The sequence below is a fragment of the Camelus ferus genome, chromosome 22 (genome assembly GCF_009834535.1).
Source record: "Camelus ferus isolate YT-003-E chromosome 22, BCGSAC_Cfer_1.0, whole genome shotgun sequence".
Classification (NCBI taxonomy): Eukaryota; Metazoa; Chordata; class Mammalia; order Artiodactyla; family Camelidae; genus Camelus; species Camelus ferus.
In genome coordinates, this window is record NC_045717.1 from 7889062 (window position 1) to 7948866 (window position 59805).

A 59805-nucleotide genomic window follows, 5' to 3' on the forward strand; every position below is an offset into this window, starting at 1 on the left:
CGCAGGCCTCATAAGAAAGATGTCACATGTATCTGTGATGATTCTTCACCATCGTCACACTGTCACCCACGTTTCTCAACTGCTATGTGTCTCTCCTAAATGGGCTCCATGGATTGCCCATCTTGGCCACATTTATTCAATAATTCTTCCAAAGGAGCCCAACATTTAGCTATAACTTAATTCCAACTTCTGCTTTTCTGTAGATTTTTATTCTCATGAGGGTGGGTGAACATCATTTTAAAAAAATTGCTTCTCATTCTAAGGATAATCTTGAATGTTCCTTTCCACAGGTACGGTGTGTTTTATGTGCTCATGAAGCACAACCCAACCCAACACACACACACACACTGCACACAGGTTCAGAATGCCCTCCCTCAGCTCCGTCTCCCAAAGCCCTGTTTAAATTCCAACTAATTCCATGACATCTTCTTCGCCTGCCATACTTGGAAGTGATTTCTCTCTTCCTCTCTTTTCAAATGGGTTTTATCATTTGCTGCCCTTCTGGGGATTTGAAAATTGAAGTGACCTCTCCCACCAATGGCGGAGCTTTTGAACAGCAGGCCACGCTTTACCAAGCACGGTCAGTTACCGCGAGCTCCTAGGTACCAGCCCTGTGAGGAGCGCTCAGCCTGGGCTGCCTCCGCTGATGCCCCTGGCGCCCTCTGAGGTGAGGATGACAGCAGCTCAGGCTCGAGGTGCTAAGCCCAGGATGAAGCACAGATCTCAGTTACACAATGACCTAGGCAGGCTGGTGCATTGCAGTAATGGTGGGGGTTCCTTAGATTGTGCCTAAGATGTAAACTGTGTGTGGCCAGAGTTATCCTTAAAAGAGCTTCGGGAAGGCACTGCCTCAGGCGTCAATCTAACTTCACTCAGTGGGTGCGACAGAGCTTGGTTCTTCCCTCAAGCATCAGGACGGATGGCCATCCGCGTGTGCACGTGCATGGAGCACTAGATGGAGCGGCGAACTTGTGTTTGGAGGTTCTGATGTTGCACAAATACTATGTTTGCTTTTTAGACACTGGGCTTACCCTCTGTCAAGGAGATGCTCAGATATGAGAAATCCACGGGGTCTGAGACTAAGAAAACAGCAAATTCCCATCTCTTGTCTCCAGGGGATGTTCTCTTTAGATAGAATTTAGGGAGGAATCAATAGTAAATAGAATACATGGGGAAAACAGTAGTGACTAGAATTTATGGCAGCATCAACAGCAACCATTTTTTTTTCTTTAACTTCTCCCCCTTAAGATGGTCTAGTTAAATGCATGTAAGTTTCATGTGTATATGAAACAATTCTTCCGTGTTCCTAGTTCATAGACATGGAAATGGAGCTTCCTAGAGTTTAAGCCCATGCCTGAGGTTGCACAGCACGGAAACAGCCGTTATCAGAAGTTAAGCCTGGGTCTACCCAGTGGAGCCCCTTTCTCAGCCCCGGTGCCCGACTCCCTCCCTCACTCACAGAGAATCCTCTCGTAGTAACTGTAAGGAGGCACCTAAAGTTGGCTCAACGTTATCCTTTTGAGAGAAACTGAGGGGGTGGTTGGAAAACATTAAAAGGTCACGCTCCTTCCCCTGGCAGCTCACTGATGTGGGAGACTGTCTACATTTTAGGTCAACTGTCAAATTAGATTTTCATCTGCAAAGACTGCAGCCAAACAGGAATGAGGTTTAGACACACAGGTGCCAGGGAGTTTTAAAGGAAGTGCACTTGGGCTCGCGTTGGTGTCTAAGTCCCCTTCCCTGTCCCCTGCACTGGGCCGGGGTGGACAGCGCCAGTGGGGAATTACCAGCCCCGTGGCTCTCTCTGCCTCTCGGGCCCTCGGAGCCCAGCTTCCTTGTTTACTTACTTAAAGCCCAGCAGAGGAAGTGGTAAAGGAAACTTGCTGAGTCGTTTTCTGAGAAGAGACCATATTTGCTCACAGAGGAAGCCGTTGCTTTCTGGGATCAGGCCTCAGCAGAAAGGACGTCTGCTCCAACGAGGCCTTTCCTGAGGGTACCTGGGAGTTGGAAGAGCCAAGGACGCCTCCACACTCTGGATTTGGGGTTCTCCGTCCATGGGCGCAGCCCCCACGCTCAGCTTGTGAGCTCCATCCCGAAGAGCAGCCATGGCATTTAGGAACGTGCCCTTTCGCTCCGAGGTCCTGGCCTGGGACTCCGACAGCCTTGCAGACTATTTCAGGAAGGTGAGCCTCGCTCTTTGGTGGGTGGTAGGGCTGGGCAGACGCTTGAAGATGGTGTCCAGGCAGAAGAGAGAGGCGCAGGGGAACGCAGTGGACCATCCCACCCCGTGCAGCCTCACCGGTTGAGTGAGCGCCATGTAGAGATATATGTTCACCACTGTGTGCTCCCGGCAGTGAGTTCTGGGGCGAAGGAAGGACCTCAAAGGGACATGTACCTTCTGCGTGCTGGGGCTTCAGTTTGTGCTCTTCAGGCACTGTTCTTCTAACTCTCCCCAGGATTTTTGTCCCCGTAGCTCAGCTGCAAAATAAGCTCAGGGAGGCTTAACTGGCCCAAATCCCCAGGGACTGCATGTGGCCAAGGCAGGATTCCAGTCACACCTGCCTGGCTTCAGAGTCCACGCTCTGAGCCCCAGAACTGCTGTAACTGCTAGTGAGATCAAGGCTACTTTCTAGAAAAGGGAGGCATGGAGTCCTGGAAGTAGGAGAGACGAAAGACAGGGTCCAAGCCTCTGATGAATGATGCCGGAGGTGGCATCTGGGCAAGTCATTGCTCATGACCTTGAAAGAGGGCTCTTCAAGCCCTTACCCGGACAGAATCTCACTGGAGCTTTGAGGGCCGAGAAACCGACATGCGACCCAGGCCATAGCTAGGGAAACTGAGGCCCCTGAAGAGGAAAAGCTTTGCTAGGCAGGGTCAGAGGCCAAGCCTGTGGCAGAGCTGAGACCAGAGTGTTGCTGTCCGTGCCTTCCAGCCTTGAAGATGGTCAAGGATCCCCGTTCTTGGTGATCTGCTGGTGGGACCACAGGTCACACATCTGCCTGGGCAGATCCCGAGCCACATGACTCAGTTAGGGACCGTCTATCCCTGTCCAAGGGGTATGATGTCTCGTGAGGGACACCTGAGCTTCTAAGACTCCCATCTCTGGCGGCTGGCGTCAAATTCAGTTGATACTCTAGATTTTCACAAAGATGAGATTTTAAGTCAAGACCTCAGAGGTTATCTTAGTTGACTTTCTATTTTTCTTGGGATGGCGCAGGCTCCCCGGGACACAGAGCTAATGGGGTTCATAATGGTACCCATGTATTTCCCGTCACAGCTGTTCTTCTCCAAGAAAAATGTGAAAATGCTGAAGCCGGTGTGGCATGAGGGAGCCCCCAGATCCTATTATTTGCTCCTTTTGGTGCATCTCATTTCTATTATTTTTCCCATTAAAAGGTCATAATAAACAGGTTTCAGCACTGTGGATGCAAAGATCATTGAGATAACTGCCTTGAAGGATGTTTCTAAATACTTTTTTAAAAATGCAGAGCAAATAAACTAGAGCGACAAGTGAAATTTGCTAAGATGCTATGAAGTAGCATATTACCTCAATAAAGAAAGGAGAAAAGAAGTGAGAATTAGTAAGACATACCTGGGGACGGGCTGAGAGGCACAGACAGGGCCCATCTACAATGTGAGCGGGAGAATTGTATAACCCAGCAGAGCAACTCAAGAATCTGTGGGTAAAGCTCCCCTTAGCGCAGGGAGATGGACTGCAGGTCGGGGTGATTCAGGGAGACGGCTCTTTGCCTGAGCTGGGAGAGGGAAGAGTCTTCTTGGGGACCCCAGACTCCAGGTTGAGTTTGCAGCACTGGGATAGGTTCCCACTCCCAGCAAGAAAGGACTGAAGACAGGAACGAGGAGCCTGAGGGGCACCTGTGATCCAGGAAGTCCCAGCCACCCTCAGATCCAGATAAACATGCTTTAACTCTTCAGCACCTCAATTCCCCCAGAGAGGAAATGCCAAGTGAACTGACCATGGAGTCATGTTTGGATCTATCTTAACCAGCAAAAGTCCTATTGGCAGGTGCAATTTCTAATGAGGCACTGGGGTCCGGTCCCCCTTGGAGGCACCTCCCCAGCCAGCTCTAGAGTCAGACACACGCCTTGGTTTGAATCCTGGCTCTACCACCTGCTAGCTTTGTGACTCTCCCTTAGTTACTTCACCTCTCTGGGCCTCGGCTTCCTCGTCAGTAAAACAGCAATGCTGACAGTAACTAACCTCATGGGATTGTTGGGAGAGTTAAAGGAAATACATATGTGAGGCCTTCAGCAGAGAGAGGGGGCCAGTTCATGCTCCATCTTCCCTTGTCCCTGCTCTGTTCACTGGACCCGAGCTGGGGACACCATGCAGAGCGACGGTGTCTTCCTGTCTCACATACATGCCGCTCATCCTGCCTGGAATGTAAGCCCTTGAGGACTGAGGCCATGTTTTGTATTTCTTTAACTCCTCCAACTCCTTTTGGCTTGGCAGGAAGGCATCCCTGGGCCAGGCAGTGGAGAAGGCTCTGGCTCGGCCATGTAGTAAGCTTTCAATAATTACTAGAAGTTTCTATCATCACTATTAGAGCAGCAGTTCGGTAAACAACCTAGTTTGGTTCACCAGTAGTGAGTCGTTAATTTAAAAGAATGCTCAAAACCAGTTTGCAATAACACGAAGCAGTGCCTATAGTATCATTTTTAGGTAATTTCAAGAGAAAAGGTCAGGTTAACAAGGTTGAATATAAACGATAACCTCAGTTATGCTTAGACAGATGCCCAGGATGAAACACTGAAGAAGACACAGCGCCATGTTCACTGAGGTTGTCTTTGGGTGGCGAGATGGTGAAAGCTATTTATTTTCTGCTTTCGGCTCCTCTTTACTTGCCAGAGGAGCATGTGGCCAGCCCTTTGGAGCCCTAAGGGCACCCTCTTTCTGTAGGGGTTGGCCCCAAGGCCTTAGACCGAGACAATTTCTCCATTTCGGAGAGCCCCAAGGGGTTAGTGAAAGCAGGGCTGAGGTAGGGACGGGGCCCCTCTGTCAGACAGGGGAGGGAAGGGGGAGGCTGGCTAGCCACAAGTACCACAAATTGCTAAGCTTCTGGGGCAGGCAAGGGAGGGGAACCAATGGCATGAGCCTGCCCACACTGACAGCATCTCCCCTCCTCGTTGCAGCTCAACTACAAGGACTGTGAAAAGGCCGTGAGGAAGTATCACATTGATGGGCTGCGGTTTTTGGTAAGTGCTGGCCAGTCCGACACATGGAGACCGAAGCTGTTCTGCACCTCAGTTGATGGCCACAGGGCCACCTGATCTGCCCTGTCCCCGGGGCTGCCCAGGGGCAATGCCTGCCTGCAGGATCCCCACACAGCCCGTGGCCTTCTTTAGTTTTGTATGAGCACCCGTCTCATCACCTCTCGGGAGGGAGCCTCCCGAGCCTCAGGATACCTCCCAGATCTTTCACTGCTACCAAGGTAGATTCTAAAGTCAAAGTATAAGGAGGAATCCAATTATAGTTCACACACACACACACACACACACCTTGAAAATCTATTCAGATACCACCCATACTTTGAGAAGGCCAAGGGGAAAAAAAGACCGTATGGGACAACAGAAGATTCTCTTCTCCCATCTTTCACTCTGGGGTGCGTAGTCACTGATTAGAATAAAGGGTGGAATCACCATCATTATTCCAATTATGTCCCTCTTTCTCTCTGCTAAATTCACATAGTTGGTTTTGTGCCAATTAAACACACATGTGCCCTGGCTTGCTCCACTCCATTTTAACTGCAAAAATCTTCAAGTATAAGACTAAGGTGCAGCTGCATATTAAGGGGTGAGCCATTAGATGAGAAGAGGTGCAGCTCTAATTGGCGGATTTAGAGGTATTGGGTAGCAGCTGGGGAGGTGCTCTGAGCACTTCCCCTGAAATGACACCTCTGCCGATGGGGAAGAGAGACCCTGACTGCACCAATCCATCCCTTCTGGTCATGATTCTTCATCGTTTAAAAAAGAAGTAGGAACAAGGTCTCATGGGGTTGATCTGGAGTCGGGGGGTGGGGGTGGGTGGGCAAGCAAAGCTGTGTTTCCTTGTAAGACCTAGTCAGCAACAGTGAGGGAACTGGGCCATGAGACTTCAGGGTTGGAAGGGGCCAGAGAGGGCATAAGCCCTAGTTTTCCTCCCAGCACACCAATCCATTCCTATATTGCCTCTCTGCCACCATGAGATTCTTGAATCCCTTTAGTGATGGTGAGCTCACTGCCACCTATAGTCATCTGTTCCTTCCTGGGCAGCTCTGAAGTCTCATGCTGAGACCAAACCTGTGTCCTGTTGGTCTGAGTTTTGCTTTCATGTGCCATGTGAGATGTGTCTATTCAGTGTCCCACCTAAATCACTCATATATTCACCCTGCCATTCACCTACCTGACAAGCATTTTCCTGAGCTCCTTTTGCATACCAGACCATGCCATGTGCTGGGACAGAGAGATGATTAAGATGTGATTCCTGCCTTCCAGAAGTTTGCTGTATAGCAGAAAGGTGTCTTCAGGAAGGCTCCAACCACCTCCTTTGCAACTGAAGAAATATGTACAGAGGTGTGATGTGACTTATTCTACACACACCTAGTAATTGAACTAAAGCACACATTTAATTTAAGCTAACACTGTATGAGTTTTTAACAATGCTATTTCTTTATATTGAGCTTTGAGACAATAGAATTATGGGAGTTTTATTGTTCTTCCTAGGAACTTACTGCTAAATCTGACTCTTTCTTTCTGGTGCCTTGAGCACTGAGAACAGAGACTCCTCAGGGCTGAGTGGAAAAGGAGTAAGACATCTTTCTTGAGGATGGTCCTGGGTGTGGTCCTGATGCCCTGGGTCATCTTGAACAAGCACTTGCCCTCCCTGAGCCTCCCCTTGGTTTCTCCTCTGTTAACGGAGCACGTTGGACCAGGTGACAGTGGGTGACAGTCCCTTCCAGCTCTGGTGGCCCCCCTAACGCTCCCCTTGTGAGCTGCATGCCTGTTAGGACTTAGTTGTTGCCTCAGTTGAGGAGCTTTGCCTCCTCCGCCCCAATATCTGGCACCTGCCAGGCCCCTGGATAACACTGCACATTCTCATCACTGTGTGGACAGGAGGAAGTGGAAAGAGGGGCTGAGGAGCCAGGAGATCAGGGAACAGAACCAGGGCTTGCCCCACAGCTGGGGTGTTTAAAGGCAGCTTCTGTTGAAATCACCCTCCATCCCAGGTGCCCTGGATACAACTTGGGGTCTGGTCTGAGCTCTGATCTCTCATCTGTCACTCTTAGCTTTATAATATCCAGGACCATTCTGCTATTGGAGAGGCAGAAGTGGAAGGCCCTAGTCTTTCCCCTCCCTCCCTCCCTTCCTTCCTCCCTTCCTTCCTTCCTTCCTTCCTTCCTTCCTTCCTTCCTCCCTCCCTCCCTCCCTTCCTTCCTTCCTTTTTTCCCTCATTCCTTCTTCAGCACAGAGCTGGCGGGTCCCTTGAATCTGTTTTGCTGCCATCTTGTTTTCCATTGAGAAGTGGGTCGGGGGGGGGGACGGGGGTGCTATGCTTCCAGAAGCTTGAAGATGAGGAGGACATGTGCTTGGAAGCTGTGCCAGTTAGAAACATGTGCGGCTACATGTAACAGAAACCTAACTACAGGGACTTAACCAAATAGGGATTTATCTTTCTCAAGTGATAAAAAAAAAAAAATCCAGAGGTGGGCACTCGGGGCTGGTGAGCTGCTGAAAGAAGTCATCAAGAACGCAGGCCCTACCCAGCCAATGGAAAAAGTCTGTGGCTTCTGTCCAAATGGTTACAAGATGGCTGCTCCTACTCGTGATAGTCCAGGCATCACGTCTGCATTCCAGGCAGGAGTAAGGGGGAAGGGCAAAGAGTGAAAAATGCAAAAGTGCATGGGGAATACATTCTCCCATATTTTCAGGTAAACTTTCCCAAAAGCTCTATCCAGTAGACTCCAGGTTATAGCTCACTGGTCACAGCTGAGTCCCATGACCTCAGCCACATGCAAGTGAGTCCAGGATGTTAAATATTTTGAACTGGGCACATTTACTGCTCTGACTGAAACCCAGGTCCTGTCAGTAAGCAAAAAGGAGAGTGGATATTGGTAAGCAAGCAGCAGCATCTGCTACATCGCGCTCCAAGGCGGGTCCCAATTCGCAGCTTCTCTGTCTCACGTTCCTCTTGAAGACACGCTCAGCATGTAAACATACGCCTGCAAAGCCACAAGTCTAACTCAAGTCATGGTACAAGTAATCCAGAGTTTGCTGAGGGTTTTTAAAGGAGGTGGAGCAGAGGGTTACATTACATAGCAAAATTCTCCAAAAATCCTATTTAAGTGTCTTCCATTTTTCCTCTCAGCTCCTATCCGTGTTCCAAAGGCCTTTCTCTTTCCTAACATCCTGTTTCTGTGTCTCCAGCCATGCTCACATCCACCTTCTCCTTCACACGCTTCCTGAAATTCCCTCAGCTGATGTCCTTGACTCGCCAAAGCAGAAGGCAGTGGCCGGCCGCCCAGTTCTCAGCATTCATTCCCCTGGCAACTCCCAAGGAGCCCTGCATTCATCATGCCCCACTCTGAACCTCAATCTTGGTACCTTCCCTGAGAAAGGGGTGTTCTGGAGGGAGGAGATGTCATTGCTTAGTGCTGCAAAAAAAAAAAAAGAAGACATTAAGAAGTTTGACCGAAAGCTCTGATTGTCTCAGGACTCTTGACAAACTCCCTCCCCACCCCTGCCACAGGGTCTGAGATGGGGGCTGGGTCAGACACTGCTCCTAAAAGCTGGATGAGGCCATCAGCACATTGCTAAGAGGCCCCAGTCCCTGTGCCAGCTGGGCTCAAAGTGAGGCATGCTCAGCTCATCCCAAAAGGCAGCCAACAATCTACCAGGCAGCCCTCAGCCCAGAGCTGGAGAAGAAGCAAAGACACTTCCAAGAGCCAGCCAGACCTCAGCTGCTCCCTCTCCCAGGGCAGAAATTATTCACCGAATTCCTGTTTGCCACTGAATCATGCAGTGGACTCACATCATCTCATTCAAACCTCACAAGCCCTGAAATGGGGCTATTATTATTATGATTCCCATTTTACAGATAAGGAAATCGAGGCTTAGAGAGACTAAGTGTCTGTCCCAAATCAAAAAGCTGCTAAGTGAAGGAACCAAGATTTAAACACAACCTGTCTGACTCCAGAGCTCCCACCCTAACCAGGGGCTTCTGGCCTCAGTTAGAATATCACTGGGCCCCCTTCTTTGGCTGAGCCTTGATTTTAGGGAAAGTGAGCCCACTCTCTTTTCTGGCACCCCCGCCTCTCCTCCCTTCAAAGGGCCTTCTTCTCTCTCCCTCCCTTACCCCTTCCGTCCAACACAAGCCACCAGGACCATACAGGGCTCAGACATGACAGAAGGGAAGCCTGCAGGAAGAAAACAGACCTTGGATGCCATAGAGCAGAGCTCCAGCCCCAACTTCATCACCTATAAGCTGAAATTCCCTTAAGATCCCCGGGCCCTGGCTTTCTCGCTACAATAGGAGCAACGCTGATAGTTCCCACATCACAGGGTTGATGGGAGGATGAATCGCGGTGCCGTAAGGAGAAGCCCAGTCAGTTCTTCACAAATACGAGTTTCTTTCTCCTTTCCCCTCTTGGTTCCCTCAGGAAGTCCTCTTTATCGCATCCCCCATCTAGAGAATTCTACGAATAACCCTGGTGAAAGAGGGAGTGGGGTGGGATGATGGGCTAAGGGCACAGATTCCTTCTCCAGGCTGGCTCTTCTCAGCTGCTCCATGTAGATACTGAGAGGGGCCCTGAGGTTTGGGGTAAGAGTCTAGGGGAGACATCACAACACAGCCAAGTTCCGCCTACAAAACAAGTTCTGTGTGGTCCCATGGATTTAGCTCTCATAGTATCTTACTCGTTTGCTTTAGTCAAAATTATATGTCAGTATTTAGAACTGAAGAAATTTCATATAAAATCCAGGTTTCAGGATTCCCTTTGAAAAAGATCTGGCAACACCAGGCCTATGGGCTTTTTGCACTGTCTGGAAGCTGCCCACTTTGGATGGATGAGTGGGTAGTACTCTTCAGTTTGCCACAGTCTCCACTGCTCCCTATTGTTTCATACCTAACTTTACTGACCTGGCCCAGAGTCCTTCCTGTGGGTTGTAACCTACCATTGTCTTCATTTCAGAACCTGGCAGAGAATGACATCCAGAAGTTCCCTAAGCTCCGGGTGCCGTAAGTACACAGCCTGATTCCTTGGGTGGTTTGGAGAACAGAGTTTGGAATGCGGAGTCGTCCATCACTATTTATTGGTTTGAAATAGGAAAGTGAGCAGGAAGGGTGAAGGCAAGGGCAGGGTATGAGGAAGAGAAGTTACACAATGAATTAAGAACAAGTAACAGATCCAGCCCAGCTGGTGTGTTGGCTGCTCTTGCCAAAGATAAGCCTGACTCCGGACCTCGTTTTCATTTCCTCTCTCCCCAGTGGGGTGGGTTGGCCTTTGAAACAGCACCAGAATCAAGTGATCTGAGATTTCATCATGGTGTCCTCACCAACTCAGTAATCTCTTAAGTTTTCTGGACCTCCGTTTCCAGCTCCGTAAAACGAGAGAGTTGGACCCGATGAAGAATGACAATGGACGTCATTTTGCCTGTCAATTATGACTGCCTGCAATGGCTGTCAGGGCCATCGTGTTGAGAAGGATTCTGAGGAAAGCGGGGCCATTTCTGATGTCTGACATGGGTGCTAAAATGGGACCCTTCAGCGTGCATATTGTGCTATGTGTCTTCTGTCCCTCTAGTAGAAGCCTCACATACTCAGATGCTTATAGGAGCCAGGCAGGTGATAATAAATGTGTAAAACGGGCGAGGCTGAAAAATACAAATTCCTGTTGATTTCTCTTTCATTTTACCACTGTGAATAAAATATAGGTATGGAGAAATATTTCTCCACCATAAGAAAAGTGATAGCACAATTATGATGATAAAAGAGGTAATCAACACAAAGCCTCCTTGTTGGTGAAACAATAGGGAGTGGTGGAGACTGTGGTAAATCAGCATCTTATTCTCCATCCAAAGAGAGCAGCAGCTTACTCAGCTCCAGTCAGCGTGGATCCAGTGATGCCCACTTTTCAAGTTTATCAAAAGTAGCTAGAAATATCAGTTTTATGCAATGTATCCCAATTTTTAAATGTTCCAAGATATTTTTAAATATTGTGAATGCCAAAGAAAACCTATCGATAGGCTAGATTTAGTCTTGAGGGCACCAGTTTGAGATCTCTACTCTGGCCTTCCTCTGAGGCCCTTTCTCTTGCTCTAAGTCTCAGAGCTCACAACGATAAAAGGGAAGTAGGTCAATGAAGTATAAGGTTAAAAAGTCTCATGAGTAAGTAGAAGTTCCCGAGTAGCTCAACAAAGGAAAATATGACTCTTAGGTTTCCCTCACCTGGAAGGGTGAAGGAAAAAAATGGAGCAAGGATTTGCCTTTGGTGCTGCCTACCTCTGGGGCAACTATTGTTAAAGGATGCTTGTTCTTCTTAAAGATTTTCTCTAGCCACATATGGCTATTTAAATTTAAATTCAATTAAAAATTTAGTTCCTCGGGGGCGCTAGCCACATTTCAAAGGCTCAATAGCCAGATAAAGTGATAACTACTATATTGGAGAGTGCAGATATAGAACACTTCTGAAATTGCAGAAACATTATGCTTTAGAAAAAGACCACAGTTCTGTGTAAAGGAGAGACCTTAACATACAGGACTCGGAACTGGTGTCTGGTGGGCCAGAGTCAGCCTGCAGACATGTTAAGTTTGGTCCACACAGTGTTTTAAAATCGAGAAATGTTCTACAAAACGCAGCTTCTCTAGAAACAAATGGAAGATGTTGTAATTCAGGCCTCATAGCTTACTGTGGCAAGAGTGAGCTGCATCTGAGCACAGATGGGGTCTGTTCTCTCTAGTTCACCATGGTTCCCACTGCTCTCTAAGGGATTATCCTAAGGTGCTTCAATGATTTATATCATATACATGCAGATTTTGGCTTTCTGACCATCAAGAAGTAATAGAATCCCACTGAAATAACCAAATAACCAGATAAAATATATGAAGCAGCGCTTTTTAAGACACTGGACGTCAGATAATGAGACACAGAAAACAAATGTGGTGATCCCTTACTGCTTTGAGTCTCCAGCCCATGGTGCAAGGAGTGGGGAACATAAGTGGAAGTTTGGTGAATGCCTTGAGTTGAGGAGACAGAGCTGTGAGTCAGGAAGCCTAGAGTTCACTGAATAGGCACCAGAGAGGAGAGAGCCACACAGAGAAAATTTTCTGGAGAACTGCAGAGGGTCCCTCTTCAGCAGAATGTGGTCAGTGCACGCATGTAAGGAAACTATCTGAAGCTGGCAAAAGAACTACCCAAAAGGGTGAGAGGTCACAGTAGCCAGTCACAGGGCTGGAAATGGTGCCTGTTTCTATTAGCCAGACTGGAAAAACTCCAGATTCACAGTCACTGAGTAGAGCACACAGAGGGAGCATGCCTCTGCAGTGGGGAATTATCAGCCCTAGCCTAAAAACTCTTCTGGCCTTGCCTTGTGAACCTTAAGAGCAAGATTGAAGAAAAAATAAATTAAAGCTGTTCCCAGATAACTTATCTGTATCCCAAAGCAAAGCTTAAAAATATTTATAGGAATGCAAAAATATCCATCACTCAGAGAGTAAAATCCACAATGTCAAACATCCAATCAAAGATGGATGGGCATATAGACAAGTGGGAAAATGTGATCTGTAATTGGGAGAAAAAATCAATGCATCAAAACCGACCCACAACTGACAAAGCTATTTGTTGAACAAGGACAATATCACTAGATTCCGTGTGTTCAAAAAGTTACGTGGAAGCATGAGAAATACAAAAGGACCCAAGTGCAACTTCTAGATATGAAAACGATGGTATGCGAGATGAGAACAACACTGTTTGGTATTGACAGCAGATTAAACGCTGCAGAAGAAAGTGTTAGTCAACATGAAGCTACAGCTATGGAAACTACCCCAAAACGAAACACACAGAGAAAGCAGAATTGAAATGAGACAATGAAAAGAGCACTAGGGAACTCTAGGACAACTTCAAGTTGCCTAATATATGTGTAAGTAAAGTCCAAAGGAGAGGAAGGAGTGTGCATGCACAGAGGGTCAGGAGAAGACAGAAAGGTAATCTTTGAAGAAGTAATGGCTGAAAATTGTTCAAATTGGATGAAAATGATAAACCCATATATCCAAGAAGCTGAACAAACTCCAAGCCCAAGAAACAGGTAGAAAACTACCCCCAAGGTATATCAGAATCAAATTGCTTAAAACCAGCAATAGAGGGAAGATCTTAAAAGCAGTCGGAGAAAAAAGACATCACATCCAGAGGTACAAACATAAGGAAGACAGCTACTTCTCATCAGAAACAATTCAAATGGGAAGATAGTGGAGCAAGGTTTCAAAGGACTGAAAGAAAATTACTATCAACCTAGAGTTTAATATCCAGCAAAAGGATCTTTAAAAATAAAGTCTTTTTCAGACATAGACAATCTGAAAGAATTTATCACCAGCTGCCTTGCACTACCACGAAAGTTAAAGAAACTCCTTCAGGCAGAAGGGAGAGGGTTCCAGGTGTAAACCTGGTTCTGCACCAGGAAATGAAGCGTATCAGGACATATATATGTATATACTTGACCCTCGAGGGCATCTGAGTTTGCATCTCCTGGACCCCATACAATATTATCACTTCATTCATATTTCATTCATTTAATGGACTGCTGCTGAATACCTACTACCTTTGTTAGTTACTCAGGCTACAGAGATAAGGGACCGAATCCCCACCCCAGGACACTGACTTTCTGAAGGGAGGGTCAGATACACAAATCAATTGCACTGCAGTGACAGCAGTGCTGAGGCACCTGCGTGTACAAGTCCAGTGGGAGCAGGAAGGCAGCAGTCATTTCCCGCTGGCATTCAGGACAGACTTTTGGGAGGAAAGGAACCTAAGCTGGATTTGGGGATATATTAAGAGTGATCAGATGAAGAACGGTGGATGGACGATCTAGGAAGGGGGGATATGTTGCAAAGGCGTGGCACCAGTGTGTTTGCTGAAACCGCGAGTGTGTCAAAGCAGCTGGGGTTTACGGGTGGGGAGTGGAAAGCAAAAAGGCCACAGCGGCTGGTCACAATTATGAAGGAAGTGTGAGCCGTTCTAAGGAGGCTGAGAAGGGTGGTGAAGTGAGTGCACCAGGGAGAACACTGAGGGACAACCTGCATCTTGGCTGCAGGGGACTGTAAAAGACGATTTAGAGGAGGGCTCAGCTGGAGGCATGGAACCCAGTTAGAAGATGATGGCTGTGATTCCCCCATGAGGTGGGAGCTTCTCTGAGGCTGTGGCTGTGAAGATGCCGGAAAGAGGAGATTTAATCAGAGCAGTAGAAGGAGAGAGATGAAGAAGGCTCTTTCTGCTGGGAAGATCCTTTTCATCTTAAGACTGAGCTCAGCTGATGTCTGTCTGAAGCGGCTGCCGGTTAGCGCAGAAGGACGGCTATAAATAAACACTCTCGCTGTGGGTGAGGTTGGGGTAGACTATTCCTTTAATTATTTGAAATCTAAAACAACAACTTGGCCTGCAGTAAAATCCCCCTCTGATTTTGAACGTGTGCCCCAGACAAGCTGTGAGGTCTGCCCAGGGAACGTGAAGGGGGAGTGTGGGGAGTGATGGGGAAGGCGTCCAGGGAGGGGCTGGGCTGCCCCGATCGGTGACTCTCAGAGTCACCATCCCTCTTGGCAGAAAGGTGTAATAAGCACCAATTCCAGCTCTACTGCTGTGAGCTCTGCGCCTGGAATGAGTCCTTGACCACCCTCAGTGTCCCAGACTATAAAATGAAGGAATGGGTTACATGAACTGCATGGGCTTGTCCTTTTAAAGGATATTATTTTAGATCTGAACAGGCAGATAGGAGGGCTTTCTGAGTAAAAGGGTAGGCTCCGCGGTCAGACGACACGAGACTCAAATCTTCCATTCCCTAGCTGCGAGTCTGTGGACAAATTATCTGAGTTCCCTGAGCCTCAGCTTCCTCATCTGTAAAATGGACACAATAACAGGACCAACCAAAGGGGAAAGGTGGGGAGGGGGTGTGTGTGGATAAATTGGGAGTTTGGGATTAGCAGATACAAACTACTATATACAGAACAGCAGAATAGATAAATGACAAGGTCCTACTGTATAGCACAGGGAACTATACTCAATAGCTTGCAATAAACTTTAATGAGAAAGAATATTTATATAACCAAATCACTGTGCTGTACACCAGAAACTAACACACGATTGTAAATCAACTATACTTCAATTAAAAGGAAAACAGAACCTACCTCAAAGGATCAGTGGCAGAGTTAAGAGGAAATAATGGGGAAATAATAAAATGCACTGAAGACGCGTTGGCTACTCTAACTATTGAATGCGAAATCACAACGAGCACCGTGTCAGACTCTCACTGATTATTTTAACCTGCTGAAGGGGGAGGATTAAAGATCAGAAAGACATGGGCTTTGGAGCGACGGAGATCCAGGCTCTTCTGAGGAGGGCTCTGCCTCCTACCAGCTGTGGGACTCGGGGAAGTCACTTCGACCCTCTGAGCCTCAGTTTCCTCATCTTTGGAAGAGAAAAGAAGGAGCTCCCAGGAGCGGTGGACACGAAGGGGGCGGCCCTGGTGCCATCCTCGATGCGTGTAGACATTCGGTGCTTGTTCCCTTCCCTTGTACACAGGTTCATTTGTCGTGATCATCACCCTTAAGGGTTATGGAAAAGACACTATGTTTATGCACAGCAGACCGAAATAAGATCACACTGCTCTGAATAGCTCAGTTTTCTTCCCTGGTGCGTAAAAAAACAAAAACAAAACAAAACAAAACAAAACAGCATTAGATAGATTTTGTAAGAAGGTAGGTTCTGGCAAGGAAGATTTCTCTGTCTGCGGATATATAGTCACTGTCTCAGGACATGGTTTTTCCCAGAGACAACATGAATACTCTAATGGAGGAGGGTTTTTAAATAAAACTGTGACACCTCTTTTTAGAGGGTGTGGTCTAACACCCATTGTATAGCTGCTCACGATCTGGTTAAATCAGAATACAGGTTGAAATCTGCTGATGCCCATTTGGAGTTTATTTATTTTTTAATGCTGTAAGTTTTGTAATTTAAATCCACAGTGTAACTTAAAAAAAATTAAGGAGAGGGCAGCGAAGGGTTGGTGATGTCAGCAACAATAGGTGCTGGGTGATTGCCTGTATGGTATGAATGCTCACCGCGCCCATTACCACAGTGCAGTTAGACTGGGAAAGGCTGAGGTCCAATCGGAGAGGTAATGCGGTCATGCCTGTTGACTTGTCTGCCTTCCTGATAAGGCTGCAGCTCTCCTAACAGCAGAGACAGCCTCCTGTCTCATCTGCTCAGTGCCTGCCTGAGGTAGAAGAGACAGCGGAAGAAGAAGGGAGGAAGAATGGAGGGGGGGGGCCCAGGGTGAACACAGCACTTATGAGAGACATGCCCAGCCTGCAGCAGAACCGAGGCAGCGGCCGGGTCGGTCCCTCTCCCACTTGCTCCTTCCCTCCCTCATTCATTGGCTCATCCCTGTCCAGGTTCCCTGTCCTCCCCACATGAAAAGTGCCTCCCTTCAACCAGCCGACACTCCTTCTCCCCAGTGAGGCCCAGAACACCTGATTTCCACTCAGCTCCACGCAAAACACCGGCCAAGGGGCCTTTGACAAACACCTCTCCCAGCGCCTTGCTTTCCCTGTTGGTAAACATGGGAATAACTCTTCCTGTCTACTGCACAACATGACCGTGAAGCACAAGTAAAAGGGAACTTGTAAAACTGCTGGGGTGGAGGTCATGGCTGAGAGGCGGGGACGCCGTGCTGTGCCCTCTGATTCTCGGTTCCCCTTCCCACACATGGTTCCCCACCGAGGTCCGAGCCCTGAGACTGATGTCCTGGCTCCTCCCTGGCTCTTCATGTGACAGGACAGAATTCTGGAAGGCTTAGCTCCATCTCCTCCTTCTCCTCCATCTCCATCCTCCTGTCCTCCCCCATCTCCTCCTCTTCTTCCATCTCCTCCTCCTTTTTAACTTTTTAAAAACAACTCCAAGAATACCAGGAGTGATTTCACAACCTTTTCAGACCATAGGGACCACCCGAGCCACGGGGTGCTCGATGTTACTGCGCCCCAGGCCTCTTCCCTGGAGGTTCTGACGGGTTAAGCCTCCAGCAGCCCTGGTAATGAGTGTTCATAACAGGTGCAACCGTGTGATCCCTGTGGTCGGGCTAGTCAGGGATTCCCTCATCAGGACCAAGCCCCTCATTCTGCTGATGCGCAATCGGGGTCTAGGGCTAGTCAGGGATTCCCTCATCAGGACCAAGCCCCTCATTCTGCTGATGCGCAATCGGGGTCTAGGGACCCCTTGCCTGAGGTCACACAGTGGGCACTATCCTTGGGCAGGATGCTGCAGTCAGACTCAACAAGGCCCCCATCCCACCCCCTGTGCCTTCTAACATCACCACGAGAGGCCTTCAATGAAGGTCAAAGACTAGTCCCCACACACAGCAAGCCAGGGCTGCAGCCGGGGCCAGAGCCCAGGTCGTGGCAGGGCTCTGTGTGCTGTCTTGGCCTGACTTCCTGTAGCGGGGTTCGCCCCACTTCTGAGGCTAAGGCGAGGCAGTGAGAACTATGTTTACCCGCTGCCCAGCCCCCTCCACCCCTCTCCCTGGTGCTGAGTGCTGCCTGGGGTTTGTGGGGAGGAGGCGGAATGAGTCACCTCCGGCCACTCACTGTCACTTGGTCCTCTGGGGGTGTGGGAGTGGGGGACAACTTCAGAGGTTTGCACACAGATGTAGCAATGACTTCCTGCTTTATCCATCAGCACCGGCCGTCCTGTGCACGCGCCCCCCCACCCAGCAGTGGTCCCAGCTGGCTGGGAAGGTGTGCTCTGAGGGCCCCCAAAGCACGAGGCCCTGGGAGCCTGCATTTGCTGCAGGCTGGACTGCCGGGCCCGCTCTGTTCTCTCTCAGCAACCTGCTGCTCCTCTGTGGGGGTCTGTGGTTTGACATTTCCTTCCTTCACCACTTAGAGCCCCAGCAGCCTCCAGCCTGGCCGCTAAAGATACTGGTAAAAAAGAGGTACCGCAGAGAGCGCGAGGTCTTTTCAGGATCAAAGCGGCTGCCAAGCCAGTCGGGGGGGCCCCCCCAAACACTCTGGGGGACTGGGGACGTTGAGGTGCTGCCCAGCACCTGCTTCGTCAGGTCGTTCCTGAGACCTCACCTCCTCACCGAGGCCCGCTCATTTTCGATTGCAACCGCGCGGCACCCACGCGCCCCGGGCCCCTCACCCAGCCCGCACCGCCGCTGCGTGTGCACGCACGGCTCTCACCTCAAATTTCACTTCCTTAAATGTTCACTGTTTACTGCCCGTCCCTCTCCGCTGGCAGGTACGCTCCTGAGTGCAGGCATCCCTGTCTGCTTTGCTCGCCGAGCTCCCAGCAGAGCTCCCGGCACTTAGAAGGCCCTTTAGCGCACGTTGTTGAATGAAGGGGTGACTGAGTTGGGGTCGTGGTGGCTGCAGCCACCAGTGCCTCACCTGGCCAGGGCGCAGGATCCCCTGAGTTCGGCAGGCGCCCCTCCATCGCATGTCAGGGAGGGAAGGAGAGGGCCTCCCACTGGCTTCTCAAAACAATAGCTTAAAGGAAACAGAACCACATTCTTGTGGTGTGATGAAGAGGCCACTGGGAAGCCCCACCCCTGCTTTAAAGCGTCTCCCTAGTGACGTGTGAAATTCCAACAATGACATTGTGATTGAGGATTGAACGCTGCCCTCCTTCCTTCTAGGTCCTCCTAAGCCCCCAGTGTGTTGATTGAAATTCGTTTACCCTGTCATTCTAATGAGTTGAGCAGCAGTTCCCAGGGAGAAGCAGGGAGGAACGGGGGCTAGGGGATGAGGAGGGCAGCAAGAAATGGTGGGTGCCAAGACTGCTTTGGCTAACTCAGCAATTTTTAGGCCAAACTTGTTACCTTGAGGTGGTCACTTAAACAGGAGTGTAGACTCGGGGTCATTCCCAGATGGGCCGCCGGCTCAATGGCTTTCAGCCCCGGGGGACTTCCGGCACACAAGGCAGCAACACAGGATGCCATGTGCTGAAAGCATGCTGCCCCGGAAATTAGGGAGCCTGGCTTCGGGGGCTGGTCTGTGTCGTGCGGAGAGGGTGGCCTTCATCACGAACCCTGCGACTGCAGGCCGGTGCCTTCCTTTGTCCGGGCCTGTGGCCCCATCTGTATAAGGACGCTGGACTAGCTCACCTCTGGGGCTCCACCAGCTGCCCTAAATCTCTAGGGAACGTGAGTCCGTCTACTGTTGAGGGCTCCCTTGGTCACAGCAATGGTGCTAAGGGAGGCTGGAGCCTCTTGTCATTCTGGAGGTCCCAGAGAGCCCACGGAGTGGACGCTTACTGCCAGGGTGTGCCGTGCTGCGCATGGAGGTTTGGAGATTTGCTAGTTCACAGCACCCAAGGAATAGGAGGTCCTGGCCAAGGATAACCTCTGGCCATGGGTGATTCACGGAGTCTCCCACTCTGCAGGCTGTCCCTGGATCAGGAACACCTCACCAAGTGTGTATAAGAATCCATGTCACCAAGGAGGAGTCAGGGAGTAGAGAATGGAAGGAGATTTCAGGCCAAAGAAGCCCACCTTAGCTGTCGTAAAGAGTTATGCAATGAGCAGCTGGTTCCTCCGAGGCTCTCAGGTGGTTTGAAGATTTCTAGAAGCCAGACATCACCACAGGGACGTCAAACCAAGAGTCAGGGCACCTCAGCCCCAGGAGTACTAACACAACAAAGTACACGGCGGTCATCTCCAGAGCATAAGGCTGCAGGGTTTCCAAGAAGGAGCCACGTGCGAGCTGACGGGTCTCCCCGGAGGGGCTCTGAGCTAGACCCAGGAGGCTGAGCCAGACACGGAGAGGTTCCTGGGCAGAGGCAGGGACTGGCAGGGAGATGGAGGTGACACGTTCTGGGAGCAAGGGAGGAGCAGTGGCCGCATTGGGTAGGGACTGGCTGGAGGTTGGAGGAGGAGGCGGGTCGAGCTTGGCCCAGTTGCCTGAGGTCACATGGATCAGGGAACTTCAGGGCTCAGTGCGAGGAAGGCTGGGGTGTGGGAGAGATGATGGCTGTGCTACCTCACCAGTCCCTTTGTCTTATAGGATTCTCAGTAAGTTAAGTCAAGAAATCAACAAGAATGAAGAGAGAAGGAGCATTTTCACACGCAAGTGAGTGGGACCGGTGAGGGCCCGGAGTGGCTTTAGTGAAACACAAGGAATTTGCAAACCCAAGTCTAACCTCTCATGGGAGGTGCGGGACTGGTTTGCCCCATTTTTGATCCACAGCGATCCTTCAGTTCCAGGGGATCCCCGTCTCTGCCCTGCATCCTGCCCCGAGTCTGGGGCAGCCGGGGAACTTCTCCTAGAAAGTCAGGCAGTCACGAGCTCCCAGCCGTGGCACCAACATGGCTTTGGTAGTTTCCAGAATTTTCGGGCGGACTGGGCTGGGTTGTGGAGCAACAAGAAGAGGGTCCTGGGTGGTGAGACATACCCACATAACCTCCCCAGGGGCTCCTCTTTTAGGGCGGGGCTGAGGAAAGAGGGAGGTCGCCCTACGTCAGTAGGGCCATTAATGCAATGCTGTTTGCCTTGCAGACCCCAAGTCCAGCGGTTTCCCGAGGAGACAGGTGAGTCTCAGGGTGAGAGCGACTGCTTTGGGAGGTGACAGGCACTTCAGTGCTGTCTGCTGGTCCAGACTGAGGGGAGGAGACATGTCACTGTGCCAGCACCTGGCTCTGGCCCCTGCTCAGAGGGGACCCTCTGCAGAGACACAGTGAGGGGGTGCATGGAAGAACCGGGGCTTTGACTGAGCACCTGAGCGGAGCCAATCCCACTGCTTCTGAGTCTTTAAAGCAGTTATTCAACTGTTAAACTGCACATCCTGTTAAAAAGCTGAATCAGAAGCTCTAGGGACAGGACCTGGGTACCTGCATATTTTAAAGCAGGTGACCTTTATGCACGGGAAAGGCTGAGAACCCCTGTCTCTGTCTGGTAGAAGGAGCCTTCAGGTAAAACTCCTAGGGCCAGTACTAAATGGTTAACGCCCTGGGAGGGAGGATGAAGGCTGGGGCGGGAGGAGGCAGTGGGGGGGGGCATCCTAGCAGTGGGGGGCTGCTCTGACCGCCCCTCCCGGGGCTTCCTCGGTACTGATGATGGCGTTATCCTCTTCCACAGAAAGCCATGAAGAAGACAACGGGGGCTGGTCATCCTTTGTGAGTATGGGGTGGGCCGTTCATCCACCTTACAGCAGTTTCCGAAGCACTTCTGTAACAAATAAGGAACAAGCATAAATGCCTAAAGCTGCACAAGGCCCCCCCAGAGCCACCCAGGGCTCGGACAACGTGCTCTGTGAAGGCGGGTAGTCAGCTTTTGGGCCTTTTGATCCACAAGGCCTCATCTACCCTCCCTTCTCCCCGCGCAGCGCGGGAGCAGCCGTAGACGACACTGGGATGAACGGGCTTGGCTGTGTGCTGACAAGTACAGACGGAGGGCTGGACTTGGCCGTGGGCTTGGGGTGCTGACCACACCGCTACCACCCCCACAGCAGGGCCTTCCCCAAACCCCTCCTCCACATGGTCTACACTAAAGTAGCTTTTCTTATAGACTTAAGTCCCCACACAGAGGGAGAGTTCAGAATTAACTTATTAGCTTTGAAAGACCTCAGGGAAGGTCTGATCCCACTGGGGTTGTGTGTGTGTGTGTGTGTGTGTGTGTGTGTGTGTGTGTGGTTTTTTTGGGTTTTTTTTTTTTTTTTTTTTTGGTAGGGGGAAGTAATTAGGTTTATTTATTTATTCTTGAAGGAGGTACTGGGGATTGAACCCAGGACTTCACACATGCTAAGCATGCACTCAAAACTTGAGTTATACCCTTCCCCCTTATCCAATTGGTTTTTATATTTGAGGGTCCATGGTGACCCCACTGAGAGTCTGACGAATTCTGCATACCCTCTCCCCAGAAAACTGTACAGGTAGTCACTGCACCTGAAGCCGGACTCAGGCTGACTCCATTATGGCTCGTAGCCCTGTCTGCTCATTTTACAGATGAGGCAGCTGACCCCACTGGGGACCGTGACTTTGTAGAGCCACACAGCTAGCTAGAGGCAGGCCCAGGCTCCCGGTCACCCACCCTCAGTCCAGTAGTCTTTCTGGTAAGCGGCTGCCTCTAGCGCCGTTAGGAAACAGGCACTAAACATCCCTTGTCCTGTTGGGATTCTGGTAAAAGGAAGCATCGAATTTGCAAAAAAGGAAAAGCTAACTAAGTCTGTGCTTTCTACACAAAAACAAAGGAATATGACAGATACATTCTGTTCTAAAAGGAAAAGAGACGGGACTTGCCCCCAGATGTTTATATTTACTGCCTCTTTGCTGTTGCTTGCCAGGCAGTCCCTCCTGTGCGGGAGCTCAGCCTGAGGCCAGCCTCCCCAGTCTGCTCTGTAAACCAGGAGCCTCCAGTCGCTGCTGGAGACCACACCTGGGGTCCTATCATGGGCCCGCACAACACAGGGCACTAGAGGGATGGGGAGGAGAGAAAGAACCCAATGCTATGACCATTCTATAGCTTGGATAACACATACACAGGGCAGTAGATGATTAGGGACAAAAACACGCATACAAATATAGGAGACAAGTCCCTGGGAGAAAGTAACTGTCATAGAAGCAGAAAGGAAAGGGCTATTGTTGAGAAGGGCTTATGGGGTAAGGCTTGGTGGAAAATCAGGAGCCATGGTGCTGTGGTGTGCGGGCCGAGAAGTGGTAGGACCCCCTGCTGGTCCGGGAGGCAGTCAGCAAGGGCTGGAGAGGCACTGAGGCCACGGCTCTGAAGTCCCATTCACCAGGGGTTCTGTCCCCTGCTCTCAAGGTACAGAACACTGATGGCAGGACGAAGTCTTTTTCAGAGTTCAGGAAGATACTCAACCTCACCCTACCTTCCGATGTTCAAATACATATATATATTCCTCAGTTCAAAAATGAACACAGGCACCTCTCAGTTGAGGACCTTAGACAGTCTTCCCTAAGCCACCTAGCAAAGCTGTCAGGATTTCTAGGCTCTCAGTACATGCCTTTCCTCAGCCTCCCATTGCCTCTTTCCACACTGCTCATGACTCCAGAGGGATGCCCTGGGCGCATTCAGTACCCACCTGGCCTTGGCCTGAGACTGACTGACAAGCCAGGCATCGCTCGGCAGCTGATGCTGCCACCCCTGCCTGGGAAATCATTTCTGTAACTGTCCACTTCCACGGGCTGCTTCCCAGGCAATCACCCAGCCCCTCAGGCTTACTTTCCCTGAGACCCACAAAGAAGCACAAGTAAAATACAATAAAAAAATTTAAAATTTAGAAAGTGTCTCTTCCGGCTGTCGGATGCCATGGACAATAAGCTGTTGTTTCCATATGCTCAACTCTCAGCAGAAAGACTAGCCCAGCCCTGACCATCCCTGCTCGGGCACAACTTAATCTGCCTTCTAATTACCCGGCTTTGCTTATCTGGTTTCCCCATTAGCACTGCCTTAGAGGCTGCACCGGGTCATAGCAGGAGAAATTTTTGAGCGTAGACACCCTGAGAACAGAACTGACAATTAACTAGGTGCATCACAGGTGCTCCAGGCGGTTAGTCTTCGTCTTGGCGACGCCCGGAGTAAAAAATGTGTTTACTCAAAACAGCGAGCTGTCACATCCCTCTATTCCAGTGTTCTCCTCATTTCTTCTGCTTTTCTATGTTGTGCAAAAAAAAAAAAAAAAAAAATGCAGAGAAAAATACACTTACCTTGTGGTCTGAAGGCCTTGATGGGGGTCCCAAGTCTACATCTTGCTGGCCCTGAGATTTGCACTCCCTGACCTCAGTGTTCTCGTGTGTAAATGGGAGGGACCGTCCTAGTGCTGCCTGCCCCCAAGTGAGTACCACTGGGAGGCTCGGCAGAGGGAGAGCAGGTGTGGGTACGTGGTGTGCCAAGGAGCCTCTACACACCGCACTGTCCCCATCACTGCGTCGGCAGGAAGAAGATGACTATGAAAGTCCCAATGATGATCCTGATGGGGAAGACGATGGTGACTATGAGTCCCCGAATGAGGAGGAAGAGGCGCCGGTGGAAGATGATGCCGATTATGAGCCGCCACCCTCCAATGACGAGGAAGCCCTGCAGAACTCCATCCTGCCTGCCAAGCCTTTCTCCAACTCCAACTCCATGTACATAGGTAAGGGCCCTGGCCGCCCAGCCCCTACTGATGCATGGGGGGACCAACACCCATGCAGCAGAAAGCTTTGTGTGCTGATGCCAGCTCAGCTTCTGAACAGCTGTGTGGCTTTGGGCAAGTCACTCCACCTCTCTGGGCCTCAATTTCCTCATCTGTGAAATAGGATGATAGTAATATTACCGACCACGGGTTTGCTGTGAGAATTATTAATACTGCAGATAAATCACTGCTGGTGGTGGCTGACATCAGCCCTGAACTGCCACTTAAGGGTACTGGCAGTAACTCATTCTGTGTGTCACTGATGCTCAGGAGTCCTTTCCTGTTCGTCCCAATCTTTGCCCAATTCACGGTTATGTGGCACTGCTACCTACAGACTGGCAGAATAAATATAATGATACTGGATGTGAGTTGACCATAACTTTAAACATTTTAAACAGTATTTAAGATTTTCATGATCTATCTGTTCCTAGCAGCTCATATCTGTCTGCCTCATTCATTCACCTATTCATTCAATCAGCAAAAATTACTGATCTCCTACTGCGAGCCAGGCATCATTCTAAATGGTGAAATGTGAAATCATCCGGAAAGCAGACACAGCCCTTGCCTCACGGGACTTACACTCTAGCGGAGCTGGTGACAGAAAACAGGCACACGCAGCCCTGCATAACAGAGCATCAAGGAGCAAGCCACCACACTGATGAGCAATGCCACAGACATTAGTGCCACTCGTCCTTCAGGCTGTGTAACACTTGGCAATTTTAAAGCCGTTTCACAAACACAATCAACACTGCATTCTGTGTTTTGAAGCAGCTTGTGTGAAACGAGCAACAATGATCAAGTTTGTTTCATATACAGGGAAACTGAGGCCCAGAGAAGAAATAGATAACCAAGCTGCTGAGTGCCTGGTATGTGCCAGTTATGAGCATACAAAATGAACAGGACAGGAGACAGTCCTCACCGTAGAGAATTCATAGTCCAGTGGGTGACAAATGAGTCACCAAATGATTTAGTTAAACCGTGATAGGTACTCAGGAAGACAAGTGCAGGAAATGAGGCTGGGGTGTGTGCCTAGTCTGCATCCCTGAGGACAGGACAGTAAGCTGAAACTTAAAAGATGCATAGGAGTTGGCTAAGTGAGGGCAGCTGTGGGAAGGGAAGAGCATTCTAACCAGTCGAAATGGCCATGCAAAGGCCCTGGGGCTCGAAGGAGCATGACAGGTCGGAGGAGCTGAGAGATGGCCAGTGTGGGTGCAGGGGTATGAGATGAGACCAGGCTTGCGGGGTTCTGAACCCGACTTTCTATGAAAGAGGGCTGCCTCCCCAGGGCTGGGACTAGGCGGGGACAAAACAGGCCCCCAGGGCACAAAAGGGCAAGGAGGCCCCGGCTCACAGCCCCGGGCTGGCCTTTCCCTGTCAGAGGGGCGGGACACTGCCGGCCTTCAGCCTGGCCTGGGGATACTTCTGTGATGCTCAGAGTAATGTGAGTTTCGGTGAAGTCTGTGCTTTGGTGACCAGCTCCTCCCTTTAAGGGAGGAGGGAGGAGGGAGGGGGAGGACAGCCCAGAGCATTTATGAGGGGAAGGTAGGGGACCTCGAGCAGGACCCTCCTGAGCCATGACAGTGGACGTTACTTTGCCCAGGCAGCTGGGTGTGCCTGTGTGTGTGTGTGTGCGGGTGCGCACATGTCTGCACGTGCGTGTGCATTTGTGCGTCTGTATACGTGGGGGCATGTGTATGTTTACAATTTGTCTGAAAACACTCCCTTGAGATATTAGCTGAGCTAATTACCAAGAGGCCTTTTTTCACACCTTCATCAGCAAAACCTCTGCTAAATACCCATTCCCCAGAGGTGAGGTGAGAGTTGCTCCTAAGTGGAAGGTAAGACAACCCGGGCAGCTGCAGAGAAGGCAAGGGGCCAACGACTCCCCACCCCTTGAAGGACCCAGGTGTGGACGTATCTCCGGCCTGGGCTGGCCTTGGTGGTGGTGGCGGGGGGAGGGTTGGGGGATCCGGTGTCCTCGGAGCTGGGAGATGAGGCGAGCAGGCGCTGGATGGGTTCCTGGAGAGCCCTGGGCGAGGCCCACAAGCGCTGCCAGATGCAGCGTTCCTCTTTTCACGTGAATGCCCTTGCGTTTCCACAGACCGGCCCCCCTCCGGGAAAGCGCAGCAGCCGCCCGTGCCCCCCCAGAGGCCGATGGCCGCCCTGCCTCCTCCGCCCTCCGGCCGGACTCACACGGTAGGCTCCGCGCTTCCTGTTAACGCGCTTCCTGTTAACGCACTTCGGGTCCTCGGGATGGTATCCTCTGCAGAGAGAACGGAACAACGGTCATCTTTACCCAGTTTTAGCCAATTGGAAAAAATCTATGCAGGCTGGGAAAATGCAGACCCAAGTACTCACAGTGGGCTTTTTGGGGGGTGAAATATTGGTGATTTTTAAACATAACGCTTTTATCATCGGTATTTTTTCTTTACCACAAACGATATAAACTACTTCTATAGCAAAAGTCCCCTTCTAATATTTATTGTGTTATTACGTCCTACTTTTTAAGTAAGTGAAAACTGTAAAATAAACTAAGAGGACCAAGTAAATCGGTCCCAAACCACCTGCAAAGAGACTTGCGCCACCTGCTGGCCAACTCCTGAAATTCCACGGACAAAAGAACTGAGACCAAAGCGTGTTCACACTGTGAACCCAGGGAGGAAGCAAACCCCCTTTCCTCTTAATTTACTTTATTTTACTTTTGGAGGGGGGGGAGATCACTAGGTCTACTTGTTTATTTAGTATAAGTTTTTTTTTAATGGAGATACTGGGGATTGAACCCAGAACCTTATGCATGCTAAGCATGTGCTCTACCTCTGAGCTATACTCTCCCCTCCATTGTTTCTCTTTCTTCAAGCTTACAGTCTCAGGCCCTGTGGGTCTAAATACAGGCACACCTCATTTTACTGCATTTCGCTTTACTGCGCTTCCCAGATACTGCATTTTTTACAAACTGAAGATTTGTGGCAACCCTACCTTGTCAGATGATGGTTAACATTTTTTAGCAATATTTTAAAATTAAGATATCTCCATTGTTTTATTAGACATAATGCTACCGCACACTTAATGGACTGCAGTATAGTATAAATGTAACTTTTATATTTACTGAGAAATCAAAAAAATTGTGTAGCTGGTGTTGATGAAAATTTAACTAACCATCAAACTAAGAAGAAAAAAAGAGAATTTTATTCGAGCCAAACTGAGGATTGTAACCTGGGAGACAAACTCACAGAAGCTCTGAGAACTGCTCCACTGGTCAGGAACTAGAGATGCAGTTTCGTACACCTTTGAGACAAAGAATTATGTATCATACTGACAGGTTAACATTATACACAAAGTTAATCAGAGATGTTTTGGTCAGGTGTGCATGTACAGAGTGAGCCTTTAGGTCAATCGACCCCCTGGCAGGATGAGAAAGAAATAATAAACTTAAAAATCACAATGCTGGCATCAGAAGAAAGGGAGCGTTTTTCTCCAAGTTTGTTTACGTCCTCCTGCCTTGAGGAGGTCTGGTTAATGGATACGGCAGATGCACATTACACATTGGGGAAGGCCCGTCACAAATGGGTGCATGCTATGTGTGTTTCAATTCTGACTTAGTCTGATTGTCCCGCCCTAGGGAAATTTATGATTTTTTCTCATCACTAGCCTTATTTTGATTTTTGCTTTATTGCGGTAGTCTGGAACCAAGGCCCACAGTGTCTCTGAGGTGTGTTTGTATCCAGAGAGACCCTGAGAAGTTCAGGCTCAGGAGTCAATAGCTGGAGGTGTGTTCCCGTCACAAGGGACCAGAGCACTGTGACAGCTGTGCTGAATGCCAAGTGTCAGGGCTGGAAGGGGGGAGACGACGTCTTTTTCTTCCCCTGAGCTCAGAATCCAGATCACATTACGGTTGGGATCCCCCATCTAAGAACAGACGGCTCCCTCCTGCTTGTGCAGCTTTATTACAAAGGGGGCTCACGGAGCTGAATTTATCTATACACACGTTTTGCTTTTGAAACCTGAAGGCCTTCACCTCACCCTTGGGATGCAGAATTCGTTCATTCAATCGGCACATACATATTGAACAGCAGTGCCCAGCAGTGTCCCAGCTGCTGGCAACAGAGCGTGAACAAGACAGATAAGGTCCCTGCTCTCATGAAGTTTTGATTTGGGTTAGAGGGAGATGGATAACAGACAAGAAAAGAGGTGTAGAAACAAGATCACTGGAGTAGTAATGTGTGGTCAGGGAGACAGAAGACCAGAGGACAAGGTGGGTGGGGAGGTAACACTGAGTTGGACAGAAGGAGCCAGTTGTGGCAAGAGCTGGGAAAAGAACATTCCAGGCAGAGGAAAACACAAGAACAGAGATGCCCAAAGAGGGCATGAGCTTGAGATGTTGCAGGACTGCAAGAAGAGACACTGGTGAGAGCCCACGTGCAGGGGAGAGAGGAGCATAAAAAGGTGCTGGGAGGGTGGACAGGAGCCAGCTCAGGCAGGCCCTGCAGACCATGATGAGTTTTCATTTTGTTCCAATTGTGGCACAAGCCACTACAAAGCTTGGCAGGGGAGTGGCATGCAGAAAATACCTTGAGAAAATAGTCTCACAGAGTATGGAACAGGGATCCCAGACAGCAGGCCACTGTTTGGGTGAGAATTGCTACGTGTGTGGATGGAACAGAGATGGAGAAAAGTGAACAGATGCAGACATATGTCGGGGGATGAAAGCCCCCAGGGCTTGCGGATGTGTTGGAAATTCTTCCTAACACATGGATTTCTTTTAAAGCAGCCGCTACCCCAACCCCAGCCCAACCATGAAGAGCCTAGCAGAAGTAGAAACCAGAAAACGGCAAAGCGTAAGTCCAGGGGCCACCCTCTCTTGCCCACCAGCCCACCCGCCTCCCTCCCCCAGCCAACTGCTTTCTTTGGATTGACTTCTGTCTCTTTCCCTTCCAGTCCCTGCTCCTTCCATAGACAGAAGCACGAAACCACCCCTAGATCGTTCTTTAGCTCCGTTTGACAGAGAGCCCTTCATGCCAGGTTGGTATCTTTCATGTTTGATGCATAGTAATAGTGGCCAGCATTTATAGAGTGCTTACTGCATGCTTTTCACAGGCACTAGCTCATTTAACTAGCGCCACAGTCCTATGAAGCGGGGACTATTAGAATCATCCTCATTGTGCAGATGAGGAAACTGAGGCATGAAGAGGTAACTTCCCAAGGTCACTCAGCTACCAAGTGATGGGGTTGGAGACTCAAACCCAGAGCAGCCTGATGCAGACCTGGATGCATTAGCCAGATGCAGGGCCTTCTCCACGGGTGCGATCTGTGTACACACATCCATCCCATCATCCTCCTGGAGGATAATGGGGGAGGCGTCTGGGCTAAGAGGCAAGAGGCCTGGGAGAGCTGCTGTCTGCTGCCTTGGCTGCTGCTCAGCAGCTCACTGACCAGTGAGGGATGTTGCTTTTTCAGACTCCTCATTTGTAAGGTGGGTGCTCTGTAATGAGAAAATGCCTTATAAAACTTTAAGGCGCTGTTCAGATGTCAGAGTTGTCTTTTGTTGTGTGTGTGCGCGGTTGACCAAACTGTGGGTATATCACAGTCCTTTTCCTCCCGAATTGGCCCAGAGTATTCTTAGATTGCAGTTAACCACTGCATAAAGCTATTTTCAACTCAATTCTGAAACTTACCTACGATTTATTGAGCACCTACTATGGGGCAAATGCTTTATACACCACAGATAAGTTATAGTCATGCTTCATTATCTGTGAGGGGGATCAGTGCCAGGACCCCAGTGGATATCAAAATCTGGGGATGCTCAAGTCCCTTATATAAAAATGGTCTAGGATTTGCATACAACCTGCGAACATCCTCCTGTGTGCTTTAAATCATCTCTAGATTACTTGTAATACCCGATACAATATAAATGCTATGCAAATAGTCATAAATACAGTGTAAATACACGTACACAGTTATCAGGGCATGGCAAATTCAAGTTTTGCTTTTTGGAACTTCCTGGAATTTTTTCTAAATATTTTCAGTTGAGGTTGATTGGATTTGTGGGTGTGGAACCTCAGGACAAGAGTTATCTTCATCTCTACATTATCTCCAACGCTCACACCAACCCAGCAAAGGAGGCACACTATTATCCCCACTTTGCATATGATAAAACTGAGGCTCAGAGAGCTTAAATAATTTCCCCAAATGTGCGTAACTAGGTGCAGGATTTGAACCCATGTCTTTCCGACTTCAGAGTGGGTGCCGTTTTCTACCACATCACGCGGCAGTAGGAGACCCTGGATTTTCCTTGCTGTGCACTAGGGGGTTCTGGGGAAGGAGCCCTGAGCTTTGAAGGACAAGGAGCCTGGAGCCCCAGCTCCACCCCTGCCCTTCCTTAGCTACGTGGTGAGCAGGACATTCAGCCTGTGCGGCCTCGGTCTCCACTTCTGTTGGCAAAATGACTTTCAGTTCTTGGATCTGAGGCTACGTGCTTGCTGCTGTTTCCTTGAACTGCATCACAGCTCTGCTGACTCACGCAAAGTTATGTCGGCTATGTACGTTTAAAACGGCCTGCTGTGGAGGGCTGGACAAATCACGTCAAATCAAAGTGAAGACAGAGAGATTCGACTTCAAATTCCAGCCCTGCTAACTCACATGAGTCGAAGCATCAGAAAAGTGGAATCTTGACGTCAAACCCTTCAGGGTCACTTCCTGAACAAAAGTTATCCTTTCTAAAGACTTTTTTTCTTTTTCAAGACACCTTTTCTTGACAATACCAGCTCCACCCTTGAATTACTCCCTTACCCATGATGCTATGGGAGAACTAACCTCTTACAATACTCAGACTCTTATCAGGAGACTCCTAACATGCCCAGAGAATATGCATAAACCAGCAGATGTCTTTAAAAGAAACTCTATTCAGGCCTAATGATATAAATCTATATTTTCTGGCCAGCCCTCTAAAGTAGGGTTTCCACCCAAAACCAAAGTTTTATAAACGAACATTTTTCTATGCCACTCAAACCCTCTCCTGCTAAGCAGTGAGCTCTTCCCAGTGGGACACGATTCTTAGGACTGACTTATCATGGGCCTGGCATGTGCTCAGTCTTTAAAGAATGAATCATGTTGTGAAAGTGCAACCCCAGGCAGGTGTATCGCCCCTCACCTTAGGGTGTTAACTGTGCCGGCAGGTCAGGAGAGGGGAAGAAAGAGGTGCTATCTAATGACTGTCAGCACCCCTGGGTCATGTGCCTGACCCTGCGTGTAAACTGTCACCTGGTCCTTACAGCAAACCTATGTGGTTTTAACCTATAACCCCCATTTTACAGGTGGGGAAACTGAGACTCAAAGACTTTAAGTAACTTGCTCAAAGTCGTACAGGACTTGCTTCTAGACCTGGTTGAATCCAGTTAACTAATACCTTTATTACATTGAAGACATAGGACATATCTACTTTATGGGACCTCCGACAGAATAAAAAATACATTGCTCTGAATAACTTTGCAATGCAGAGTTCTCAGGTACACCAAGGATTTCTTCAGGGGGCCTGCATGTCATCTGTTCTGAGAGGAAAGTAAAAGAAAGAGAGAGAAAGAGAGAAGGAAAGAAAGGGGAAAAAAAAAAGGGAAAGACTAACAAACCCAAAACATGATTTGCAACCTGCCAGAAGAATCTTCTGAAACTCTCTCCTCCAAGTTAGGAAATTTTCCAGAAACTAAGTGTAATGCCTGACACAGCATCAAGTGTACCCCAGGATTAAAGGACAGCTGACCCCTCCACGGCAAATGGATTTGTTTCAGACATGAAAATAAGGATGAACAGAGAAACTCTTGACCAATGAAAGCATCAACTCCCAAGAAGGCATTAATCCTTTTTATCATCAATTACATGCAATAAAATGTTGCAGAGAAGCACAGAACCCACAACGCTGTTCGTATGCACACAACACGTGCGATCCTTGGGCAAAGTCACTTAATTTGTTTGAGTCTATGAAATTAGGTGCTGTGTGAGGGACCCTTGTGTGTCTAAAGTCTGACTCCTCAGTGCTTAAACCAAGTCAGCCGTCCAAGGGCTCAGATTCAGTTTCATCAAACAGTGTTTTAACGCCTCGCGCTTGGCTGTTAAACTCAAGGCCTGTCTGCTGTTCTGTCGTTTACAGGAAAGAAACCAGTGATTCCTGAAAAGGTAAGCTTTCGCCTTGTTTTGCTTTGTTTTGTTTTGGTTTTTGCTCCATTTTGTCTCATCTCACTCACCCATCTTCCCTCCTGTCTTTGCAGCCCTCGACCCCAGCGGGAAGGTGAGCGGCTCTGGTGCGTCTGCGGGAGGGGACGTGGCACATGCTGTAAAGCTCCGGTTTGTTTCTCACACACCCTTTCTCTCAACTCTGCAGGCCTCTCGGGGAGAATTTACCCAAGATACAGAAGCCCCCGTTACCACCAGCCTTGGAAAGGCTCGACAGAGGCAGCAGCCCCCTGCCGGGGAAGAAGCCACCTGTGCCAAAGTAACTGCCTTCTGTCGCCCGCGCGGGTCGTGCAGAGGGGGTGACTGTGAACTCCCGCCTGGGAGTAGTTGGTTCCGCGCAGGGACTGAAGACCAGGACACTCCCGGGTGGGGGTGGGCCTGTTTGCTGCTGGGGTTTGCGTCCAGGTTCTCAGCCTGGACATAAAGTGCCTGGGTCCCTTTGAAGGACGTGGTGGTCCAGCACAGAGAGGCGCAGAGAGATGCTTCCCCGGGGAAGAGACCTTCTTCTCAACCAGTCAGATTTTTGGATGCATTTTCCTTCCATCATGAGGCATAGGAACTGTACCTACCATTTTATATTTCCATCCAGGCAGCGGAGGGGGTACCACTGGTTACTCCAAGTGTCTATTTTTAACTTTACAGTCTTTTGGGGCCTATTCGCCAAATGGCACAAATGTACCTGGGGTCAGGCCCAACCCAGCTTCTTATGAAGGACAAAACCAAGGCTTCCATTGATCTCATCGGTACAATCAGGATTCATAGCTACAGTCCCTTGCTTGGCTAGTGTGAGGACTCAATCAGGGCCAGGGCGAGGGTGTACCAGTAAAACCTCAGTAATAGAGTTAATATTTTAATGAATATTCAAAAAAAAAAGAATGCAAAAAGTATCATAATGAACAAAACATCCAATTTTAACTAAACGCAGGATGAGGGCATGAGAAGCATCTGACAGATGTAAGGAGAACACGGTGCGGGCCCAGGCGGACAGCTGCCCGCTGCAGCTCCAAGGCTGCTGTCACCAAGTCTGTCTGACCGGCTCGTGCATCTGGGGAATGTCCCAAAGCAGCAGCATTTCCCAGCTGTCTTCCTTTCACACAGAGGTTGAGCCCCGAGATGGCTGTTTTAAAGCCTCAGCGAAGGAGAATGTTGCCTAAAATGTTTTTGTTTGCTTGGAGAAACAGCTACTCAGTGAAATTTAATAGCTACTAAAGAGTTTGCTAACTAAATGTTTTTTTTATCTTTAATGTAATTATTTGCTGCAGTAGCTAAATAGAGTAAAGGTTTGCCTAGCTCAGCTCACAACGACAGATCACTGAGTCACCACACCTCCCTCTCCTCTGCTCTCCTGCTTGGTTTTTTTTTTTTTCCTCCCATTTTATCACAGCTCAGTGGGTTTGATTTCTCGTTATTAGATTAAGTGAAGCTGTCTATATTCTTTGAAACGCTTTATGCTCAGTTCTTTTTCTTTGCCCTGATTCATTTCAGGCACGGATGGGGACCAGACAGAAGAGAAAATGTAAGTACAAGCGATTATTTGGTGCATGCTTGGCACAGGGAAATCGGCGCAGGCCCTGTGGAGGTCAGGCTGCCTCTGTCTCCGCCTTCACCGAAGTCCGGTGCTGGGAGCCAGGCCTGCACACAGTGGGCACAGGAATACTAGTGCCTGGTGGGGCTTCCAATTTTCCCCCCTGCCCCCCTCCCTGCTGCATTGCTTAGCCTGTCCCTCTGAGGGCTCCTAGGGAGGCTGCGTTCATTGCAGCCCCGCTACCAGGTGGTCATTAGCAAGGTGAAGGGGCACTGGGTGGAGAGAATAAAGTAAGGGATGCCCGAGAGTCTGGGTCTCACAGCAAAGTTTCCAAGGCTTCTGTTTTCTCTTTTAATACCTTGACAGCCTGAGAAAGAGGGGAACTAGCATTTATTGAATGCCTGCTATGTGCATGTTGTCAAGCTAGCTACTTTCGGGTAACCAGCTGTTTGCCTGGGACACGCCCATGTCTCACATCTAGGAACCCCGTCACTTTCAGGCCACCCAGGACCCAAGAAATTTGGTCACCCCAGCTTTACAAATACTTCGCCTTTTAATGCTCCCCTGAGGAATCATTGTTTCTCTTTAACTAAGAGGAAATCAAAGCTCCAAGGAGTAAGATACTCATGGCAGGTTGCATGGGCAGCAGACAGCCTGGATGGAAATCCAGGCCTCTCTGATTTCCCCTACCCTGTAAGGCCTCTGAAGCCATCACATCCCTGCCATGTTCAAGGGCTCGGGCCACGGGTGCCTGGGGTTTCACAGCTCAGTGCTAGATCCTGTGCTTGTTCAGATGAAGTGCTGAGATACGATGGAGACAGGCAAACCCCCGTCCAATGTGCTAAACAGCATACGATCACAGAACGAGCTATGGAGGTGAAGGGAAGAAAGTGGTCTGTGGGGGTCAAGGAGAAGGGTGACTTCTTAGAGATGTGGTCACTGCATGATGGGGAAGACACAGGACAGTCACCTCATGAGAAAGCCCAGTGCATTCCGGCTTCAGGAATGTCCTGAGCAAAGGCAGGTGGGTTCAGAGCCATAGGGACATAGAGGAGATGAGGTTGAAAATGAGGGCAACGTCACATTCCTGAGGCTCCCCATCTCTGGAAGGACTGACACTTGTTGTCATGAAGATCCAGAAGTCGTATATTCTTGGACCAGAGGAGACGTGGTGGCAGCAGTGTCCAAGATCGACTTCATTTTGGGGATTCCCTGAGTCCATGCGTATTCATCTAGCAACCCTTCGCTAGGACTCCCTCCCAGCTGGCCAGTTGGAATGAGCGGTTCTGCCTTGTCTCAACGGAAGGACTAAGGACAGCAAACTTTTATTGAGCACTCAACACATCGGGCGCAAGCAGTGACTAATTTAATGCTCCCAGCAACGCCTGAGGAAGGCACTCTTTCATCACCACCGTGCTGGCCTAACAAAAACAAGTCCAAGTTGGCAATTTTGGTTTACTAGTCAATGGCAAAATCATTTTTGGTCCTCGGAACATCATTTATTATCTGAAGAGGAGGGCAAATAGCCCCTCCCTTATCTATTTCACAAGGTTGTCCTAAAGATAAACGTGCCGAACCGTGCGGACACACCTCAGAAGCTATGTTATAGATCAGTAAGGTTGCGTTGCTTTTAAGAGTGGCCGCTACAGAGCAGAGCCCCAAACAAGGCGGAGCTTTGGGTCAGACAGACCCAATTAGGGGCTGGATCCATTTCGTAAACCTTGGCAAGTTAGGGATCCCTCCTGAGCATCATGTTTCCATCTGTAAAATGAGGATGTTAAATTCTTGAAGGGTTGTTAGAATTGGATGGAATATCACGTGTGAGTCTTTGGGGCACACCGTAGATGTTTGTGTATCTTCAGGCCCTTTGAGACACTTCAGAACCTATTTTATGTGTATGCATAAAGAGTGTCTCGGGTTGGAGTGTCCTTATATGATCGTTTGTATTAAGAAATCATAAATTACTTGGCAGGTTCTGCTGTCTCCATTGTATCTTTATTATGGAGGCACAAAACTGCTAAAGAAAGAAGACATTTCTATGATTGAAAAATACAGTTCTTATAGGACCTTTGCTTTGATGATAGGTTAATATCTTTTTTTTTCTTTCTTTCTCCTTACCAGGATGAAGATGATGGTATGTTCAGAAAAGTTTTCTTACAACTTATAACCCATCCCTTCATTTTTATGCTCAGGCATTCAGAAACCCCATTGAATCCATTATGATTGTTAAATTAGTATTAAGTAGACATATGTCAGTTGGTATACTGCCTAACTATAATAAAATGGAATTATTTGGCTGAATTACCAAGGAGAACTGTTAAGTTCATGCCTAGCAGTGTAAATTACTTACTAGTACAGCAACATTAAAAACTGCATGTACAGTTTGATAGAAAACATTCTAGTATTTACGCTGTATAACACATGGATAAAGGACCCCTGCAGACAAATGACATAGCATTAAAAAATTCGGCTTTTGTAAAACAAAACTTGTGAATCATTTCTGAAATTTATATGGTTTCCATTTGACAATTTTCTGCCAAGTTAACATTTCAAAAATGAAAAAATGTGTATTATGGAGAACGATGTACCATGGCAGCATTTTAAAATGCACTCTAAGGTGGTAACCCTCTAGAAAAACCTTGGAGAGAGGGGCTTCCATCCTACCACTTCCTAATGACATTTGACCTTTTGCATTTTTCTATCTCCCTTTAGACCAGCTGTTTCTAACTGGGGAGCAGTTCTGGGATGTTCCTGTGACACTTGGATTCTGACTATCTGCTTTCTTTTCTTTTTTCCCCTGCAGTGCATCAGAGACCTCTGCCCCCACCAGCACCACATGCCATGAACTCCAACACCTTCCCTGCAAGATCTACCAAGCCGTCGCCCAAGCACTCCCTCCCATCACCCCACCTGCCCGGAGCCTTCTCAGAAAGGTTTGTGCTGACGCCATAGTCTATGTTCTAACGTGAGTTCTAACTTAGCTTGATGTCTGGGGCCACTGATACTGAGCTTAATAATGTCAGGTGGGTTGACGAAGAAAGAAATGAGCCAGTGGTCGGAGGGTCAGAATATTTGGGGTCTTAAGAAACAAAACCAAGCTGAGCATAAAGAACCACATGTGTTAACTCCCTGCTGTCCTCTGAACCTCCGTGCTCGGGGTCAGAGGGGTACAGAACCGACAGCCTGTTGCGGCCCCAGACGGAATGGACTCTTTGGCAGGAAATGGGGAGTGTTTTCACATTGCGGTTAAAACAAAGAAATAAACACTCAGAAAACTGAATTAATTTAATTATTTGGAGTTCTCCCTGCCTCTTGGATGGGAGGACTGAGGAAACGTACCTTGCCCTTAGCAGATGTGGAGAATTCACTGCACAGCCTCTGTTCCCAGCAAGTCCATTTGCTCGGTGGCAACAGTGTTTCTTGGGGCCCACGATGAGGCAGGCTGTCCAGAAGCAGATGACTCGGGTCATTTCTCCTAAAGAAGCCCACAGGCTGCCTCCTGGTGTCCCCGAGGCCTCCAGCCCTTTGGATTCAACTCCTTTACTACCCAGAGGTGCCCAGTCCCCACCTTAAATATGGAAGGAAACACCCTCAGCAAGATTCTTGCACCCCTGCCAGAGATCTGGAAGGAGTCTCAATTGTTTTTTCACTTTCCCTGGGTGCCTCGTGCTCTGACTTTCTGCTGTTTCTTCTCATTCTCCATTCTTCCAGCTATCTTTCTTTTTCTGCCATGTCTGCCATTTTCTAATGCATGCCATTTTCTCTTCATCCCACCCTGGGCCCCCAAATACCGCTCATCCAAGATTGCTGAGCAGAGCAGACTTCTATAGAAGGTGTTCTGGCTAAGAGTGGGGAGACTGCTGCTCCGCGTGGAACAGACCTCATCTCAGGCCCCCCCCCTTCCCTGCAGGCTCTCTGTCCACCACTCCAGTCTCATCTGGGCAGCGCTCCAAGCCCTCTCTTTGTTTCTCACCCACCCCACCCTCTCCTTGTAGACTGTTAGGCCATGGGGATTCACCATTCCCAACCAACATGCCCATTTAATATATTTTCCTAACCAAAGAGAAGTCCTCTCCCCAGGGGACTTCTGTCATGCTCCTGTGAATGAAAAATACTGCAAGCCATACCAGTAAACAAAGAGTGCTGAAGCCATCAAGTCATCAGCGGCTGCCGCCACCCCCCAGTGAAGATAAGCCTGCAGCCCGGCCTCTGCAGTCACTCACAATGGCGCACCCTGAGGGGACTCAGAATAAGAAAGGACAGGAGACTGGCCCTAGATAGCTAAGTGCTTGTCAAAAGAATGAATTCAATGAGCCCAGATGTTTGCTTCCTCCCATACATAGAAAAGTGCTAAATTGTTTAACTTGAGATGCCTGGTTTTCTTTAGTTAACAAATGATCTTTTGATGTTCCAACTACCTGGTCTCTGTTGTAAAGCTCCTATATCTCCTAGCTCCTCCCCCACCTCTTCAGAGCAGTCCCTCAGAGCCATCTGAGAGGCTGAGTCCTCAGAATTGTCCACCGAAAAAACCATAACTCAACATTTAGGTTGTGCATTTATTTAGTCGACACTCCAAACTCAAGGTCCTCAAACTGCAGCCGACTTTTAAAAGTAACTTTTAGAGTCCTTTACATAATTGTTTGGTTTCTTTGTTTTGTGGCTTGTGAAGCTTGTTAACCGTCGGGATGGTCCATCTTGGGACAGTAGTGAAATATGTCCAGCAAGTTCTTTGCCCTGGGCCCGTGGTTTCAGGGAGGGGTGGGGAGCAATAACAAAGGAAGCAGCATTGACCCAGGCCCAGCTCTCCCCCACCGCCCACCACACCTACATCCAACCCAACTTAAAGTTCATTCTTTTCCTCTCTCCACAGTAACAGCAGTTTTCAGCACAGCGCCTCCCTGCCGCCATACTTTTCTCAAGGTTTGTACCCTGGGCCCTCGTGACCTGTTCCAGCCAACGCGCCTTCATGACTGCACTGCCAACCTGTCCCAAAGCCTCTTGGCAAAGGTCTTGTTGTTTGCTGAAAGCATTTGACTTCCTCGTTCAGCACTTAACTCAGTTTCTGCGGTGTGGCAAGGGCTGTTGGAGTGACAGGATTCCACGTAGAAACACACACAGACAGACACACACACACACACACACACACACCCCACTTCCTTAGGAAGGTGGGCTTGGCTTTTACCTTCCCATATAGAGCCTTTCCTCCTTGCTGTTTTTATATGGCGCTAAGGATGGTGCTTCTCTGTAGTTTCGGTTTGAATAATGAATCTGACCTTGAGTTATTAGTTGGGGAGCGCGCTTAAAATATAGGTTAAGAGACCTCAACCCTCGAGATTCTGATACCCTTAAGGCTGGCTGAGGACCTGAGTTTTCAATCATACCTCCTCTGGGTGTCCACGTTAAGTGTTTGCTGGGAGTGTTCTCAAACTTTAATATGCATAGAAGTCACCTGGGAACGTGTTAAAGTGCAGCTTCTAATGCAGTGGGTCTTGGGTGGGACCTGCGATTCTGCATTTCTAGCAAGTTCTTGTGTGATTCTTGCGGGTTCACGGCCCACTCTGAGTGGAAGCAAAAGCCTGCAAGGTAGGACTAGACTGTGTTTATTTTTTGTCATTAAAGGCTTGCAAGTGACTGGCACAAGGTAGGCACTTTAAAAAGTTTTGATGAATGACTGAGTTTCAAATGACTGTGGAAAATCACCCAACTGTAGTAAATAGATTTTTTTTTTAATGCCAGGAAACTTACCTAGTGTTATCAGATCATCTGATTTCTTTCCCAAGAAAGACTAGAAATATGGCTTTTAATGTGGAATTACCTGATTTTTAAAGGTTGACTTAAAATGTTCTAAAAATCTTGTGAGAAAAAAAACTTTTTTTTTTTTGCAGTCATGGTACACATGGAAGAACACCAGTGTGTGTTATAAACAGAAAAATACTTTGGTATAAGTTTAAATTATAACTCAAAAGTAGATCTTTTTTTCAGGAACACATCCATTCTATTCAGTTGGATACATCAGCCCATATATGTGTGAGATCCTACCACTAACCCCAATGAAATCCACTAAGCTTTCAATGTTTCCTAAGCATGTGAGAATATAGTGTCCATATTCACTATGTGGCTTCCACAGTTCTCCCCACACACCTCAATTTTTCAAAGTTTACTGTGTTCTGTGCACCCACCTTGTGTTCCTTGCATGGACCCTGCAGGCATCTGAGCCTCAGACACTTCACTTATAGCAATACCTCCCAAGGTAAATGCCACAGACCCCTGCTTTTATGGGCTGGTGATGGGGGTTATTAATATAAATAGTTAGTTAATTCTTTTTTGGAATATAGTCATCCTTCCATATGGGGGGATTGGTTGCACAATCCTCGCAAATGCCAAAATCTGAGGATGCTCAAGCCCTTTATATGAAGTGGTGTAGTGCAGTACGCCCTCCACATACACAGGGTCTGCATTCACAGATTCAGTCTGAGGTTGGTTGAATCCGAAGATGCAGACCTGGAATACAGCGGGCATACTGTGCTACCTTAATCAAAACTGATCACTTTTCTCCTAAGAGTGCTAGGACACCTGGTCCTGGCCCTCAGTCTAGCCCACTGGCTGCTTGATGGTCAGGAATATAAAGGACGTGCTTTGTATTGTCCAAAACATCTGTCTCACATCTCTTGAGGATCTAGATATTAAGGGTGGTGGATGACTTCCATGAAAATTATTGTCTGTCATGAGAAGTGACTTTACAGTGCTGGCCTGCAGATGCAGAAGCAGAAAGAAAATTCCTCAGCTCTAAAACAGTCATATAACATAGGCATTGGTTACATGACTTTCCCATATGGTTAGAGTCATTCCACAAACATTATAAAACTGCCTGCTGTGCTGGACTGCAAAGGTAGGCATGGGGAAGGGCTGTTAAGGCGCTGGGAGCCTTCAGAAGAAAGATCAGCAGCTCAGGCCAGCTTGATCTGCTTATTTAGAGACAGGAAATCCCATCTCAGATAATCCTGGTGACATGGCTGGGAAGACTCTGGCCCTTCCCAAGTAACTCTCCTCCCCTAGTGGCACGGGGGCAGACAGTTTACCACTTCAGTGTATTACAGATGGAGTAACAGCCCAGGTGAAGAACCACCTGGGGTGCTTGTTAAATGCAGATTCCTGAGCCTGGGTGATCCGGGGTCCCCCTGAGATTCTCGTTTGTGTACAGTAATGTTTGGGAACCACAGGTTCAAGTCCTGGCCCTGCCACTAAGAGCATATGATTTATTTAATAGACTCTGAGTCTTTGTTTCCTCATATTCAAAAAGAAGATAATCTCACTCTGTGGGGTTGCTGTGAGGACGAAAGGTAGCATTCGCAGGTGCTACTCAGGGCCTGACAGGGTAGTGCAGAATAAGTATTTGCTGAATGAACAAATGAATGGTGGATGAATTATTAAGAGAACACTCAACACACAGGACTTCCCAGGCTTTGGCAGCTGTTCTGGCACACAGAAGACAGCCTTGACAATTACACATCAACACAATCAAACCTTTCCTGAAATTAGGAAACATGTTTCAGGGAACTGTCAACAAGAAAAAAAAGCTTACAGAAGGTGAGGCACTCCAGTGCTGGGTAATTTACAGGACCCGACACAGACTTCCTGATTGATCAGACGGTGGAAACTTTATGGGAGTTGAACTGCTTTACCTCCGTTAGAAAATTTGGTTAAGAAGAGCAGGTAGCAAACTGTTTCTAAAAGCTAACGATATTCTCAAGGTAATTTCACCTTGTCTTGGGTAACATACACTTCTTTTTGTGAAAACAATGAGAACATAATTATTTTATTACCATATTGTTACCACATGAGCGGTAAGGAATCCATTCTGGGTGTGCTGGAGTCTGTGAAAGATTTGTCTCTTGAACATTGCTTTTGATGATCACATTAAAACCGCGTGACCTTTTCACCAGTGGATCTAGTCACTTTATACATCACGTGCACAAGTAAGCAATCCCTCAAATGTGTGGTAGTGTCTCAGAATTTCACTGGCCTGGCTACAGAATAATGCCTGAGCAATCCTTGTGGTTTTGAACAAGTAAAAATTATTTTTCAAGCTGTGGTTTCTTGAAATGTTAATTGCTGGGAACAATTGCAGAAGCATTTGGGGGGAGGGGAGACGTGTTATGACAGAAGTGAAAAATTGCTTAAAGTAAATTAACTTTCAAAATGCTATACTTTTGAAGGCTCTAGCAACAGACCACCTCCCAGAGCTGAAGGCAGAAACTTTTCCTTGCCAGTTCCAAGCAAACCTCGGCCATCATCCCCTGGGGAAGAAGAGGTAATAAAGCATATGTTTGTATTTTATTTTTTTCCCCAGCAAATGAATCTTCAGAAACTCCCACTGAATACTCTTTTGTACTTCTATCTTCTATTTAGCCTTAATTTTTTTAGTGGAAAATTTTAGTGAAAAAAATTAAGGAGAAGATTCAGATGAAAAATAATACATTCTTTTTCCTTGGTGTTTTTCAGACTCTTCCAATGGCAAATGTGTGTTTTGCATTAAACAATGAGAAAAAGAATCCTATTTTTCATCTGTTTCTTAGCGTATGACATTGCATAAGTCACTTAACTTCTTGTTCACCCAGCTTTTTTCATTAAATATATCACTATACTAAACTGGAGAAATCATTACATCTCTATCTTTCCTGATTAGAGGCTCCGTTATAAGTGGAATGCTTATTCATAGCTATCTTTGCAACCAACTTCATGATAAAAAGCAGTTCACACAAAATATCTTCTATTTAGCCTCACCTGAATGATTCTATATTCAGCTTAAGAAAACAAATGTTTCAAACCTCATGGAATTGAGGCGGTTATTAATGGGAATGATTACTTGGAGGCTTTGCTTTTCACTTACATGTGTAACCGCAGCATTTATTCTGTTTTTAAAAATTTACATTTTCAGAATTCATTACGTCAAGAGTGGTATGTTTCTTATATTACCCGACCAGAGGCAGAAGCTGCTCTTAGAAGAATAAACCAGGTACTGTGCTAAAATTTATTTTTAAGTACTTATAAATATTAATGGAAGAAAAAAAGGGAACTGACTTCTACTGAGCACCAGTTATGGGTTAGAAATTCTGTTAGGTGCTGGTCATGCTGGGATACCAAGGGGACCAATTAGTGCCAGCTTCCCACTGACCAGCATCCATAGCAATGATTCCTATGACTCTGGGGAAAAAAATCTAAATTAAGGTAGTCATTTGGCTGGCAGAATTTTAGATTTTTTTATCAACAGAAAGAGTCCATCTTTTCACAGGAATCAAATAGCTTCAAAAGGAGACTCTCTTTCCCCCAAATTTCCAACATCTTACCAGCCCATCTTCCTCTTAATACATAGTCGCCATCCATATCGATGTGAAAGGACCCATATTGAGAGAGACAACAGCAACTTTTTGTCCTTTCCCCTAGAAATTTCTAGCTGTCTTTTTATAATAAAGGTCTTAAATGGGACTTCCTGTCTCCTGGTACTGAACATTAGCCTTAAATCAATGTATCAGAGGTAGGAAAGTAGAAAGCTTTCATCTTTCATATCTTACACTTCTCGAGGCTACAGTTGTAGTTTTCAAGCTTGGATCCACATTTAAGTCACTTGGGGAGCCTTAAAAAAATTCGGATTCTGGTCTCGCCTGGAGAGATTCTGATTTAATTAATCAGGGGTGCTGTGTGGACTCTGGTAGTCTTCAAAACTTGAAATTCTAAAGTGAAGCCAGGGCCCTGAATCACTTGTCCACAGGTGTATTTGTTCATCAGAGATGTTCTGACTAGAATTTACTCAACCAACTTGAAATAAAAAGAAAAAAGGAAAGCCATTTATTTTTTGCCAACTGTTGGCTTTTTAAAACCATCCTGATTCAATACACAGAGGACAGAGTAGTTTAAATGGGTCCTTCCTAATTCATTCTATTTTAATATTAGATCTTTACTGTATGACTATTATGTAGCAATAATTTATGGAATGAAATTTTAAAGTACAGGACAAATCACAACATTATTTTGGTAAATTTCAGGAAAAAAGGGTGATAAGGACACAGATGGTCCACACTGGGTTTTGTTCAGGTGTAGGATGATGAGACACAGTATCTGGACACCGTGAGGTTTTAAAACTGGTAAATTTCTTAGGCATTTGGCTGTTTTATAACTTTGGCTCTCAAAAGAAAGGGTTAGGGAGTTCACTCTCAGGAGTGGGAAGACGTATCTTTAGTTAATCAATAAAGTCCTTATTTTGTTCGCCCTTTATCCACTCAACCACCTATTTGTTTTATTACTGAGAAAGAGATTCCTTTTTCATCAAGAGACTGCAAAGAGGTTTCTTTGAAATTTAGAAATTTCTCTGATATAATCTCTGCTGCCTCTTTCTTGACAACCAAGAAATCCATGACACATGGGACTGAAGTTGTTGGGGAACTAAATGCTCACTGAATTGTCAACTGGTAGGTTTCCAGATCCCTGAAGGCTTGTCTGCTGCTCTTACAGGCAACAGAAGTATTGACTTTCGCTGCTCCCATAATAACAAGAATTTATCCTTCTAGGATGGCACTTTTCTGGTTAGAGACAGCTCTAAAAAAACAATAACCAATCCATACGTCCTCATGGTGTTGTACAAAGATAAAGTTTACAACATCCAGATCCGTTATCAGGAGGAAAGCCAAGTTTACTTGCTGGGAACTGGGCTCCGAGGGAAAGAGGTAAGGACTTCTAGTTGTAAAATTCCCCCTAATTCTCTATTTATGCCCCTCTGCATACCTACCTACATGGAAGCTTGCTGTAGCGTTCTTTGTGGGGTCCATACTGCAGGGCAACTTTAGAGTTAAGTCACATTAGTGAAGCCCTTCATTTACTGGAAGGAAGTAAAATATTAACAGTATCTACCTCTGCCACAGAGTTTTTCCTCATATATTTTATTCCAAATAGTCTAAAATCACTTTGTAACTTTAAAAAATATATGTTCACATTTAGATTTTTAAAAATCCAGTTAGATGATGTCAAAGGCAAGTCCCTTCTATCATTCATCTCTGTGACATAATTTTCATGTATGATTACAGTGTGTTTATAAAGCTGTATCTTAAGCAGACATCTGGGAAAAAAAGGGAAAAATAGAATTTTTGTGGTAATTATTTAGATACTTGGGCTCATTTCTTACTAAAAATGGAGGTTTGGCCAATGAAGGTGGCCAAATTGTTGAAAACATTTTCCTCTCTTTTGCCAAGGTGTATGCTAGTCACTTTCTGGGTAGTAATCAGCACTGGTGTGAAGGAAACTTTTCAGGGCTGCTTTTTCCAAAGGAAACTACAACTTAATTTACTGCCCCAAGCATGTTCTTTAAGTTTAAAGTTCTAGGAGGAAGATCAGCTGACTCAAACATTTCTAGAATGAGAAACAACTCAGGCATAACTTCGACTTTACTCCAAATATTTTCAAGTTATGATAATGTGAACAAGTAGAAGAAAACACACGATTTGGCCGAATGGCTGAATCGCTGGTGCAGTGTGGGTAGAGCTGCATAAGGGCCTACGGAAGCGGACCTGTCTGTCGTCCAGGATTTCTCTTGGTCTCGTGTGGGAACACAAATAGAAACCACTCACTGCTGTTGCCCTGGAGGGAGGCAGCGAGCAGATCTGTCATGCACGAAGTGCATAGCTCTGTCTGGGGTACCTAGGTGACTTCCGACCCGTGTCTAGATGGATGGGTGGGGGCGCCCAGTCTGGCCATTAGGGATAGGGTGATTTGGGTAATGAATGCAGAGACTTGGCTACAGAGCTCTTGTGAGTGTGGAGGTGGCAGTGGGGACACAGCAGAGATCATGAAGGAACTATTATGCCATGTTACAGTATCATCTTAGACACCAGGGATGCTGTCTGACCTCCTGATTCCTTATACTTCCTATTATTTGTGGCTTAGAGTGAAAGGGGATACAAAAACCAAAACCAAACCACAAATAGAACGATCCTAAGATAAAGCTATCATAATTAGATTGCAGTACATATATATAACCCCCGTCTGAAATTAAAAAATATATATATATACACACACATATTTGTCTTTAATCCATGGTTTGCTCAATGTTGGTGAGGAGTTATTTTTTCAAAGTTTTATAGCAGAAATCATTAAAATATTTGCCAAATTTTACATGTTTTTTCCTTATAATCTTCATACTTCAAGAGGTAGGATATTACATAGATTTTAAAAAACTGAGAGTGAAATTCATGCTACCCATTCCCATGCTGATTTATCTCCCTATTTTGAATTTTTCAGGACTTTCTGTCTGTGTCAGATATTATCGACTACTTCAGGAAAATGCCCCTTCTGCTCATTGATGGGAAAAACCGAGGCTCCAGATACCAGTGCACACTGACTTATTCTGCAGGTTATCCCTAGCAAGTCAGCCAAGCAAACGAGCCTTCCTCCTGCCTGTCGCCAGCATAGGAAGATCAGTCAATCTTGGTGAACCGTCAGACACTTACGACTGAATTGACCCCTCAACACGAACACAAGGGTTTTCTCCTTTCGCTTAAAAAGGTGTTTGAAATGAAGACTGTCAAGTATCCCATAATTTATTTATTCTTCTTCAGTGTCTGTAAAGTGCATGAATAATAATGTTCACACTTGAAGTCTAGTAATGCACTGTAATAATTCATTTTAAAAAGATGGGTATTTTAGAATACCCATTTCCAAGTACATTAGTTTGCACAGCAACAGAAATAATTTGGGGCAAGTTTAGAAACACTGATATGGTGATAGTTTTTGGTAACACATAAAAATGATCTTATGTCAGTCAAAGGCAATCATCAGTTTTATATGAATAATTTGAAAATTACTAAAATTCAGTTTCCCAGTTTAAGGAGTTTCAAAAGTATTTCCTTTCCTATTTGGTATTTTTGCTGGGGGGATTTTTATGTATTTTTTTATGAAAAAGATAAAATGTTATGTTGGGATAACTTCTTGGAATTAAAATGAATTTGCCTTTTGCTTTACTTTTGGGTTTCTAAAACAGTATTATTGACTTTATTTAGTTCATACTATTATGTTTCTGTTTTAAAGCAAACATAAGCTACGAATACAAAAAGAAAACGTTTTAAATTTAGAGATGACGCTTTGGCGTCAAGTACACCTGGGTTTAAGTTCATCCTATCCGACACCCACATCTCACCTCCTCCACCCCACCCAACTCCAAAAGCATCATCAAATGATGTAGATTTTACCAAAGTCTTCATGGGAAGATGAAAGATCAATGCATGTATACACAGAAAAATTTGATCAGACTTTCCAGTTAAATACTTTTCTTCTATATTTATCCCTCATCACTGACAGCTGTCATGAAGCCCTTCTCTTCATCTTTCCTCAAAAGGCTCAATAAATCCTTCAAAGCAATTCACTTCTTTCCTTCAACTTACGTAACTCACTTAACAAGAAGTACTAGTCATTTCACAAAACAAAAACCTTGCATTCAGTTAAGTTTTCCCTCTTGGGGCCCTGGTTGTTATTCCACAACTCTTAGTAACAACAAAACTTTCTGGCTTCTCTGTTTAACCTATGATAATAATTTTCTGAGTCACAAAGAATATCTCACATTTTCATTTTCATGAGCTAACAGAACACTGAAAGGGATCTTGGATGTCATCTAATTAAAACAAATGATTTGCTAAGGTAACAACTATGTGGAGACTTAACCAATAATGATAAAAATGTTTCACAAAACTTCATCCTTACAAATCAGAAGTTCTCAATTTAGGGTCTAGAATCAGGAATTCTGAAGCTGAAAACCTTGCACTCATTTACATGTTTACTCAACAGGATATTCAACAAGCATTTCAGTGCCTGTTCTGTGTGAAACCCTGAGCTAGGTGCTGGGTAACGAGGACAGAAAACGCTGCAGGTTCTGCTGTGGAGTGAGCTGACCTTGTATCTTGCTTCACGGTATTCTACACTTTGTTAAAAAAACATCTAAAATGGAGCAAATGATAGATCTCAAAGCAACTATTTGGTAGTGAATTATGTTCACAAGGTAAACAAAAGTTTAAGTTTCCTTTGGTGGAAAAGGACAGAAATAAAAGTATCCTAAAACTAAAAACTGTTCCACTGCAATCAGTACAATCAGTGTTGAGTACCTGACGTTTCCATGACTAGCATTCTTTCTCCCCTTCTTCAGGCCATGGCAACTCTGTTCCTTTTGTGGGGCCTCTCCTTTGGCCACAGACCTGGTGTATGACCCCAACCTCACCAAGCACAGTTGCTCAGGACCCTGCCTGGGGATAAGCATCTTAATCAAAGCTGGGCCAACCAGGATCCTTCTCCAGAATGTTAAACATAAAGGCTGACTGAGACAGAGGATCTCTCTTTCTCTGGGGCCCCCAAAAGGTAATGCTGTACACCTGGAGTTGCCTGCTGCCATACATGGACCCCCTTCTACCTCTCATATGGAGGAAACCACCCTTTTAATAGGACAGGATGAGGCCAGTGCACAGAAACAGAATCAGGATAGAACCAGAATTAGCCAAGGCCCTAAAATGTACCCCAACGGGGAACTTCCAAGTCACAAGACCCAATAAATGCTTCAGCTAGCTTGAGTCGCTTCTGGCACTTGCTACCAGGAGACATCTGATTAATATAAACTCATACCATACATTTATAATTTGGTAGCTCTCCTTCACCCTAAGCCAAATTCAAGCATAGGGTAAAGAATAAGCAGTGCCCCGTGGCCAATTTCCTGTGTCATACTCTTGCCATTAGTGAAATAAGGTAGCCATTCGTCGAAACATTAAAATAAGAAAAAAACAGCCTTCAAGAACATGAAATGATTATTTATAACTCAACATATTATTTTTATTTTTTTATTATATTAAATATATGAGTAAACTCAATTCTCCTAGATAGGAGTTAATTCAAAAATAAAAGTTACAAATCCACAACAAATAAAAGTCAGATTTAAAAACTGTTAGAAGCAAGGGATACATCTGACGTCTTAGACTCTTCAGAGAGGGGGCTGTCTCTTTCTGTGTCCTTTAAGTCATCTGTCTTCACAGGACGACTGAAATGTAGGGTAAGGTCACAAAGCCGTAACTGGGAGAGCTCTGTGTAAAACAAGGAAACAGAAAATACTATATTGCAGCACATATGTCAGAGGCAACTACTATTACTTTAAGTAGCTATCTCCTAATTGTTAGTTTAGTTTTCTTTTAGTGATTATTCATCAAACCACAATTTAGATGTGCCCCATTTTGACTTAAAGTCAAATTTATGTACTATGAGATAAGCATGACGTAAAAACTTACCATAAGGGCTCTTTAGCTCAAATTGTTAGCTATCTTACTAAATTGAGATTTGATTTATGCAAATTTGACATTATACATTTTTATTTACTACTTGTATCTGTTATACATGCACATAGTATAAAAAATCAAGTAAGGTATGTTACAAAAAATAGCTGTTCTATCTCCCAGAGGCAACCACTTTTACCTTTTTTGGAACTCATTTTTTTGTTGTTGCTTTTATGGTTCTTTTCTGTGTTGAGTTTTTGTTTGTTTTGTTTTGTGGGGGGGCAGTATTTACCCTCCATCTCTCTGAATGAAATGCATACTGTTTCAATTTTAGGCATTATCTATCTGCTTCTGACCACAGAAGATTAAGACATAGCTCTTTTCACTCACCCCGACTCTCCCAGTGTAGTTGAGTACAATTTTTCCTAGCTCAATAGTTAGTTTAAATTTTTTTATTATATATTCTTTACAGCTGAGTCTTGCATGACATTTCCCTTTCTGTAAGGTACCACCCAACCCCAGTTAATAACTGTTTCCTTTTTTTCATTGCTTGATTATCATGAATCTATCTCACATTTCTACAGCTGGGTAAATCTCCTCTCAGTAAACAAAGCCTTCACTTCTATTATTGAGCGCCTCTCCTCTCCTGGTCTTCTCATCCGCTCTGGTCTGGACGGACAGCTATGACCGTGCACATCCTGGGAACTCCCTTCGCCATCATCCTAGGGCTCCCTTTCACCCCCTCCTCGTGTGAAGCGCCTTCTTCCAGAACATCATGTCCCTCTCTTGTTGGTCTACTCCCTTGTTTGCTGGAATACAACCTAGGAACTTTCTGAGAAGGGGAAAAATTTACATGTCTGGAAACCTCTCTCTCTACACTAACGCTAACAGATTGACTGGCTGTAGAAATCCAGGCTGGACATCTTGTTTCTTCAGATTTCCAAAGATGTCCTTTCTTTTAGCTGCCAGTGTTTCTACTGAGACATTTCACACAAGTCTAATTCTTACTCTCTGCTTCTCTGTAGAAGATCCAAGAATCTTTTTGTCCTGCCAGTGTGCTGATACTTCATTAGGCTGTATTTTGGTACGGGTCTATTTTCATTTATTGTGTTGGGCTCTTTTGTTATAAAAAAGTCATATCCTTCAGCTCTGGAAAAATGCCTCAGATGATGTCTTTAACGGACCCCTTCTCATGCACTGTCTATGTTCGTTCTTCCTGACACTCCTATTCACTGGGTGTTGGACTTAAGACTAATCCTGGAACTTTTTTCCCCCTAAAACTTTCCATCTACTTTTTCATTCTACACTCAAGGGAATTTTCTTCATTTTATCTTAAAATCTTTCTCTAGAGTTTATTTCTATGATCATACTTTAATTTTGTTCTCTACATATTTTTTAGAGGATCCTGTTCCTTCTTCATAAACACAGACTCTTTTCTTACTTCTCTGTGGGTATTAATGATAGTTTCTTGGAGTTTTTGTCTCTCTTCATAATCTGTTTCTTCGTTAATTGAATCTATTTATTGGTTTTGCCTCTGCTTTTTGTATTAGATGCTTGCCTCAAATATCTGTTTTCCATAGTTGTCTGCTCATATTTAAGACTACGGTACTAAAAAGACAACTGGAAGTTCTTTGCCCATGGCAGTCAATATTGTGGGGTGATCTGGTTGGGTATTTTGTTGGAGAAACCTGTTATCAGTATCTTTAGGTCTTTTCTCTTATGCTGATATGAATTCCTGAGAGCTTGAGGGTATAAATCTAGCTGCTACTGTTTTGTAGCCAAGAAAGCAAGCTGGGAGACTTATAACTCGATACGTAAACCCTGTCTTAATTATTTTCAGTACTACTCTTTCCCTCAACTTGTGGGACTTCAGATTTAAATCTCAGGTCTGCCCGTGACTAGCTGTGAAACCTTAGGAAAGTCAGTTAACCTCTCTGTACCTGTTTCCGTATCTGTAAATGCCAATGTGATATCTCCTACCTCATAAAATTGTTATGACGATTGAGCCCATTTATGCAGAACTCTTGGAAGAGTATCTGGATCATGGTAAATACTATAGGTGCTAGTTATTGACATTCTTATTTGGGGGTAAAAGTGGAGGTAAACAGAGTGTTCGTTTAATCTTCCACATCTGCCAGGAGTCTACCTTCCTAGTCCAGCTCTACAAGCCTCCTGTAGCCTCACTGCCTGCCCTACCCCACAACTTTTCAGAAACACACTGATCATATCTATTCTAATTCACTTCATGAAAGAATAATCCCCAAACTAGAACAGTCAGATGATCAAATTTGAGAGGAATCTAAAGCTGTTTGTTTTAAATGAGTGCAAGCATCCAGAACCAGTTATTCATTTAATAAATATTTTCCGAGAACCTATCATATAAAGGCATTGTGTTAAGTGCCAGGAATGCCCTTAAGGAGCTTACAGACGAGCAGGGATAGGAAAAGTAAGTAAAATGCAATTACAGTACAGTGTGATAGGTGATATGAAAAGGTAGAACAGATAACATACTGGCTTAAAAAAAGTTTCCTAGTGTAAGTAACCATGACTAATAAGTAGCACTTAACCTGGTGAAGTGGAGGTGGGGGTGCAACAGTGGGCATTTCAGGAGGAGATGCATGTGTTAACGCACAGACAGAAAAAAAAGAGCAAATGTGTAGATATGCAGACAGTTCAGTATAGCTGGAGCACAGAACATGCAGGGAATAAAGAATGAGGTAGCAGACTGAAGAGGTAGGCAGGGGCCTGATCTCAAGAGGTCTTACATTTTAGAAAGATAGTCCTTGCTGAAGTGCTGAGATTGGTTCTGAGAGACGGTGAATTAAACAAAGCTAACCTGAGTCCTTTCTATCAGATTCCTTAGAACTTTTGTTAATATATACTGTGAATCTGTGAGAGGATTAAGTAGCATTAAAGTCCTTCCCAAGCTTATCTGACCATTAATACACGGACTCCGTTTTCACTGTACACCCTCTATTAACATCTCTTGAGACAGCAGCATTCCCAGTTTAAGGTCTGGGTAACGCTACCCTTGGGAGAACACAGAAAAAGCATAACAGGCACTCACTATTTAGTGCCTAACAGTCACTCCCTTCTTCCTTGGGGCACAACTTGATTGCGTTTGAAGTGATCTTCTCCCCAGCTCCAGGAGTAAGTGCTGACTGGTCCGGACTGGTCTTGGCAGTCCCACTCCCCTTGGTGGTGGCTGCTGTAGACATCTGCATGTGATGTAACTCTGGCCAAGGAAAGGAAAGGGGGAAATGTGCTGGAGAGGATCTGGGGAAAGGCTTATATAACGAGACACAGGCAGAGATAGTGTCTGTACAGTGGTCATGTCTGCAGGTAATGACCATGAGAAGTGATAAACGAGTAAATATAACAAAGCAGAAAAATGATAAGAACCAAGTATGTGGTGAAGTCCTTAAACTCTGAATTACCCTGAGGGCTGCTCAACCTTAGATCTTATTCTTCATCATCTAAGCCATGTTAGGTTGGTATGTTGTTACTTGCAGCTGAAGGTCTCATAACTGACACAAAGGCTGTCTTCAAATATCAAGAGTTGTGATAAGAATAACAACTACATATGCAGTGGTTTTGATAGATAAGAAATAGGACCAATGAGTGAAAGGAAAAGGGAAATAGATTTCAGCTAATCCATGAAGAGGAACTGTCTAAGATAGAACAGACTGACTGGTGAGATGAGGAGTTTCCCAACATAGGAAATATTTTGTCAAGAACAGATTATGCCTAGAAATAGTCAATCATGGAAATTTTACATGCCTGGGATAAAACTGCAGAATATGTCTGTGAGGTGAGTGACTAAACATCATGACCCGTAAGGTCTAATCGTACTAGAACCATCAATTCACATAATCAAACAAATTTTTAAGTTTTGATTTAGAAGGAACTTTATGGATTTAGTAAGGATTAATGGATAAAGATACTGAATTTTGCAGATTGTGACACTGTTGTGCAATAGTTTGCTGAAGGGAAAGAAGGGGAGTAAATTTAGAGAAGTTACTTAGGTATCATAAGCTTTTTATAGTGTCAGGGATGAAAATTCAAATCTGCTAACTCCCAGGTCACTGCTCCAACATAATACATCTTTAGAGATCTAGTTTATATTATAGTATGAACATTTCTTAAGAAATAAGAGAAATCTTAATTTGTGGGGAAAATCAGTTCCACCCCAGTAGAAGCACAAATTGACCCTACTCTGTATTTTAAAACAATAACCTGCAAATACTTTAATTTAGGGATTCCATACTTACCTTTCATTTTCTTTAACTCCAAAGAAATTGTGTTAATGTTTTTAATCATGGCTTCCACATTTAGCTTATGTTCAGTAGTATTATTATTATACATCTGATTTTAAAAGAGAAACAAAAACAAAATATAAAATTTAAAATACTTAAATTTTCAGTATTTATAAAAGGGAAAGCTGTTATTTCAGAACTCATGTATTTGTGAAATTATACCTTCTATAAACGGTTGGAATTCTAACATAGGAAGGCACCCACTTGCTAATATTCTTCCGACCGAAAACACCTCTAACTGGAATTCCTAGGATGAGCTTTCTTCTTTAATCAAACCATATCCACAAGACAGGGCCCTTACAATGGAAATGCAGGTGTCCCCTTTACAGAAAGCCTCAGCATTTATAAACTATCTTACAATTCAGCAATCTCACATAAGATCTTCTCTAATTTTGTTTACATAAGTCAGCATCTTTTTCTAACTTACACTTGAATGACAGGGTCTGTACATGATTCCTTTAAGTACACAGTCAAGCTTAAAACAAGATTCAGTTATAATTCTTTGGCAACATGACCACTTCTACTTTAGCTTTGAGAGTTAGGGCAACACACATTCTAATTTAGCTGAAATGTGTAAATTCACATTACTATGTTATACACACAGTACGTATATTTAACCAATTGTGTCAGATATAAATGTATAGAGAGGTTCCCAGGTGATTCACTAGCAACTAACTTTACCCATTCAACCTGAAAAAAATAAACCACAATTAGAGTATCCAGCTCCAGCAATGAGGAAGGTGGGCAGTTTCGCGTCAGGCTGCCTGTCCAAAATAGTGAAAACAAACTAACCTTGAAATCAATTCCTTGCCTCTGCCTCTCCCTGAGTCGGAGAAATGTATCCTATTTCACTCGCTTCAGAGCCACTGTAAAGGAAATAAATTGTCTGATTTCCAGACAATGAATAAGATACACTTTGCATCCACTTACAAGCCCCCAGGCACTGAAAACGAAATGGCAGCTATCTTACCTGGGTATGGCAAAGCAAAAGATCCAGGTCTGAGGGGAAAGAAAGACGATAAAAAATAAAGGGGGTGGGATGGGGATGGTGCAATTAAAAAAAACCCTTAAAGATAAGAAATGAATGTAAAAATTAAATTAAAAACCAAGAGGAAAGTACAAACTGAATGGATGGAGAAATGACCGTCCCCACTCTTGAGGGGTTACCCAGGGCCCCCAAGTGGCCCTAGGTAGGCGAGGGCAGAGGTCAAAGTGGCAGCCGGACCCCACAGGGCCAGAGCGCGGCCAGAGCTGGGCAAGCCTTCCCCAGGGAGCTCATCAGGGCACCCCTAAGAGAACGGGAAAGCCGGTCAAACAGCGCTTCCGCAGGACGCGGGAACTGGAGGCCAGGCTCAGGGGCAAGGGAGAGGGGTGGGCGGGCCAGGATACCACAGCGTGAAGGGACCAATGCAACCAGGGCGCTAACCCCGAGCAGGAGGCCTGGAGGCCAGCCGCTCCCCGTGAGGAGAGCTTATTTAACCCCCCAAGCTTTCCTTCTAAAGGCCAACCCCCCCTACCCGGCCCAACTGACACCAGTGAGGAGCCCCAGTCTTGGGGCCTGCAGGGTGCGGGCGGCCCACCCAACCGCAGCCAAGGGCCTGAAGGCGGAGCCGAAGGCAGCCTCGAAATGTCTACAGTCCTCATGCTCCCAAACCGGATCAGGACAACACGAAACGCTCCCCGCGTGCCCATCGGCCCTGCCTGGAGCCGCCCAGCCAACCGCCCTTCTCCACCCAACCGACGCCGCCGCCCGTGAGGAACCGGGCCGCCCCGTGAGGAACCGGGCCGCCCCGCTCGGCGGCTGAAAATGGAGCCCGGGGCAGCCTGGAAACGTCAGCAGCCTTCACCCCGACGCCACACACCAAAACCGACTGAGGATTATTTAAAACCGACTAACCCTGACCAGCCCCACAGCCCGACCCTCTCGATACCCGCCTTGCCAACCGCAAAGTGCTGGCCGTTATGGGCGAAGAGCGGTTGTGGAAGCGAGACCGGGCTTCCTGATTGGCCAGCTTCTCGGCCTGGTGCACCCTGGGAGTTGTAGTCCCAGGCCAGGCCTCTTCAGAGAAGGTTCTGGATGCCAGTCTGGAAGTGACTGGTACTGCCGCGTTGGCAGAGAGGATGGGTGGGAAGGAGCTGAGATTTTGCTCCTCTGTACCAGGCACTGTGCTAAATGCTTTATAGCCCTTATTTGTGTTTAATTTTCACATCACTGAGTGTGGATTGACTGTACTGAAACTGCGTGGGCCTGAATTCAACTCCAGTGCTAATTTAGCTATAGCTGTCCTCAGCTGTCATAAAGATAGTAGTAGCTGCTTTCTTGTCTTCTTTTGAGTTTTAAATAAAATAATGCATTGCAGTGGGCTTGGCAGAAGAGGTGCCCCGTAAATGTTAGCTGTTATCATTCCTATAAACCTGTACGGATGAGCTGAGAGGTATACACTGGTTTCCTGCCAAATAGGGAAGTTGGGATACAAGCCATCTTTGCTGGATTCCAAGAGGAATCTCTGTGTAGCTGACTCAAAGATTTTCTCAGATCCCCCCCCCCCCCCCCCCCCGGAAATTGCCTTAGACCTGACGGACTCCAGCATCAGGTTCTATGCAAGTCTGCTTTCTCTAAGTCTCCCTGATAACATACACCAGCCTCTTGAACCAGTCCCTTCCTAGCAACCTTCAGCCCATAGTCTGTTTTGTGTGTGTGTGTGTGTGTGTGTCCAATTACCTTCAGTTTAACACTAGAATTTGTTGTCTGATGCAGAGTTTGATAGATGACCAGGGTCATAGGAGGACTGAGCATCAGTAACATGGAGAAGAGTAACATCCTTTTTCTGAATCTCAGTTTTCTTATGAGAGGGATGAGCGAGGTCAGTGTTTTCTAAATTTCTCTCATTATTGGGCCACTGTTATGATTGGTTGCCCTATATTATTACCTTAACATTTTAAATGAAGCTTGAGCTCAGAGAGCTTGGTGCCTGCTTAGGGCCCACAAGAACCAGATTCAGTCCCAAGCACAGATCCCTTTTTGTTCTTTTCATTGCACCAAGTTGTCTCCCACACCAGGATATCATCTTTTGAAATGTGATATAAATGAGTACATCACGGCTTCGAAATGTTTTGGGCTTCACAGATCATTGATCCTGAATTCATATACGCTAATACACACACACAAGCATACAAATGTGGAGTGACCAAAATAAATGTGAGCAACATTGATTTTCTGAATTAAGGACATTAACAAAACAAAAATAGCTGCCACTACTGTTTTATAAAAGCAGGGGTAATTTACCATCAAAAAGGAAGAAAGAAAAAGAAGTAAGATCATAATAATTTCAGGATAAGACTACCTGAACCAAAATCTCACTGATCTGTCTTTTTTTTTTTTTTTCTCCCCTTAATTGATGCAGACTAGTGAAAACTGCACCTCAGACCTGCATGAGTCCACATGTGTGTTTGGATACTCCGCCTAGATGCACACAACAGCTGGAGAAAAGAGGGTGTTTTCGAGAAGTGGGGTGAAAAATGTAGGTGGGCTGAGATAGTGTTAAGACCAAAAATCCTGAAAATCAAGTGATAATGAGGGCTGGGGCTGAGTGGGATGTGGTTTCTCTGGGGCCGCACTGTCCCAAACATGTTGAATCCACTCACAAGGTCCGTAGGGTTTGTAGGACCTACTTCTGCTCAAATACTTGTAGATTAAAATTCTGTTCACAGGACTTTTGATAAAATCTAAAGACTTTTTTAAATAAGTGTTACAAGAGGGAAAAAGAGATCTGAACTCAGAAAAAGATAGATTGTAATAATGTGTTTTCCTCCAAAAAAAATGTCGCGGAATGATGATGATTACATATTGTAGTGTTTTTCTTCCTTGAGTAGCTATAGATATGGTCTTTTTTTTTCCCCTAAGAAAACAAGACTTTCAAAGTATAATCTGCTGCTTAAGGCTTGAGACCATTATAGATGAGGCCCTAAAAGAAAAAAAATCTATCTTCCTTAATTAGTCTGCAAATACAACACTTTCCTGAAACATGACACTGGTTGCAGTTGTTGATTCTAATGTTAATCAAATAAAGGAGATTAAAAAGCTGGTGAATTCCCCCATAAAGAGAAAAGCTGTTACAGAACAAGGTGATTAAGCATTTTATGGAGCTGGGTGTGAGTGCCTCCATTAGTTTTATTACAAATCCTTGGCATAAAGTCTTCATTTCCAGGGAAACAAATTGAGTAAATTATCTCACGTCTTCCACTAGGTCCCATTCCCCTCCTCCCCCTGCTCATTGTCAATTAAACCATTCCTGTTGGTCTTCGTGCCTAGGGATGGCTTCTGGCTGGAGCATCAACTCCCTTCTGCACATCCCTTTTACAACCCCTGTGTAGACAAATTAGGAGACAGCGAGCACATGCTTGGATTACTACCTGCAGAGCATGACTAGTGTCCAAAAGATGAAGGAAATCCTGCTGCATTAGAATCAGCAGTACTTTCCCAATAGCCAGTCACATAAATGAAGCAAGACAGCGCATGCAAGGCTTCTGCCACTAAGATCTGAAGTGAAAGTTGGCTTCCCTGCCTTCCGTCTTCTACAAGCAGCTGAGGTTACATGGGAGAGAGCCATTTTCTTTGTCTCTGAAAGAAGCACTTCTGAACTTTAGAAAGAGGTTATCAACAAAAATCCACATTGCTCACTACATTAACTAAAATGTTTTTATTTCTGATTAAGAAATGACTTTATGTAAAAATCCTGCCAGTTGTGACAGCCGGGATGGACTGTGAGGGTATTGTGCTAAGCGAAATGAGTCAGACAGGGAAAAACAAATACTGTAAGATCTCACTTATATGTGGAATGTAAACACACTGAACTCACAGGAACAGAATGTAGAATGGTGGTGTCCAGTGGCTGAGTGGTGGGGAAAATGGGAAGATGCTGGTCAAGGGGTGTAAACTTTCAGTTATAAGATGAATAAGTTCTGTGGATCTGATGTACAGTTACTGTATTGTGACTGTTGTTGACAATACTGTATTACGTACTTGAGAGTTGCTACGAGAGTAGAGTTTTAAAAACAGTAACAACAACAACAAAATGGTAATTATGTGGAGTGAAGGATGGGTTCACTTAACCTTATTGGAGTAAACATTTCACAATATATACATGTGTCAAATCATCACATTGTACACCTTAAACTTACACAATGCTATATGCCAATCATATCTCAGTAAAGCTGGGGGGGGGGGAATTACAGTTCTGTGCCAACATTTCCCTCTGAAATAGGAAACTACCCAAATAGATTTGCCAAGAATATATGAGATATCCAGTTAAATTTGAATTTCAGGTGAACAACAGATAGTTTTGTTACTATAAATATGTCCTAAATATTGTATGGCACATAAGTATATTAAACATTTATTTATTTAAGAATCAAATTTAACTGAGAATACTGTACTTTTAGTCACTAAATCTGCCAACCCTATGCCCAAAACACTTCAACCATGAAGAGAAAAGCAAACAGTCTGAAGGCATATAGATTTAGTAGGTATGGAAGCCAAGAAAAGATCGAGGTTTTCCAAGCTGATGTCCAAAATAATAAATACATACACTTACTGTGCCAGAATCTGCCTCCCTCCTTCCTTCAACATTCTTGTAATGCAAAAGAGAGGCTAGGTCTTTGAGAAAGCAGATGGACAGAAGCTGACGATATTCAGCATGGTGCTGACTTTGACAGTTGCTTGCTATGCCTGTTTGTCTGAAAACTCTTTGCGACTGGCTTTTTAGAAAATGCTTTCATGCAGCGAGACATATTCTTGACACAAGTTGTTGTTTATTCCCGGAGATCCGCCAATCAGAGAAAACCTTGTCTGTCCCCAAATAAAATGTGTTTCTAATTTCATCATGTCAGCCCTCCATCTCCCAGCAATACCCCATATTTATTAAAGACATAGATCCTGATCAGACCTTTCTCCCTCTAGGCATTGCCCTCAACTCCCACACCTCACCTTCATCAGCCAGCGATGCAATGAAAAATGATTGCCTTTATGAAAAGAATATATTATATTCATGAGGTCAGTTACAATA

At 46.0% G+C, this 59805-nt stretch overlaps 2 protein-coding genes across 6 annotated transcripts; one reads left to right on the plus strand and one right to left on the minus strand.

Moving 5' to 3' along the window:
- Positions 1–1693: 1693 nt before the first annotated feature.
- LCP2 (lymphocyte cytosolic protein 2) lies at positions 1694–47139 on the plus strand. Of its 2 annotated transcripts, none has more exons than XM_032465117.1 (21): positions 1694–2183; positions 5155–5217; positions 10188–10234; positions 20261–20326; positions 20753–20784; positions 21332–21369; positions 24149–24347; positions 26488–26582; positions 29152–29221; positions 29322–29405; positions 32527–32552; positions 32645–32664; positions 32758–32868; positions 34095–34125; positions 36256–36268; positions 36938–37067; positions 39005–39054; positions 42351–42445; positions 43073–43150; positions 44700–44855; positions 46423–47139. In XM_032465117.1, the coding sequence occupies exons 1-21, from the start codon at positions 2106–2108 to the stop codon at positions 46543–46545; spliced, it is 1605 nt and encodes a 534-aa protein (XP_032321008.1). In that variant the 5' UTR covers positions 1694–2105; the 3' UTR covers positions 46546–47139. The 2 variants fall into 2 exon arrangements, with proteins under 2 accessions (XP_032321008.1, XP_032321009.1); XM_032465118.1 differs by having other exon boundaries at positions 29155–29221; positions 46423–46689.
- A 1837-nt stretch (positions 47140–48976) lies between these two features.
- On the minus strand, positions 48977–59449 carry C22H5orf58 (chromosome 22 C5orf58 homolog). Of its 4 annotated transcripts, XR_004314426.1 has the most exons (6): positions 55638–55696; positions 54711–54739; positions 54533–54606; positions 53696–53789; positions 52492–52659; positions 48977–49238 (listed from the first exon to the last, which is right to left on the minus strand). XR_004314426.1 is itself a non-coding variant. In XM_014563917.2 (5 exons), the coding sequence occupies exons 4-5, from the start codon at positions 53787–53789 to the stop codon at positions 49093–49095; spliced, it is 240 nt and encodes a 79-aa protein (XP_014419403.1). In that variant the 5' UTR covers positions 54533–54606; positions 54711–54739; positions 55638–55696; the 3' UTR covers positions 48977–49092. The 4 variants fall into 4 exon arrangements, 1 of the variants encoding a protein (XP_014419403.1); XR_004314427.1 differs by lacking the exons at positions 54711–54739; positions 55638–55696 and adding an exon at positions 59335–59449; XR_001366778.2 differs by lacking the exon at positions 54711–54739 and having other exon boundaries at positions 55638–55684.
- Positions 59450–59805: the final 356 nt, after the last annotated feature.

Bases quoted from the DNA above. Each gene is read 5' to 3' on its own strand.
- LCP2 (XM_032465117.1), top strand. From the start codon at position 2,106: ATGGCATTTAGGAACGTGCCCTTTCGCTCCGAGGTCCTGGCCTGGGAC. The intron at 10,235-20,260 runs GTAAGTACACAG...TTTGTCTTATAG, and splicing joins TTCCCTAAGCTCCGGGTGCC to GATTCTCAGTAAGTTAAGTC. The intron at 29,406-32,526 runs GTTGGTATCTTT...TGTCGTTTACAG, and splicing joins CAGAGAGCCCTTCATGCCAG to GAAAGAAACCAGTGATTCCT.
- C22H5orf58 (XM_014563917.2), bottom strand. From the start codon at position 53,789: ATGTATAATAATAATACTACTGAACATAAGCTAAATGTGGAAGCCATG. The intron at 49,239-53,695 runs GTAAGTATGGAA...TGTTTTACACAG, and splicing joins GGAGTTAAAGAAAATGAAAG to AGCTCTCCCAGTTACGGCTT.